This window comes from Musa acuminata, chromosome BXJ3-6 (assembly GCF_036884655.1).
Source record: "Musa acuminata AAA Group cultivar baxijiao chromosome BXJ3-6, Cavendish_Baxijiao_AAA, whole genome shotgun sequence".
NCBI lineage: Eukaryota > Viridiplantae > Streptophyta > Magnoliopsida > Zingiberales > Musaceae > Musa > Musa acuminata.
This window is the reverse complement of record NC_088354.1, coordinates 35653775-35717500: the sequence shown is the minus strand read 5'-3', so window position 1 is coordinate 35717500 and position 63726 is coordinate 35653775. Positions and strand designations below refer to the sequence as shown.

At 37.9% G+C, this 63726-nt stretch overlaps 7 protein-coding genes and 1 pseudogene across 16 annotated transcripts; 4 read left to right on the top strand and 4 right to left on the bottom strand.

Annotated features, from left to right (window-relative positions):
- Nucleotides 1–3962: 3962 nt before the first annotated feature.
- Nucleotides 3963–16357, top strand: LOC135581117 (protein NLP2-like). Of its 6 annotated transcripts, none has more exons than XR_010497304.1 (10): nt 3963–4417; nt 4596–5520; nt 5902–5943; nt 6040–6789; nt 8088–8211; nt 8455–9505; nt 10387–10606; nt 14268–14378; nt 15279–15435; nt 16038–16357. XR_010497304.1 is itself a non-coding variant. In XM_065154796.1 (6 exons), the coding sequence occupies exons 2-6, from the start codon at nt 4642–4644 to the stop codon at nt 9492–9494; spliced, it is 2835 nt and encodes a 944-aa protein (XP_065010868.1). In that variant the 5' UTR covers nt 3963–4417; nt 4596–4641; the 3' UTR covers nt 9495–9793. The 6 variants fall into 6 exon arrangements, 1 of the variants encoding a protein (XP_065010868.1); XR_010497305.1 differs by having other exon boundaries at nt 15276–15435; XR_010497306.1 differs by having other exon boundaries at nt 14321–14378; nt 16038–16356.
- A 600-nt stretch (nt 16358–16957) lies between these two features.
- LOC135640405 (uncharacterized) lies at nt 16958–18531 on the top strand. The gene is made up of 2 exons (XM_065154798.1): nt 16958–17540; nt 17622–18531. The coding sequence occupies exons 1-2, from the start codon at nt 17491–17493 to the stop codon at nt 18133–18135; spliced, it is 564 nt and encodes a 187-aa protein (XP_065010870.1). The 5' UTR covers nt 16958–17490; the 3' UTR covers nt 18136–18531.
- A 2111-nt stretch (nt 18532–20642) lies between these two features.
- On the bottom strand, nt 20643–26249 carry LOC103989340 (uncharacterized). 2 transcript variants are annotated; one of them, XM_009408153.3, is made up of 5 exons: nt 25859–26249; nt 24656–24757; nt 22161–22302; nt 21942–21988; nt 20643–21076 (listed from the first exon to the last, which is right to left on the bottom strand). In XM_009408153.3, the coding sequence occupies exons 1-5, from the start codon at nt 25943–25945 to the stop codon at nt 20870–20872; spliced, it is 585 nt and encodes a 194-aa protein (XP_009406428.2). In that variant the 5' UTR covers nt 25946–26249; the 3' UTR covers nt 20643–20869. The 2 variants fall into 2 exon arrangements, with proteins under 2 accessions (XP_009406428.2, XP_009406427.2); XM_009408152.3 differs by having other exon boundaries at nt 21942–22021; nt 25859–26247.
- Nucleotides 26250–26813: 564 nt separating this feature from the next.
- Nucleotides 26814–27516, bottom strand: LOC135640406 (light-regulated protein, chloroplastic-like). Its single transcript, XM_065154799.1, has 3 exons — nt 27308–27516; nt 27062–27226; nt 26814–26974 (listed from the first exon to the last, which is right to left on the bottom strand). The coding sequence occupies exons 1-3, from the start codon at nt 27469–27471 to the stop codon at nt 26899–26901; spliced, it is 405 nt and encodes a 134-aa protein (XP_065010871.1). The 5' UTR covers nt 27472–27516; the 3' UTR covers nt 26814–26898.
- A 1886-nt stretch (nt 27517–29402) lies between these two features.
- Nucleotides 29403–40588, top strand: LOC103989338 (acetolactate synthase small subunit 1, chloroplastic). Of its 2 annotated transcripts, none has more exons than XR_010496970.1 (12): nt 29403–29716; nt 30260–30473; nt 30869–30952; nt 31438–31506; nt 31617–31700; nt 31835–31990; nt 34045–34131; nt 35275–35379; nt 35460–35582; nt 35671–35823; nt 36998–37087; nt 39010–39066. XR_010496970.1 is itself a non-coding variant. In XM_009408150.3 (12 exons), the coding sequence occupies exons 1-12, from the start codon at nt 29478–29480 to the stop codon at nt 40339–40341; spliced, it is 1464 nt and encodes a 487-aa protein (XP_009406425.2). In that variant the 5' UTR covers nt 29447–29477; the 3' UTR covers nt 40342–40588. The 2 variants fall into 2 exon arrangements, 1 of the variants encoding a protein (XP_009406425.2); XM_009408150.3 differs by lacking the exon at nt 36998–37087 and adding an exon at nt 40258–40588 and having other exon boundaries at nt 29447–29716; nt 39010–39075.
- A 1177-nt stretch (nt 40589–41765) lies between these two features.
- On the bottom strand, nt 41766–45580 carry LOC135581106 (probably inactive leucine-rich repeat receptor-like protein kinase At5g48380). Of its 3 annotated transcripts, none has more exons than XM_065153264.1 (3): nt 45381–45580; nt 43129–43994; nt 41766–42987 (listed from the first exon to the last, which is right to left on the bottom strand). In XM_065153264.1, exons 1-3 carry the CDS (start codon nt 45532–45534, stop codon nt 41989–41991), a joined length of 2019 nt encoding a protein of 672 aa, XP_065009336.1. In that variant the 5' UTR covers nt 45535–45580; the 3' UTR covers nt 41766–41988. The 3 variants fall into 3 exon arrangements, with proteins under 3 accessions (XP_065009336.1, XP_065009337.1, XP_065009338.1); XM_065153265.1 differs by having other exon boundaries at nt 43129–44066; nt 45381–45520; XM_065153266.1 differs by having other exon boundaries at nt 43129–44060; nt 45381–45519.
- A 2497-nt stretch (nt 45581–48077) lies between these two features.
- Nucleotides 48078–58898, top strand: LOC135639461 (FRIGIDA-like protein 3; annotated as a pseudogene).
- Nucleotides 58899–60987: 2089 nt separating this feature from the next.
- Nucleotides 60988–63187, bottom strand: LOC135639778 (uncharacterized). Its single transcript, XM_065153677.1, has 3 exons — nt 62931–63187; nt 62729–62795; nt 60988–61489 (listed from the first exon to the last, which is right to left on the bottom strand). The coding sequence occupies exons 1-3, from the start codon at nt 63012–63014 to the stop codon at nt 61233–61235; spliced, it is 408 nt and encodes a 135-aa protein (XP_065009749.1). The 5' UTR covers nt 63015–63187; the 3' UTR covers nt 60988–61232.
- Nucleotides 63188–63726: the final 539 nt, after the last annotated feature.

The following is a 63726-nucleotide window of genomic DNA, read 5'->3' as shown; positions in this document are numbered from 1 at the left end:
TTCAAATTCATAGATATTATATCCATTATTAGATGATAATGGTAATGAACTAATTATCTGATCCATCAAACAATACAATACATATAATATATATACATTAAATTATATTAGCTAATGAACTAATTTTTTCAATATTATATATATGCATTCAGATATTTAAATCATTCATACATGTCATAGTTATTAGCATCCAACCAATGACAGTTAAAAATTTTACAAAGATAAACACGGAAATAATTAAAAATGAAGGATATTTATCCAACTAATAAAGAAAATAAAATAAAATAAACATGATTCCAGAAAAGTCTTTCAACCCCATTCTCGATCACATGATGGAGCAGATCTCGTCATTCCCTCTGTCAATATATAATAAATAATACATGGAGGAGGTGAAGAGATAAATATTCTATATTAATAAATAAATAAATATATAAATATATATTTAAAATTACGGGAAAATGTCGTGTCAGCGTTTGCGGGCGGGCGGAAGCGGTCCACTGAATGAGCTTGGAATCTAGTGCTGAAGACGGTAGATCTCGGCCCACACCTCCTCGAACCGCACGCCGACACGTGCGCGGGACTTGTCCGTGCATCCTGCTCTCCCGCCCGCCTTCGGAACCCGCGCCTGACGTGATGCTCTGCGTGATGACCAAACTACCCTCGACCTCCATGCATCTGCCCTTTCACTAATGTCCCACTTAATGCTCAGTCGTAAACGTGATTAGCAACCTTAATTGTGTAATCTCTTCCACATCCATACAATTCTTTCTCGTGTCTAATGTCACCGCTCGCTAAATCGGAGTCTTACGTCATCCGTCCAAGAAAGATATGTCACACGTCCCATCTCGAGAGCTCGGGGCGATGTCGTTTGACATCGCTCTACACGTCTCGGAACGACGGCCGCATAAGGTCGTCCCATCTCTCGGGGGTCAACAACAGTGATGTTAATTTGACACACCATCAGCCCTCGCGCCACAGTATAAAACCCCTGGTTGACCTTCGACCAAGGGGAGACAAGAAAAAAGAAGGAAAAAAATAATCCCTCTCATTACTAACTTGCTCGTCGGAGGGGACCATAGTCGGGTACCATCCGACATAGACCATTTTTGTAGGAGGGCGATCACTCATCGACGGTAAGGGACTCGGCACGGAAGTGCGATCCACCTGGCACCAAGGAGTCGCCAATCAGTCCCGGTCCCGACCAACGCCAACCAGCTCTCCATCCCGAGAGCTCGGGTACCTCATCATTTGAATCGCCCTACAGAAAGCTTCCGATATCGGCTCGTGACTCACCTCATATCTGTTGTCTAACACCCCTTTTTTGCATCAATATCTTAAGGTTAATTATTTTGGCAAAAAAGAATTATGATTCGAATTTTATTTACGATAAATATAAGATGTGTTCATATTTAGAGTTGATGATGTCCATTGATTTGGATTTGATGGGATGGCTTGTTTTTAATTGTACTGTTAGTAAAATGACCAATGTATTTCTTGCATGAAGGTTCTTTATTTTTGTTATAAATGTGATATGAAATGGTAGTCTTAATCCTCCTATTAGTCTTAATCATCAACTTTCACATTCCAAATGTAATCTAAAGAAAGACACTCTCCCCATTGGTCTTGGCAGCACAATCCCACTTTTTGATGTCATCACTTTCCGGCAATTTGACCTTTCCTTTTTTTTTGACCTATTTGGCTGGTCTTTGTTTGATGTACTTATATCACCTAATGCTAATCCCACTTTTTGAAGTCATCACTTCCGGCAATATTGACCTTTTTTTTGTTTTTGAGCTATTTGGCTACTGTTTGTTTGACGTGCTTATATCACCTTTTGCTAATCCCACTTTTTGATGTCATCACTTCATGCAATATTTACCTTTTTTTTTTAGCTATTTGGCTACTGTTTTTAGATTTTGGACTCCACCCAAAAAACCAACAAAGATGTAAGAATTTTGTTATTCACTGTCATGATTTTAAGAGGTTAATTAGCCAATCAATCTTTTTATCCAAAATATTGATCAAAATATTATTTAATTTTTTTATAAATTAATCTTAATTTTTACTAACTTAAAATTAATTAAGATATTATATTTTTTATTTAAAAGTTTGTATTATACATACGAGACGATGGCTTTATATCGTGACGAGTCCTCTAACTCCATCTACATATAATTTTTTTAATTTAAATTTCTGATCAAATTCTAAATTAACTTTGATACTAAATTTTACGATCCGAGTTTAATAGGTTAACTAGCATGTAAACTTAGTTTGACGTAAATCATTAGTCAAAATACTTAATTTAAAATTAATAATAATATATTTATCAAAATATTATAAATTAATTTTTATTTTTTATTTTTAATATAAAACTAATCAGGTTTCTACATCTACAGTTGAAAAAAAACACAGAAAATTGGCAAAACTAAATCTTTACATGACAATGCTCACAGTCAACAACCCAACAAAGTCTTTGGTCCACATGACCCCTCATGTGATCCCTTCAACATGCACCCACCTTTCAGAAATCACATTCAATCATAATGCTTCCATTTCTCAAGGTAATGGAAAACATTTTTTTTTTTGTGTCTCTGCATGTTTATAGAAAGAGTTTGATGATCTGTCTTTTCTGAACACAGTTGAACAAGTCTCTAACTAGACAAAAACAAAGAAAAATAGTTCTCCATGATTTAAATATGATCTTCTCCACAAATACTCTCAATCCACATGGCATTTGGTTCTTGACATCACAAGCAATATCCTTTTTTTTTTTTTGACAGACTTGCAAATTATAATAATGGTTTTGACTCTGAATCTAATGATTAAACAAGGCTTAGATGATGGGAAAGAGGAGACTACTAATAATCATTATTTTTAAAAGTCAAAAGTTAATTATATCTTGATTAATCACATACAATATGAATCATAGATTATATATAAATGTTATTGTAATTCATGTTGATTAATTCTTTAATATGCATAATAGAAAATAACTTGTTATTATTATTATTTTGTTTTTTTTTTTGCCTCTTCTTCTCTACCTCACTTTTCTATTCTTTTTTTTTTTACCTCACATTTTGAAGAGAAATTTATATGTTATGAATTCCATTGATATAGAATTGAAATTTAGAGGTGATAGAATTATATTACAGAAAAAAGATTAGTAACCACCAAGAAATCATCCAAGCTAATGAATATTAATGTCGATTCATGTTCTAGTATCATTGTATAATAATAAGTCGTAGCTATTGAGATATGTATATTAAAAATAATATATTTTATTTTATTTTAATTTTCTTATAAAATGTTAATAAAATCTTCTTATATATATATATATCATTAGTATTAGTTATCTTATTTCCTTTAATAAATAAATAGATGTTAATGCATAGAAGCTTTCTAGTACTTGACCTTATATTTACAAGGCTAAAAATCATATTATAGTATCTTAAAAATCATATAAGGATATAAAACATATATTATAACTAATATGAAAATCTCACTATTTAATTATATTCTTGTTCTTAGATTAATAAAGATATTTATTTATAACCTTATTTTTTTAGATAAGATGGATTGTTTTTATTGAGTTTTAAATTAGTTATCTCAATTATAATATTTTTGAATAGATTGATTTAGTATTTTGATAGAGATATCAAAAGTAGGATAAGATTATTCAAAAAATATATAATTGATAATTAAAAGTCTGTCAGAAGATATTTTTAAAGAAATAAAACACTATTTTGGAAAAGGAAAAAAAAGAGAATATATATATATTTTTGACAATTCGTCTTAAAAAATTAATTTGGAGTGATACGTATTCATAGGAAAAAGTAATTATGAGATGATTAATTTGACATGGCAGGATGGTAATTATGGGGTTGTTTGGGTGGTAATCATGAAACGGGCGCCGCAATTTCTCGGCCGCCTTTGCGTTATGAAAACGAACAAAGTTTTCCTCGATCGTTTCCACTGCGTCGTCGCCTTCTCTGCCCACTCTAAAGGGAATGAAATAAATCCTCGGAGCCGAAAGTTAAGGATTTCCTGTAAAGGAGAAACCTTGCGGCCAACTGAGGCGATATCTTGGGGGAATCTTCTTCCTCTCTGAGCTAGGGTTTCGACGTGAGGGGGCAGTTCCCTTCTATCGCCCCTTCTCTTTTGTTGATTTGACAAAGAGGGATCATTTTGCTTATTTCCCCTCTTCAAGCTGTAGAGATGGATTAGCTGAGGCGGCCAGTAAATCGATTTTTCGGCGATTTGAGGGGGTAGAGATCGTTTTAGCTAAAAAAAGGTCGTTTTTTAGCTGGAAAAAAATGGTTCGGAGACCTGAACTGAGGGGTCCCGGTGGAGTTTGGATCGTTCGCGCCGAGAGAGCTGTGGATGCAGCATTACAGCACCTCGGATTTGCCTTTTCTGGGTGGGGAATGTTCTCTCATTGTTAAAGCTATTGGTTTTCCCTTTTTTCCCCCTTCTTTTGTTTCCAACGAACTGATTTTTACTTGATTAAGCTCGTTAATGGAAGAACCGAGTTTCCTCGAAGGGGAAAGTTTGCGTCTTTGTTTGAAAAGGATGCTTAGGAGTTGACTTTTGTGCAGGATCTGAAAGGAAATTGGTTCAGTTTGGATCTCCGAGCAAGCTCACATGGATGATTTCACGCCCACGAATTATGGGGCGAGCGGGAGTCCGAGTCAAGACGATCCATTTTCCCTGGCGGAGCTCATGAATTTTGATGGTTTTGCTGAATCCTGCAGTCCTACGATGGTAGACCAGATTTCTAATTTAAGCTTTATAGCTGCTTATCAAATACCTGGTTTTTCATCTTCATTGGCACCACTGAGTGTTTCAGCAGAAGGTACGGATTCCGTTCCTGGAGATAATAGGGTCTCAACTGGTAATTATTATAACTGCATGGAAAAGACGGCTTTGCAAAGAGCTGGTTCACAAATGGGGCTTCCGTCGACTTCCTCCGGAACTAATATTACTAGTAGGAGTGCTAGTTATTCCGCCTTTGATGGCCTGTCTGATGATGCGATCTTGACTATTCCTAGACCTTTTGAAGGGGTGTCTCTTCCAGAAAGAATGCTCAAGGCACTGTCCTTGCTAAAGGAATCGTCATGTAGTGGAATACTTTGCCAGGTTTGGAGGCCCATTAAACAGGGTGACCAGTATATTTTAAGTACCTCTGAACAGCCATTTCTCCTTGACGAAATTCTTGCTGGGTACCGTGAAGTTTCAAGGCAGTTTACCTTTTCTGCTAAGGAAGCACCTGGTTTGTTTACTGGGCTCCCCGGGCGTGTATATATCTCCGGAATGCCAGAGTGGACCTCGAATGTTATCTATTACAGAAAGTTCGAGTATTTGAGAGTGGACTATGCAATCAGTCATGAAGTCCGTGGATCTCTTGCGGTGCCTGTTTTTGATCCTTATGAAGGTTCTTGTCTTGCTGTGCTTGAGCTTGTTACAACAAGGGAGAGACCCAACTTCGACGCAGAGATGGAAACTGTTTGCAATGCTTTGCAGGTCAGTGTTGCTGTGACATTCAGTACCATTATATGGCCTATTTTTCAGTCTTGATTGAATAGATTGATATTGCCAATATGTAATCGTTAAATCATGAGAATGATATTTTATATATTTTACTGCAGCCTCTGTTTGCATTTGTCACTTGGTTCCTCATTTGTCACAGTTAAAATGTAAGGATCACTTGTATGGCTCCTAGTTTGAAAGCAGACTTTCAAAATTCTTGTTATCTGTTATTTGTTATCTGGTCTGTGTATCGTGTATCTGTTGGCTGTCACAATTCCTGTGGAAGAACATTATTTTGTTGGTGTTATGAACAATTTTAGCAGCTACTTTCGGAGCTTCTTATATGTGCAGGTTCCTTCTTTGTTGCTTTTGCAGGCTGTAAACTTGAAGACCACAAAAGTGCAGGTTCATCATCAGGTAGGTTGAATACTGAGATGTGACCATCCTTATTTAAAGATGGAATGAAACCTCTAAATGATTTTTGAGAAAAAAAAATCTCAATTTCTTTTGCAGAACCTCACGAAGAGTCAGATTTCTGCATTTTCGGAGATACTTGATGTTTTGAGAACTGTTTGTCATGCACACATGTTACCTCTGGCACTTACATGGGTACCTGTTTGGTATGATGATGGAGGTGTCAATGACTTGAGCAATGATAACATTGGGGGGATGAAGCCAACTTCAAGAAGGCTTGCCCTTCGCATTCAAGAATCAGCTTGCTATGTTAATGATATGCGGATGCAAGATTTTCTTCATGCATGCGCTGAACATCGCCTTGAGAAGGGACAAGGCATTGCTGGAAAGGCACTTCAATCCAATCATCCATTCTTCTCCCCTGATGTTAAAGTATATGATATACGTGAATATCCACTTGCACACCATGCTCGTAAGTTCGACCTTCGTGCTGCAGTTGCAATCAGGTTGAGGAGCACATACACTGGAAATGATGATTACATACTAGAATTCTTTCTACCAGTCAACTGTGGAGGCAACATAGAGCAACAGCTATTATTAAATAGCCTCTCAAATACCATGCAGAGAATTTGTAGGAGCTTGAGAACTGTATCAGATGCTGCAGCAGCTGGGGCAGAGATCACCAGAGTAGGTAATCATAAAGGAGCAGCTGTAGGTGCCTTGTCGACTAATTTTTCAATGACGTGCTCTCAACTATCAGATTACGACAATGAAACGGCTACCGAGATGCATCTTGGAACTCAGGAGATTGGATCCAATGAACAAAATGGAGATGCTCATCTTGAGCAGGTCCTAGTCTTAACTTTGACCTTCTTTTTGTATCATGCTTTCCAAAATCGAAACATGTCATCTTGACTAATTGCCAAGAAGTTAACTGAGGATTTTTTTCCAAGGGTCCCCTTGCCAAAGTACTAAATTGAACTTCTAGCACTAATAAGTGCAAATGAAGCCTACTTAAATTATGGAGTATATAGAAGGTCTTAAACATGTGAAGGCCTACAGATATATGATTTGGCATCTAACAGATTTGGCATGTAAAGTTTTGATGACTCCGTTTTGTAAAAACTATTACAACATATGCCTTTCCTGCATCACTCTATAATTGTATAGAACACAGGAACAGCAAGGGCCCACTAGCAGACATAGTATAAGTATGACGGGTGAGGTGTAGGCTGGTAGTAGGTGTGGATGTCTAGAGTCTTTGTTCTGACTTTTTTTCCTTTTTATCTTCAAAATAAAATCTTATACAAGATGTTGATAAGATACAATTATATACAATGACAACAAGCTTTTATATTATCTAGTTATATACTTTTCTTCATGATTTATTCTCTATTATCCATTATTGCCTTTTATACAAAGTTTCAGTTCCTGCATTTTAGATCATAACATTCTTTCATATAAAGTGTAAACAATATAATATGTGGGTCCATGGTTTTACAGTTTGGGTATCGGATCCATTTTGGTCTCCACTCGAAATGGTATGGATTCGGTAAAAGTCACTGTACTAACATGTGTGAATTTTTTTTAAGATTAAGAATACACGGTGTTGGGAAGCACATATTGTGATCTGTGTCACTGACCCAACAAGTATGCTCTATGCCGGATGAAACATAGAACCATGTATCAGCCAAGACTAAAAAATAGTTTCGCACACATAATTATCATTTGTCAGTTTTTATATTTTAAATTTATCTTTATTTTTTGTTAATTTTGATATTGGCCATATTTATGATTATCAATCCTGACCATATGAAACTTTGCTTATTCCCTTGAATTGAATATGTTTAGCCTAATGCATATATCCTACTATGTAATAGATACACATAACATACATTTTTAATTTCTGAATGCATGTGCAAGTTATGTCCATAAAAGAAAGCTAGTTTAAAGTTCACTTTACAGGTTGAGCTAATGTTTTATATCAACTAGATGTTTTCTTTCATATCTTGGTTCATATGATTTGTGTTTTTGGTATCTCAATAAGAACATTCGTGAAACCTTGCTTATTCATCTTTTGCTGGTTCTTATTAGTGTTGAACTCACTTATTCAATATAGTTCTAATACATGTTTCTAAATCTTCCAGTTATCATCTAGCTCAATAAAACAAATGGAGAAAAAACGCAGTACAGCTGAGAAAAATATTAATTTTAGTGTTCTTCAACGATACTTTTCTGGGAGTCTCAAGGATGCTGCAAAAAGTATTGGTGGTGAGCATTGTTCCTGTACCTGTTTCAACTAATTAGCAGTTTATCTTTTTGGAAAAAAAAAAGGGGTTTCATAGCTTAAAAATTGTAACATAAAACACAGCATCGGTCTCCTTCCTAATGGAGTCTGATGTGAGTGCTTGATGATTGGAATTTCTTTTAACCTATGGGCCATAGTTTATAGATTATAAGCTCTTACTTTATTTGGAGAGCGTTTCATTAAACATGTTGTGATAACTGTGGCAGTTTGTCCGACAACATTGAAAAGGATATGTAGACAGCATGGAATTTCAAGATGGCCATCTCGCAAGATAAATAAGGTCAATCGTTCATTGCAGAAAATCCAAAATGTTATAAATTCTGTCCAAGGAGTTGAAGGGGCTCTAAAGTATGATCCTTCTACTGGGTGCCTTGTTGCAGCAGTCTCCTCACCGGAAAAACCATCATTAATAACCTTTGAGCCAAAAGGTCAAGATCTTATGACTGCCCCTTCTGCTCACCATATTGAGACAGAACAGCCTGTTGGTAAGATGGAGCCAGATTTCTATTTCCTTGGCAGACACCAAAGAGGGACCACACACCGATCCAAATGTGAAACAGATGAAGTTGGTTTGCTTTCAAATGATTGTAGCAGACAGTTGAACTTTATTTGTGCAGATGGAGGGCAGTTGTCATATGCTACAATGCAAGGTGCACCAAAATGGCCATCATATTCTAAAGATGTATCTGACAGTTCATATATTTCAAAAGAAGCAGGCTGCCAAGGTGGCCAAGATGGCTTAAGTTTGGCAAGCCTTGAGTGTCAGGTTACATCAAGAAGCTCAAGTTTAGAAGAATTGGATAAAATGATGATGAAAGCAGAAGCTGCTGATGGAATCATGGAACACAGCCATCGTTCTTCTTCTGGTATGACGGACTCTTCTAGTGGAAGTGCATCAAGTCATCCTAGTTTCAAGAGAAGTAAGATGCTAATCTCACAAAATGGCCCATCTGTTACAGTAAAGGCTACCTACAAAGATGACACTGTTAGATTCAAGTTCATGCCATCCATGGGTATCCACAACTTGTTTGAGGAAATTGGAAAGAGATTCAAATTGCTGGTAGGAACATTCCAGCTCAAGTATAGGGATGACGAAGAAGAGTGGGTAATGTTGGAGAATGACTCTGATCTGCAGGAGTGTGTTGATGTATTAGAGAATATTGGATTGCAGAAAATGAAGCTTCAAGTACGAGATATCCCTTGTAATGTTGGTAGCTCGGCCAGTAGTAACTGCCTTAAGCCTTGAAGCCTTGAGAGGTGAGAAAGTTTGAAAAGATGTCTCATTGGTCTAGGAATTTGTTGGTAGATCATTCAGGTAGCAAGTAGTCAATGTAGGAATCATATGTTGGAGGAAGAAATATGTACCTCATGTAACATGTACACATATTTAGTTGTAAAATGGAGACGAATGATGTTTATTAGTAAAATGCTCAAGGAGCTGCCTGTACATAGTGACTATGTTTTTTTTTTTTTTTCTTTCTTTCTGTACACCTTAAATGTACTGCAAATGAGTTTTTTTAGTCAATAAGCTTCCTTAGATTTGTACTTCTCTATGTTATGCTCTTGAACACTGTACGTGTTATGGTATGCCTGAAATTTGGTAAATAAAGTTGGTAAACGATATCTTGTTTACATGGCCAGATATTTTTAAAATAGATTGCATCATTAGAGCAGCTGTGGCTGATTTGAGGTCGAGTTACAACATCTGCAAACAAAGATCGTCATATCATGGCATGAGTGCATGTATATCTTTTGACATGGTATGATTCTATGTTGTGCTAGCTGGCATGCCCGCATGCAGGTCAACATAAGTCAAAAATTGGTAAAGTCATAATATGTTGAAATAAATATTTATTGTATTTATTTGTAACATAGCTATTAGCCGCAGGATTATCTCTTAAATTTATGTTTAGAGAAATTATTCCTCTTTGTCGTGCAAGTTTTCCTGCAAATGCATTTGTCATGTGCACGGACAAAAGCAGGTAGCAAACAAGGTTCCGAATAGAGTAGAAATTTTCAGATCAATAATGAATTAGGACCTTTTGCTTCACAAGAACTGTAAGAACTAATTAATGAAAGCACTAGGGATTTTTCTGCATTAAAAAAGTCACACTTATGTGGGCTCTGGTTTCATACAGGAGTCTTGTTTCAAGGTGCTTCAACTGACTACTATGGTTGAGGAATTTGCAAAGAATTTTCTCTCTGCAGGTTTTTTATTAGACTTCTTTTTGGAGCTCAGGCAATTTGATCAGGATTCAGGAACAGTAGGAACTCCCAATGCTGGCAAATTATCAGAAGAGTCAAATTCGATATCTGAGCCAGAAGTCTAGGGTGGATGCAGTTCTTGATGATTCCCAGGTACAATTTCCTTCATGTCAACTATTCTGTAATGCTATTTCTTCACATGCTGGATTATTCTTTTCTCAGGGTTGCTAGTCCTTGTTGCTTTAACTCTGTTTTCAATGACATCATTTAATCCTGCTATGCTAGCCATTCAGCAAAGGTCAAGGTCTTTTTTTATGTTTCTCATTTTTGGAGCCTTCTAATGGTGATCGATACTTTGGTGACTTGGTATGGTAACTACAGGAATGTCAGAAAGACAATAGACAGGTCTACAACCTGAAGTTTTTGCAAACTCTTTGTATCAACAAGTTGAATGATAACTTCATATTCATGGTTTTTCCAGATACATGATATAAAGTTAATCTATTGTCATGGATAGCATTTCAAACTTCGAGGCTTATTTTGATTCTCTGTAAGATCCTACAATTTTCCCCAGGAAACATGCTTCATTTTTCAATGGTTGTAAGGCATGGGATTGCACCTTAGGAGATCTGGAGATGCACTATCTTCTATCCTAATTTTCTATTAGAATACAAGATGCTATTTCTTCACATGTTGGATTACATGCTTTCACAGTGTTGCCACTATTTGTTGATTTAACTTTGGTATTGATGACATTGGTTAATCCTGCTAGGCTAGCCATTCTGCAAGGTCAAGGTCTTTCATGTTTTGCCCTATAATTGTTACCTTCCGATGGCAAAACCACACTTTGGTCACTTGATTTGGTCAGTATGAAGTTTTCACAAATTTATAACAAGAAGTTGAATAATCACTTCAGGTTCATGGTTTTCCAGATGCATGATTGAATAAAACTAAAGAGTAGTGTGTTCAGATGAATTCATCACAGGGTTGCTGATGAAGCTGGCATTAGCTGATTCGGAGAAGCTTGAGGTTGTGTTGTGAAAGCAGGGTTCTTAATTTCGATGTGTACCGCCCGATACGAGCGATATGTACCCGTCTGAGAGGATATCGGTACACGGACTGCCTTCTACCGGGTAGTACCAGTGTTTTGAGCGGTACCGAGGCAAACTGACTGGTACCGAAGCGTACCGACTGATACTGCCTCGGATTTCGATTGTTATTGAGGCGTACTAGTCGGTATGCCCTAGCGTGGTAGGTGGAGGCATTTTTAAGGTTTTAGGATGTACCGATGATACATATCGGTACGTATCATACCGAGTAGAGCTCGGTATGTTGTTACAGACCGGTATTCAAAACCTTGGTTGTGATTTGATTGATTATATCAGAACTCTGAAGATCAGATGCACTCAAGCTTCGGACGCCCAAGGTAAAAATTAATTTGCAGTTGTCCTCTTGATGGATGGTTGGTTTATTAACAATTCTGTGCAGACAAATGTGTATCTGCCAAAATTCTTGTGTTATATTTTGAAGATTATTTTCACAGTATGTTTTTATTGGACATCGAAGTTGTGTGGGTTTTCACTGATAAAGTTTGACATGTTTTAAGTGGACTTCTATTGGCCTAGGTTTGGTGTGGCACCATAAGGATCTTATGCTTCCATTGAGTCTATCCAGGTGAAGCCGGATCAGTAGCACTGATTTGAAATCAGGTGGTCAAAAACTAAGAGGTTTAGTAAACAATAGATCGCGGGAGATGCACAACAGAAGATGATCTTGGCATTGTGGAAACTGTTGAATCTCGTATTTTGATGATGAAACCACTTAATATGTGTTTATGTTTTAATCTGCGTTTTGAGTGACGCAGGATGCTTCGATCAGGATGAGACAATTAAAGCAGGAAAAATCATGTTGTGCCGGAGGAACATGTTAGAAGATTGGACGTCGGGCCGATGGATCGGTCGACGTATCGACAGAAGGCTTCGGGCCGTGGACTTGGGCATCGGGCCAAGAAGAGCGGGTATTGCGCTAAGGATATCGGAGTTGCGGAGTCAACTGGCCGATTGGGCAATAGGCCGCAGGAGAGGACGATGCGCCGAAGAATCGGACGAAGCGTCGAGGGACCAATGACATGCCGGACAACTTAGTTAATTGCTTAGGATTAATTGTCTCGATCGAAGTTTTGTTTTAAGTGTGCAGGATTAACTATGATGAAAGAAAGACATGTAGCAGGAGTTGCGTCGGAGTCAAGACTATGATCACGTTGGGAGTTCGAGAGCTCGACGGAAGTCCGGACGGTCGTCAGAGGTTCTGCGGGAACAAATCCGAGAAGTCCAGGAGCTTGCCAAAAGAAGCTCGTCGGAACTCGCCAAGTGGATCGTCGCAAGTCCAGGAGTTTGTCGGAAGTCCGTCGGAGCATCGCCGGAGGTTTGTCGGATGTTCGTCGGAAGTTCGCCGAAAGAAGCGATTGACGCACCGGAAGCAAGCTGTAGTAGATGTCTTAAGAAATTCGTAGTTAGCACGATGATTAAGTTAGAAATGGGAGGTGATCCCATTAACTTAATCTTGGGGCAATTGGGCCCTTGAAAGACCCAAATTGGGCCAAGACCCAAATTGGGCCGAATGGATCAGCCCATTCGGACCCAGATTACTTGGCCAGAGGTGGCACCGCCTGGGTCGGCGGTGGCACCGCCTGGGTCGGCGGTGGCACCGCCCAGGGCTCAGTCTCCGAGCTCTGGCAGGAGGTGCAACCGCCCCTGACAAGTGGTGGCACCGCCCAGAGGCTCAGTCTCTGAGCTCTGCCAGGCGGTGCAACCGCCAAACCCCGGAATTCCGGGAGATGACAGTTTTGAGCTCGGAATTCAAACTGGTTTAGGGCCTATAAATACCCCACTCTTTCAGCAATGAAAGAGCAACCAAATCCACCGAAATCCTGATCTTACTCTATGATTTTTAGAGCTCAAAAGTGTTGTATGAGTTAAAAGTTCTTCTCCCTCTTTTCTTCTAAGTTCTGATCTTTCAAGAGAGGAGAGAAAATTCTGTAAGGGTTGTCTCCTAAGCTCGTCAAAAGGAGTGAAACTGTAAAAGGGTGGTTGGCCTTCGCCTATTGAAGGAAGGCCTCTAGTGGACGTCGGTGACCTCGTCGGTGGAGGAAGCCAGAAGTGGATGTAGGTCAAGATTGATCGAACCACTCTAAAATCGCGGTGCTCTTTGGTTTGCATTTACTTTGAGCATATTATCTTTACTGCAAACCTCCTCAATAGCTTACTGCCTTCTGCGAATTTACGATCGTGTTTCAAAGTTCAGTATTTTCCGAATCGGTGTTTAGACGTAAATCAGTTTTATCGTACGAACATCATATTTCAGTTTGCGCTTACATTCTGATTTCCATCATAACTGCAAACTGCCCTTATAGATTCGCTTTAACTGCATCTTGCTTGATCACAAGTTAAAGTGATTTACGAATCGGGTTTTCTACCGAAATCGCTCTTATCGTACGAACGCAGTTTTAATCGTCGAAAGTTTTCCGCTGCACTAATTCAGGGGTAAGACTACATGCATACGACCCTTCATAACAATCAATCTTCTTCTTTTGTTAAGAACCGAGAATGAGATTAATCTCTTGAACTGTTTCATGAACTAATGGAAAAGAAGAACAAGCGCCGAGACCATGTCACAATATAATTAATTCGACACATGTGACTATTATCTCAATGCAACCAATACAAGAGTGAATACGTTGCAGCATTAACATATTTTTGTATCGTTCTTGGACATATTATTCATGCATTTTAATGTATGTGTACTTGTGTGCTAGTGAATTCGATGGGCTCGCTTTTGGTCGGCTACTAATAGTTCTTGATTGAGCAGGAGTTTGTGCTCTTACATGGTTAATCATTTTCAGAAATGAAGATGAAGAAATTCAAAGGTACGCTTGATCTATCTTGATTTATATAACTTCTGGATTTCATGCATGCTTGAGATGTCTGATGTTGGAACTCTTCATTGTTAGTCATCTGTAACCATGTGGCATGTACAAGAAAATTAGATTAGGCTTTAAATATAAGGTCATTCCTTTCTTATTGGCTTTTAACTATTGGGATTAGTGGTAACTCAACTGAATTTTTTTCTTAATATCAGGATATTAATTTTCTTTTTCAATGCTTTGTTTGGTTTCAAAGGAAAGGGAATGAAAAACAAAAGGGCAAACCAATTCGAGTTAAAAGAAAATTACTGAAGAGTTTAGCTTGTAAGGACGTCTGAAATGGTGTTGCCTATTAAAAGATATTTTATGTTGAGCTGTTTGCAATACTTTTGACTTTTATTTTCATTGGTCTGTCTCCTTGCAGCTCAATCAAACAATGGATAGAAGAGAATTCCAGCTTTTTTTTTGCTCTCATCTCATAAGCAACCAAACCAATCTTGCTAAGTAAAAACTCATATTGGTCGCAGAATTCGAACATTAGCATTACTAATGGGATTGGCAAATATTTTAAAATTTATTTATTAAAAACTATTGTGTGGAGGATAAAAGATATAAATTTGAAAAGGTTTTCACTTGCTTGGAGAAGATTAATGATTGGTTGCATTATAAATGCTTTATGTATCTCAAGATCTGGCTAATAGACTTCTTCTCTAGTAAATTTGTGTTCTCAATACAATCTTTTTTCTTGTAATTTATTGTTCTTAGATGGCGAAGGATTTGAGATTTTCTCTGCAGTAAACAAAGCCCAATATATATTGTTTTCATTTACGTTTTCTTTTTCTTTTTTGAGAATCTTCTTCCCCTAACACTCCTGCGTTCAAATATCTACTTGTGAGACAGCAGGTGCATGCAACGAGTCCATGCAAGTTGTCATGTGAGCTGCAATAATGTATGCAGCCTGGACTGCTTGGATGTGCAGAAGAAAGGGGTAAAGCCAGGAAACACTACTCTTTTTGACCAGTCTCACCTTCTGCATGGGTTGCTGCCTTCCCTGCTTCCGGTAATGCATTTTCTTGTGTGGCTTTTGGCTCAGTTAAAAAAATTATATATATAACAAGTTTGTATTCGTTAAGATGAGAATATTAAGTGGATGTGAAGAATTATTACGAATAACTAGGTGTAGCAGATAAAATGAGGAAAGGTAATTTAGGATGGTATGAGCATAGGTGATAGAAGGAGAGATAGAGGAAGAGCTAAATAAATTTACATAAATATGTAATTACTTTATAGAGTTAAATTGTAAAAGATTACAATTTGTGTTATCAGCTATTAAGAATCTCTTTCACTTGAAGCAGAAGATTTTACTTAACAAGCACATGACAAGGAGATAGAGAGAGATCTAAAAATATTCAACATAAGGATTTCAGTACTCTTAATTTGATTAGGGATACGAATATTTATAGAGTGCAATGGTAGTTAATCAGAATTTAACTTGAAGCAAAGATAAATGTTTGTGTTCTTATTTGTGTAGATCACAAAGGCAGCTCATAAAACTAGAGATAGCAGGTTCTCCTACATGCAAATGAACAGTTACAGAGGTGACGGAGATGATGATACAAACAGAAGCAACAAAAATGTCTAATATTCTTCTTTTTGTCTTAGGGAAAACTGGTGGTAGAAGAGAGGTCTCAAAACCTCTCCAAAGTTTGGCACATCCTTCCTAGTCCAAATTCCTATATGGTATGGTGGCCATGCATTATTATTACAGTGTGTGCAAGACCAAATTAGGAAGTACCCTGCTATATGACTCAGAATATCTGCACTGAGAATATGATGTCACTGGATGTAAGATCACAGCTTGTGAATCAACAAAGGATCTTGCATTGTTGATATCTGTATCCTTGTTTTAACCAGTAACATGAATTGTATGTTATACTGGCTTGTCCTTTGCTGCTACTGTGTCCAAGTGCAAGTTTACAATTATCTGTTCCACCTTAAATCTTTTCCTATTCCCATTTCAAGCATCCTGGAGTTCATCAACATCATCATCAAACTCATAAATGTTAGAAGACTCCAAGATTCATGACCAAAGTTTTATTGGAGAGAGAAACTATTGAGAATACAAAAATTTTTAGATGCAATGACATTGATGGTATCTTCTCTATGCCACACATCTTTAAAGCAAATGTGTATTTGATCAGTTCAGATTTTAATTTCGAGTCATTTAAACATGAACCAGATCCTGTGTTATCAATTGACATGAGCTTTTAATATGGATGTTGGGATAAAGTTGAAAGTGAAAGGCAAAAGGAGACATTTTTTTGAGGTTCAAGTGTCCAAAGGAAGAAAACAACAAAGGTTCTTTGATGAAGTACATTAACCATATTTAAGATGTCTTGCAGTAACTGGACTTCATCATTACACTTGAGAGAGAGTTTGAACTATTTTGATTCCGAATGACACAAACAGAGAAACCAAGAATAATTTTCTCTGACTGAAGCGATGTAATCGAAGCATATAACTCGAGAAAAGCTTCAACCCTCAACAAGTAAAACTTTGTCAGCCTTTGAAGGATTCTGCTTTGAAGATTAAAGGGCATTCGGGGATCTTAATTGTCATACAGAGCAACCATGTACAGTGATCGTGTTCTCTTTCTCCCTCCCTCCCAACTTTTCTCACTCTTTGGTCGTTCACGACACCAAAAAGATAAATCCTGATGCCATACACTGACAACTATCAATGTTTCTGATACAGACTCTGTGTTCTTCACCTCCTCCATTACTCCTACTCCTACCATATGGCAATGAGAATGTTCCCCATGATTTCCAGCGTATGTCTCACTTCAAACGTCACTTGTGCTTCTTTGCGTGGGTTTCTACTGACGTCCAATTTTTGTGCTCGGTTGATCTTTTGGTGCTTGTGGTTAGACCAACGGCATTGACCTGAGTTAGATTAGCTCATGTCAGATAAGATCTATGGCCTTAAACAGTGTCTGCCAGTTCAAACTTGTTTGTTGGATTATAAGAAGGTTATCTCTTCCTCATTCTAAGGAATCCTGCCAAAGCAAAAGCATCCTACGATAAAGGGAAGAAGAGGACACAACTCCGACTCTCCCATGTTTCTCCACTCGCTACTGATGCAGGAGCAGAAGCACCCACAGAAAAGGCAAGCATGAATCTCCACTCCTCCCTCTTTCCTGATACACTCTGGAGATGATGACCGATGCGTTGCTTGCCCATGTTGCAGGATGCCATGGTATGGTAGAGTGATGGAGGTCATAATTCTATGGAAGACAGTGACGAGGTCTTCGGCAGCCAAGCCTAATGGAGTCCGTGCCGATGCCAACAAGCAGAAGCTAAGAAAGTGCAGCTCCCTCAAGGTAGCCTCTTCATTCACTCGGGCGTGTCTGTGTGCTCCCATCTCTTCTTACAACGAGGTGTTTCGAGCTGAAGTCCCGCCGCGGAGAAGCTACAGCTGTCCGAGGTCGAAGTCGTCGTCGTCGTCGGCGGCGGCGGCGGCACCGCCACCGGAGAGGAGGTTTGTATCGAGCACCAGAACCTCCGTCGAGGGGCGGAGGGTGTTCAGGGGGAAGTCTCTGACGGATGACATGCTGATGAGGAGGTTCGTGGTGGAAGAGGAAGCCATGATGCAACTGAGGAGGAGGAACCAGATGGAGTTCATGAGGAGGAGGAATGCCATGAGGAGGAGACAGGTCGGGCCAAGTCCTCTCAGCAGAATGGCAATGGCCGAAGAAGACTAGCTCTCAGATCTTTGCAGGTGTAACAAGTTATCATGATGATGCTGCTGCTGCTGCGTCTACTTCCTTCTCCTACTCTCTTTCATCTTGTTCCTCATTGTGGATCTTCACATAATAAAGAAGGTGGATGGTTGAAAGACTACTAACATCAAGTAGTCTTTCTTGTTTGAAGACATGAATGTGTAGCTCTTTTCTTTCTCTCACTGCTCATTCTTGAGAGAGTAGAGCCACAAAATAATGGGAATTTTTTGTACTTGGTTTATCACAACACTGTTGTACCAAACAAAAGATTCTTTATGTGTAGGTTTTTGGGCACAAATAAGACACAAACATGCTTTGTCTCAAGTCCTTAATTTCTGGGGGTAGAGGAGTTGGGTTGAGCTACATGACAAGCCTAAATTTGGGTTGAGTGTATTCACTTGAGGACAAGTTGAGTTTGACCAAGAAATCATTCACCATGTTGGTTGTTTTATTGCTTGAGCATATGATTACTGGTTATATGGAGTGTGCATTGATGTAACAAGTCATTTACTCAAACTCCCAAGGCATAGATTTGGTTGTTCTTTATCCATATTCTACACAAACTGTCACTCCATAGTAAATTCGACTGGAGAATTAATTAACTTAGGCCTTCAATTTTTGAGGAGTCACTAAATGCTTCATCAAATTGATGGATCACTACTGTGATCCATAAATCTCACATCATCTTTAGATACTTAGCTTCACAGGCCATTAATTGGTCAGTGTTTACTCTCCCAGCTGAAGAAGATGCATGATAGGAATAAACACATAAATATATATATAAGATAAGACATTAAAAGGTATGGCCAAAAAATTATCTATATATATATATATATATATATATATATGTATATATATATCGAGAGAGAGAGAGAGAGAGAGAGAGAGAGAGAGAGAGAGAGAGAGATGTGCATACAAAGCAAGATGGGTACACTGGCAATAGGGAGATGGAATCTACACACACCACCATGTCTTGCTTGTTCGACTCCATGATTCTTAGTGGAGCTACAGTGGCATGGATTCAAGAGAAGAGCATGCTTGGGAAGAAAAGACAGGCTTGTTGGGCATGATGGCACTCGATCTACATCAGCAACAGTGTACTTGTGTGTCAAATCCAACCAATCATTTTATTTGTTTGGCAATATTCCCTGCTGCCTCAGTCAATGAAATGGGACCAACAAATCCATGTGTGGAAAAAAAGTACAAACTAGGAGTCAATTGTACTGCAGTAACCACAAAAAAAATATAATCACTCGTTTTCACTACAAACTAGACCACATTTTTTACTTGGTCACAGGGCTTGCTTTTAGTGCTATGCATTTGATTGTTTTTGCATTGAATTCTTTGGGTTCTGGATGTGCAATGGTGTTAGAACGTTAGTGCTACTTGTGCTTGTTCTCCGTAGCATTTAGATTTATTTTAGTTATATTAAAGAAATTGAAGACTTCCATTGTCTCGTAGTATATCATCAACACATGAAATTGCATATATGGTTCGATTCACTTCAGCCCATTTCAGGTACCTGTTCGAATGGTTGAAGAAGGTGATCGTCTGCGAACCCGGCCAAGCATCTATCGAGTTCGATCCATGCGTCGCTTTGGTGCGTCGATCTCAATCGTCCATTTCACCTTTAGATGATGAGTTCGATTATCTCCTTAGGGGCTAATTATATATTATCATATGTAGTTGGTTATCTTTAGCATCTCGATTTATACACTTTAAAAAGTTACATTGACATCTCTATAATTACGAAAGTGAAATATTTATGTTCATTTATCCTAATGTCATCGGCTTTATCAACAAAAACATGAAATCAAAGGATAAAAATATAATTTTATTGTTTTACTTAGTGGTGATGGATGACAGTGTTATTGGGGATCGAATGTGACTATTGTGGACGAGGAGAGCGACGACAAGAGATGAGGGCTACTCTACATTTGCATCAACGCTGAAATAGTTGTTGAGCGACTCTTTCGCTGCTTTGCATTTGCATTAGTATCGACGTAATTATCGAGTGATGTCGCTTTGCATCGATGTCGATGTAATTGTCGAGCGATGTAAAGATCGCTAACACAGATGCAGAGTGACAAAAGGATCGCTCGACAACTGCATCAGCATCAATGCGTATACAAAACGATCCTCATCTCTTACCATCACTCTCCTCTTCCACAACAATCATCCGTAGCCCCCAACGATGTTAGTAGACACCATTCGTACTCCCCAAGGAAGGTGTTAAGTTAATCTTTGCTGTTCTATTACCTCACATCATCTCATCCACAAGGAGATTCTCTTTCCATATATATTTATGTATTTTATGTTACTAGACTAACTAAATGGTTGGTTTATTTAAAGTCTTATGTTGACTTTTTTCTTTTGTAATTCGATTTTGCTCCAAAAATACACAGTGGGAGGTACAATATTAGCTAACCAAAGCAGTCAAAAACTTGACATGCCCTAATGATAGATAGGGACAAGAAACACTAGCTGAGTTACCATCACAAGCAACTTCTCAAGGACTTCCAATCGTAAAGCAATGGCATAGGTGTTTGTTACATGCAGAGTCATACATAGATTTTTCCTCAGGTAGCATCCAAGATGAGAACACAGTATTGGAAATTTGGAAGTTAGTAATACAAGAGTAGGCCAACAAATTTCAAAGAAAATGAAGCCATCCTTACAGCAAAGTGATGACCCAAAATAGATATACGTTGTCTTTCTATCTCTTCACACTGCCGAAGAACTTCGAGAGTCGGACTGGTCCACCATTCTCCTCGTGGTCACTGCTAGAGTGCTTGACCCTTGACCTATGCTTCCTTTTCTTCTTTGATCTCTTTGGTTCCCTTTCACTGTCGTCATAATCATCATCACTGCTTGACGATTCAGATGATGAACCGGAGGAACTTGACTCGGAGGACCTTTTGTGCTATGGAATTTACATCCGAATGGAAAGATAGGTCAGGAGCTACTCGATGGCAATTATAATGCAGATCTTACACGGTGATAATAAAGAATGAAGGATATCCAAAACATGTGAGAAAATATGATGAGCAAGATGGTGATATGCTTCTCACTATTTCAACTACTAACAAAGCAATAAACCAGAAAGCACACACTAGGAGCTTATAATGAAAAATTCTTGATTTTATCATTGAGAAAATACTGTGGACATCAAAACAAAATTGCCCATAAATGTCCCTTTATAAGGAAAAGCAAAACAAATTTGGATTTTATACATTTATATATACAGAGCTTTGATAATTTCAACTATGCTTAAAACATCACACCTGTCTACAGGTCTCAATTTGTATATGAAGCTTCTACCAGTTATACAATCAATCTAATGCATGATTAAGTAATGAAACATTAATGGAGATATAGCAAGATTAAATGAAATATCTGACACAGTAGTTAATTAATAATAAATAGTGCCATCAAAGACTCCTTAGCTAATTACGGTCATCAAACTAAGACCCTACATATTGCATTTTCACAAAAAAGTTTGCACCTTGAGTAACTTCCATATATTCCTATTGTTTTTGACACACATATATAAATATCATTGTTTTCCAAAACTGAAACAAAATTTCTGAATGTTCTCTACTTAGATCATGTTTTCTACAAGTTATCAGAAGTTCGTACACATACACTTTGAATGATTTAAGTACCCAGAACAAGAAAAGAAACAAGCATCATCCGGAGGGCCTGGATGCACAATCTTAGCAACATCAATTTCAAGAGGAAATAAAAAATTATGTGAACATAAAAAGGTGAATTAGAATCAGAAGTACCTTCCTCTTCCTGCAACTTCGTTTCTTTGAATCTTTATCCTTCCTGTCTGAATCATGATGACAAGGCAATGATGATATTCCTTGAAAAATGTGCCAAGCAAAAAAAAAAAAAAGAGAATAGCATGAACAAAGTCCACTTTGTTATTACCAGAGACAACGAAAAACACATACAGTCAGGACAATGAAGCCCCATACCATTGCAAAAACCACATTTCCTACCTTTTTTGCGATGTGACTTGCTAGCAGAGTGGCTTTTTCCAAGGGACAGCTTCCTGGCCCTTTCAGCGTCTAGCTGAGCTCTGTATTCTCTCATCATCCTATCCTTATCAGCCTCAAGCTCATCTCTTTTGAGTTCATCTTCCTAAAAACAAGAGCAACATATTGTCACCAGAATTACAAGAAGAAATACTGCCATGATATTGTTAAGAAATACTGTCATGATATTGTTAACAAGATTTTCATTGGGCATTCATGACACACTTAAGTAAGAAATTGAACTCAGAAAACCATATCAAAATCAAAGTTATTGTAAGACAGCAGATTTACTGATGATCATATTTATGTTGAAACTATTGCAGAATTAGTTCAACTAATATTACGTAAAAGTTTGAGCCATATTATGTTACATCTGGTTCTTAACCTATGCATTACTTTTTTTCATAGAATCCTAATCAACTTTTTTCACATCTCATTCATAGGTTACGATGTAGAAGATAGCATGGAAGGATCAAAATAAGGTTATATATAATTAATTTGACTGTCCTAAAAGAGTCAACGTATTAACAGGATTCAACAAAAGGTGAATTGATTCCTAAACTCTAAGATTCAATCAGCTAGCTTAAGAATACTGCACAGAACAAGATTTTAGATACCTCCGTATTCAGTATTTGTACATAGAAACACATATAGGGGTCACAACTTCAACTCCTTGGGAGATTGTAGAAGCATGAGGAGTAATCAACCATAGTTATAGCTAATGGACAATCAAACAAGAAACCAGCAAACAGAAAATTCAAACAAACTTATATTAAAGGTTGAGAACAAACACATTATCGAGAGAACTACCAGATGTGGAGCAGATTTCTACACAAAAGTTGCAAAAGGAGATATTCCAAGGAGGCCCTGGTTTAACCAGGGGACAGCTTTCACTGGGGTTTTCTAACACAAAGGGATTCTTATATGTAATAGGAGAAAGCTGAGATATCAATCCAGCTCAAAGGGAATTTTAGGGACTTTCCCGCTTTCTGCCGCTAACTTCTTAGCTTGAACTATAAATGTCTGTATCCTCCAGGGTGTACAAACATGCTGCTGCTTTTTTATTTCAATAGCAATATTAGTTTAATATAGTTCTTAGTCCCAATAGCTCATGGTTAAAGGAATTTCTCTTCCTCCAAGCAGAGAAGCCCTTCTCCAAAGTGTAAACAATCATGGAAAGAAATAATTTCTGTTTGGAGACACTTCATACATACACATTGTTAATGGAGTGGTTTTCCATCCAGGTGCTTCATACATCCATTCATAAATTGATCTCCTAGGTCAAATCAATGAAATAATATGAAAAACTTGAGTGACCATATCTACAATGTCAGACACCATCATTCTGCATGTGCTAATCCTCAACAGTAAAGAAGACGTCATAGATACTGTTTGCTAAATTCATAAAGTTAATTCAAAAACCTACAGAATCATTTGCTGCAAAAAATCTTATCAGATGATAGTCCAAAGAAGTTTACAAACAATGTAAAAACCGACCTAATCACAATGCATTTGGAGTTTCCTAGTGGTTATTTGTCATACAAAGTCTTGTATATGAGAATCAGGAAGTACAACAAGCAATTACTTTACATTTTAGTAGTCCTATGATTGCCTAAAGTTGGAACCATCAATATGGTCCTTGATGTTCAATAGGGTCATGCACATTAATGAGTAATTTTCTGGTAAAATAGGCATTACAGCTCCTCATTGGACAAAAACCCAGAACCAGAATTCATACATTCCAGTAGAATGATAAGGACTTGGAAAAAAATTGTAGCCATTGGAGAAATGGGACGAAAATTTCTCAAATAAACCAAACAAGTCGAATACAATGAGAAATATACTAAAAGAGCATATACAAAAAGTAAGATACTTCCATATTTTACGCTTGATAAGGAAAAATTAAAAAAATATAAAACAGAAATATCATTCTATGTTTGCAACAATATGTGAAAAAACAAGCTAGTTGTCATAAAGGATATAATGAATCCATTAAATAACAATGATAACATAGTGCAAGTCTAATTTGAAAATTAAAAAAAAAACTTCAAAAAAGTAATATAATGATATAAATCAAGTAATGAAAGAATGACTATACAAATTGCAACTAGACCCTGATATCCAAGAAAATAGGGTAATTCTTCAACAACGATAACAACAACAAAAACGTAAGTCCCAACTACTTGGGATCACCTACATGGAACTTTTGCCATTATTGGGATCTGTAAAATGTCAATTTTCATATAGTTGCAATTTTCATATTCTCTTATGATCTAGTTTTAAGATGATCTAGATCAAAAAGCTTTTATTTTAGTGATCCAAAATAAGTGCACATAAGTAAGCAACATATTAATGATAATCTACACAACATGAAGAACAAGTTCAGAAAAGAAAGAGTCAAAAATGTATCTTGCATTACTGCTTAAGGAAATGTAGTAGCCCTGTCGAGAATGTCTTACCTTCTGTTTCCTCTTAAATTCCTCCCATGTTATGGTGTGAGACGTTTTTAGGTTGGCCAAACGAGCAGCATGCCACTCTGGTGTATGAAATGAACCATCCGTCTGTGATGGTCCTCATTAGTAAATAATACAAGGTAAAAGCACCAAATAGAGACATGTTAATTCAAAGGATGTTACCAGATGAGAATTATTACTCAAATCAAAGGCAAATGATAATGTACTAAGATCTAAAAGAAATAAAAACCCTCAAGCCTACAAAGTAGGAGAAATTAAGAGATGTTACTGATTACTGCAAATGACTGACAAAGCTATTATCCATGGAAGAGGCCAGTCATTCTACAGCATCTACAATTTGTGTATTTACAAGAAAGTCACCTAATCACTCACAGGGAAGATCAAGGTCCACAAGCATGAAAAAATTTTAGAAGAATAAATTCAAAAGAATTTGCAAATATAAGGGAAAGCTTCAAGCCCTAAACTTTTTGTACTTTCAGAACTCGACCAACCATATATAAGACCTTCAATAGATGCAATTAACTATGACTAGGGGTCTTTCAAGTTCACCAAAAGTTTTTACCACTGAAATGCACTTCAGTGGCCTGAAGTCCTATGCTTAGTTCAGCAAAAGCCACATAATTACTAAACGTGATTTCCAAAACCCGTATACTCTATTCAAAGTGAAGTTGATGGGACAAATTGTGAACTAATAAGACCTTATGCAAACCGAAACATACTACTACCAAATACAGGGTACTAAGGTTTTTGATACAAAATACATGTAAGCCGGATGTTGCAAGCAAATAAAATGCATCAAACTCAAGAGAACAACTTTCTAATCTCCGCTTTACATCAATAGTTCAAATGTTCGGACCATAACAAATCAGTGCCACCTTAAACATATTTTTGCTTATATAACAACTATGAAAAGTAAATGAAATACCAAACAAATTATCGAACTAATAAAACTAGCCAAATTACAACTTTACAGCAGCAAAGATTCAGATAAAACAAAGAAGCTAGAAAATAGCAAATTGAGCATAATCCAGAAGGGCCAGAAAAAACAAATATCCATTTAACATTCAAATCAGGGTCGATTCCTACAACCAAAAGGGGGAGTCGCTCAACCGCAACATAAACATAAAAAATCCTCCAGCAAAATCTAAATTTTAAGCAGCGAAGGGTTTGGTATGAAAAGGTACAAACCATTCCGTCTTCGACCTCCTCCGGCCCTGCGGAAGACGACCCCAGCCTCGCCCTCTGCATCGCCTTGTAAGCCTGGTTTTTACCCATTAGGGACGGGAAACACGCCCGGATCGAAAGAAAATCCACTGAGAACGTCGAGGAAGCGAGCGAATCGGCTCGATCAGCAGGTACGAGTTATCGGAAGACACGATTGCCACTGGGAAATCCGCCTCCCTTTGGGTGAATCTCCACAAAACCTTCGCCCAGTCCAAGCGAAGGGTGTCGAGGGTCGCCCAACCCCACAAACGACCAACACAGAGCAAACGATGGTTAAGCCGAGAAGAGATATAGCAAAAGGTTTCTGAAGCAAGAAAATAAACCGGGTGGAGGTCAACTCTCTGTCTCGTACGACACAGGAAACACCTCCTTTACCGCCACTCTCCACACCTCACGTCAGAATCGAGTTCCACGACGTCCAAATACTGGGTTCAAATATCTGTACCCTGCTCATCTCAATACAGGGGATCACGAAGAAGGGGGTCTATATCCAATTCAATTATGTTTATGGCACATATGCATATGATCGGACGGCTCATATCCGAAGATGGAATTCGGGCCCACCGACGTTACGTGGAGCCGACACATTTGTAGGCAGAGACGTGCGAGTTTGGATTTTGCTGCAATGTCTCTATGCGGGCATCCGTATGCTAAAAGTGTTGCAGTACAGTGAAAGATTATGTTTGAATCAAATATTAGGTTGCAATCAAATAAAATTAAGCTTCCATTTTTCTATATTATTTTTACCACATACATACAGATTATTTCTTTTCGATTTTTATTTTTATGTTTTCTTTTTCTTGTGGACATATTATGGAGAGCAACCATTTGCATCTTCATCATCATCATTTGATCTATTTTCTCTAGCATTTCAACCATGCATGCCATATTTAGTTGGAAGAATGCTGCAGACAGTGGATATCATGAACATGTTTGAGCTTTTATTCTGTTCCTCTTTTAACAGAGCTTCACATTCATATGCTGTGATTCCGATTACAGAAACCCTAGTAAACACCATCCTGGTACTCCGCTTCGCAGAACTCTCCTCCGAGATCATCACATGCCTCTCCAGGGAACACACTGCGCGCATGCACAATCCATTTAGTATCAGCATGTTTCAGCAGAAGAACAAAATCTTAATGGTCGGCAAAGCACGGAAGATGGTACGTTTTGGGATCGTTGTACTCGAGGTAGTCTCTGTCGACGGCCTCCTCCGAAGCCGCCCTGGAGTCGGCGCTGCTCGCTGCCGCCGCGGCGAGTTTCACTTCAGGATACATCTTCGCGTTGCACGCCTCTCCACCAACTACATCACAAGCCTCCACCGGAAACACACTGCATGGAAGCACCGCTCGAAGCTATATAATTCTTGATGAAGAAAACGGAGTTTGTAAGCGAGGAGAGAGAGAGACTCACGAGGTGGAGGAGCTGTAATCGATGGTCGAGGACTCTGGTGCGGTGGCGGCGACCACCCTGGACTTGTGGAAGGTCCTGCGTGGCTTGGATGACCTGGGCGCGATTGCCTTGGTGCTCCTGAGGGGCAATGAACCAGCGAAACACACAGCTGCTGCTGCCTGCATCTTAATTGGGAGGTGGTTTGCTTGCTATGCTTGGTGAGGGAGAGAAGACACAGCCATTTAACAGTACTGGGAGGAGGATGAGGATAAGGTTCCTTCACGATCCATTGGTGATGACTTCCTCAGTAGATGACAAGGTCAAGGCCCACCACCATGTAGATTTTTCTTCTTTCTTCTTCCATTGTAGCACCTCATTGGACCATTTGTTGCTGTTTTTATCTAAGTAATTTGGATCATCTTCAGATATTTTTCTTCTTTGGATGAGAGATTCTTTGCCACATGTTGGTAACTGATGTTTTTGTTGGAAAGAGAAATTGGTGTAACAATTTCTGAAGAGCTTGAGCAATCAATTTTCGATTGTCTCAGTCAGTACAGATTAGTATTTATAGATCCAAAGATTACTGAGATTAGTGTCAGACAGAGATATAAATCCTTGGAGATAACTTATATGGGAGTCACTAAAGAACTACTGATTCCTCCAAGTAAATACTGCCATGTATCAGCAATAATCACATCTGCAATTCTCTGGTCATCTCCAGATAAGTTTATATCTTGTTAACTCAAACTTTCCTCCTGTTTGACATTTAGGTAGCCAAAACGCCATAAAACCAACAAAGCTTTGATGGATAACTGTGACACTGATTACCAGCTCAACCTGTTGTGGCTCTAAAAACATGTTTTGATATCTGAATCTTCCTGTTCTTGTTCTGGAAGATCAGTAGCTCTTTGACCAGCCACCTTATCGATGAGTTCATCGAACTTTCGAGATTAATAAGGCCGTTTTGAGTCGTACTACAGGAGTTAGGAAGGATCAAATTTGTAATCTTCAGGTGAATAGCTCTTTAAACGTCGGCATCTTACAGCGAAAATGTCACTGACATGAAGAACAAAAGATCTCACGGAGTCGATAGTAGCATTACCTCAGTATGATATGAAGGTGTCAGCAGTAATGTTGATGGAGCAATACTTGAACAAGTGTTTGATATCTCTGCTGCCTTTGATGCAGTAAAATTTCCACACCATTTTGGTAGATTCTCTGCAATGTCAGCAACAGATAAAAGGATAGGAACAAGAGGACTATGTGTTCCTCACTATTATAACATTTTTCTTACAGGAAGTGGATATTACAGCAAGGGATAGATGAGTCTACTATCATTGACCTAAGCTTAAGTATTTTAACCAATAGATCTGACCCAATAAATTAAGTTAATGAGTCAATTATCTTATCTAACCATGTTATGGCACATGACATCAAACCTAATATAGTAATTGGTGTAGTGATGTTCGAATAACAAATAATTATTTACGGATGGGATTAGCTGCACATCAAGTCAGAAGACTTGAATATCCGTATAAGAATTAGATGGATCTTCTATTATTAATACAAATTTTAGTATTTTTAAATCAATAATTAATAAAATTAATAGTAATTATCCTTTGAAGCTGACTAATTGCTATAAGCTAATAGATGAGACATAATCCATGATTTATATTAACATAGGTTAAATAATTTTTTTCTAATGTAACCATTATCATCCATCTCATTCTCTATTAGGTTTTTCTTGGCTAGATGATTTTTTTTGTGGATTGAAATATAAAATAAATTATAAATTACATGCAAGAAAGATGCTTCTGGTTGCTAAAATTGCATATCCTAAATGATTCAGTGGAGCACACCAAATTCCACCCTGGATAGGTCAGATTCCAACTGCCTTAACTGTCATCAATCATGCTTTAAGATTCCAAAAAGGCAGATTTCTGCTTACCTTCGATTTCCACCGCACGTGACCCCTGATATCTCTTTCTTGTCCACACAAAATTTCGACAGCGATAAAATGACCAAATTGCCCATGACAATCTAGTCCTACGCTGTGTCCATTACCGGTCATTTAGTTAAGGAAAGTGAGTAATATGGTGAATGCGTAATCCAATAAAACCCTATACCGCCTGTCTCTGGTCTCCGCTTCCGAGCTCCACCGTCGCCTCACCCTCGCTCGCTCGGCTTTGCCATGGCGGCCGCTCCCGCTCACCCCCCCGCTTCGATGGCGACGAAACCCTTCGCTCGGACCCACCGCGGGATAGGCTTGGGCCTGGGGCTGTCGAGGACCGCGGATCTCTCCAGGTTAGCGCTCGGATCGACGAGGCAGAAGCACCGGGCTCTGGAGATCCGCGCGTGCGGCGCCGATAAACACAGCGGTGATGCTGTGGCTTCCGTGACCGATTCGCCGGCTACTAAGCCTAGGAATAAGTAAAAGGCCCTCCTTTGTTGCGTTTACTGCTGTTAGTGTGTTAGTGTTTATGCGGATATTCAAAGTTGTCACCTTTCCTAAGTTTTGTCCGGTTTTTGTCATTATTGTCTTTTTTTTTTTGCATTTTCCAAGCATTCTAGGTGATTTATAGTCTTTACATGATGCTTGCACTTATTTTTTGAAGTCTTGATGATCAGCGGAGAAATTGATGTTGCCTTTCTTCCCCATCGGGCCTATTGGCCTTGTCACACATGTTACAGCGTGTCTGATCACTATATTTTTTAGAATTCTTGCACTTGAGAATGGATTTTATTGTACTAGTGTGGATTTTAGTTGGTTTGGTCTAAATGTTCAGGCATTTTTACAAAGAGGATGTTAGCGTCTTGCGTGTCTGATTTGATACTCTTGTAGCATTATTTTTTAAGATTGATGTATTAGAGCAACTTTGCCGTTCTAATTCTGTAAATGAGTTGTTCTGACTTTCCACTTATTTGTAGAAGGGGTTGAAACTATTGATAAAATGCCATCTTGTATGAGTATAGGGTGAGACGACACACTATCTCTGTGTTCGTTGGAGATGAAAGTGGAATGATAAATCGCATTGCTGGGGTATTTGCTAGAAGAGGATACAATATTGAGTCCCTTGCAGTTGGTTTGAATAAGGACAAAGCATTGTTCACGATAGTTGTCTCTGGGACCAATAAAGTATTGCAACAGGTCATGGAGCAGCTTAATAAGCTTGTAAATGTTTTGAAGGTAAGTTTCTGTAGGATCAGTTATAATGCTTGATTTCATTTTGTTCAAATAAGTTTCTTGTCAGATATTTTTGATATTTACCATGTACAACTCATGGACCAATACTTTCTTTTTCAAATTTGGTTTTATTTGTATGCTGCCAGATCTGTTGTTGGGGTAGATTATTTGAACAAGCCAATGATATTATTTCATATTCGGTGCATTACTAACTGAAGGCGGAAAGTGTTCTGAGCTATAATGTATTTGTTCATCCTCTCAGTTATTTATCCAAAAAGGGAAAAATGTTTTGATATATGACTTCTTGTAATTACTAGGGTGAACATCTGTCAAGGGGTCCCCTTTTTACCTGTCATTATCTTTGTTTGTGTTGGTATTTGACTTCATTCAATTGCTAGGTTGAAGATCTATCACGAGAGCCACAAGTTGAACGAGAATTGATGCTTATAAAACTCAATGTGGATCCAGATAAACGCCCAGAGGTATTCCACTATTAACTTTTGTTCACCTTTAATAGAAATTCTTCTGCTAAGAAACTTATAGGCTTAACTGTGGCATATATTGTAAGATGACATGACCTATAAGGTGCATAGCATATTCAGAAAGGAATGGGTGGAGGGAGAGGGTCTTGGTAAAAGCAATCCAACCACTATCTTCAGATTGCAAGAATTTGTACCTTATGTATATATATATATATATATATATATATATATCTTTTTGTTTGCTTTAAATTTTGGATCATTATTGCATTACTTTGGCTGAGGAATCAACCTAACTTGATTCTATAAAGTGTTGGAGCCTAGAAGTTACTTTACCAATGTGATCATTTTGGTGCTTTTTTTTAATCTAGTTACAAGTTCAATGAGGATATCAATTGCCATCTGGAGTTTGTGAAATCAGTTTTAATTGGTACCAAACTGTATAGTTTATTGTTTAGTTTCTTATATTTGTCACCTTCAATCTGCAGGTTATGGGTCTGGTTGATGTATTCCGAGCAAAAGTAGTTGACATTTCAGAACATTCACTAACCATTGAGGTCAAGAATTTTTAACCTTATTTTTATTTGACTGCATATAATATTGCTGTCTTTATGGGACTTCTATAATTACTTAAAGTCTTATCTGTGATTAATTTACAAGTATGCAGGTAACAGGAGATCCTGGGAAAATGGTTGCAGTTCAGAGAAATCTGAGCAAGTTTGGAATCAAAGAAATTGCTAGAACTGGCAAGGTCATCACTATATGGACTGGATGAATGGACCTCTCTCTCTACATATATACATATATTTGTCCATCAATCTCCTCTTTCAATTGTGCAGCAACAAATACTCTCCAATATTGGATTCTGAATATTTTATGCTGCAGATTGCATTGAGGCGTGAAAAGATGGGACAAACAGCTCCTTTCTGGAGGTTCTCTGCTGCTTCATATCCAGACCTTGAAGGCACAATTCCTTCAAATCCTCTGTTTACGTCCACAACAAATACAAGATTTAATGGCAACTTGGAGCAATCTTCTGGAGTACGTGACTGTGATTTTTTCACTTTTTAATCAAAAATAGATTATAGAAGGCAAATTCCTTGGTTTTTATCATTTTTTCATCTGAACTCTATCACGATTGACTATTTGGAAATAATGAACCTGACAAACAAGAAGCCTCCATTCCATAGGGAATGATATATTTTTGGAAATTCATTCATGACACTGGAACTCTTTTAATCACTTGTAAATAAATTAAGCTAAAGAGATCAAATAAATGGGAAAAACTGGTCCACAGATTTTGAGTCTATACATAAAAGACAACTTTTTGAAATTTTAGATAGGGTTTACAGTGGCCAGATAATTTATTTGAATATCATGGGATAGACATTGACTAGTATTTTATAGTCCAATCTAAAGGGAAGTGGATACAGAATTGGAGTGTACACTTTCAGCCAGATACAATGATGTGTATGACCAAAGTTTAATGCATAATGACCACTTTTCAGTATTGTTGATTGCTTTCTCATTTGTGGGACTTATGTGTTAATGAAATGGGTAGTTGGTGTGAAGTTCAAGAATTGCATTCCGGATGTGTGGACCATCATGCAAATTGCCATCACAGCATGTTACATTACTAGCTTGATGACTCTATATCTTACATTACTACCATGCCTACATCTTAAGCTGGAGTTAAAGACTTCTTTTTGTTTTACTCTATTTTTCTGTCAATTTTTTTGCCATTTTCTCCATGCTGCTGACAGCAAGCTGTGTGTCACATACTACTACATGACTACCATGATCAAAAGCAAATTTACAAGCGGATCTATCTACCACCATTTGAGCAATGGTGTCATCATCAAAATAGTTTCCATTAGCATGTGACGAACTATGGGGTAGAATAGAAGACAAGACTCCTGATGTATATCCTCCTCTAAATAATACTAGTTTTCTCAATGGAAAAGTTCTAGAGGAGGATAGGGAAGTGAACCTTGATGAAACTAGAAGAACAAATGCCATTGACTTATTATTTGCATATTTGAGTTTTTATGCTTCATGAGTCCCTTTAGAATTACCATTTGGCTTATAGAAAAGTGTTTATACATTTTCTGAAGATATCATAAGTTGACTGTCTACTAAAATTTGCTGGATCCAATGCTAGTTCTAGAGGTCCATAAACATGGACTTAAAATCTCTAACTGTTGATTTTTATTCATGACATGCCAAGAGTGTACATCTTGACACAAACTTTGTGATCTAGAAATTGTCTCTTTTACATGTAGATATCATCAAGTTTAAAATCTTGGTCAAATACCTATTCTGATAGTTCGTTGGATCATCAAAGTACTGGTATACCAAATGATATACTAATCTATGCAATCCAATTTCGTTAAAGAAAATAAAACAATTAAACATTGACTAGTTACAAGCTATATGGCCTGCTACTGATTTTTGGTTGGACTAGTTTTAGAAATCTTGGATATTATAACTTATTAAGATTGCAAAAATTTCAAATTACAAAAGAAGAAAGGAACAAAATTGAAAATTTCTTTTATTATTCTTCTTTTTCTATGTATTGAAATGTGTCTCCAATAGTCCAATTTCTAGCAAGGTTCCTCATATGTGCATGCATGTGCACATATATGCGATTATGCATAGGCGTAAAAATGTATATTACTATGTATAAGCCCTAAACCTAGCTGATATGTAGCTTCCTAATATAGAGTATTGCTAATGACATCCTCCAACAGTTATCTTCATTTTTTTTAAATTGACAAAGCATCAACTATAATCTTTGCTAATGATTTAAATGTTTTGCTTTACTCACAAAAATTGTGTGCTTTGTGGGTTTATTACCTCGGCATCTAACAACAGTTGCAATTAAAATTGCTAGAAAAGTATGTTTCAACAAGGATATTGCTCCATCTCTTGATATATGATCTGTGCAATTGGAGACACACGTTACATATTTGTACAAATATGACATCAAATCACAATCAAATTTCTATCTTTTTCTATGTATATTCATTTTCTGGGCTAAATTGCTTGCTTCTCATTTATTTATTATTTTTTCTATTGTTTTGGATTTTGTGTAGGGAGACGTTTATCCAGTGGAACCATATGAAGGTTTTTTGGTAAATCAAGTTCTCGATGCACATTGGGGCATCCTCGATGATGAAGATGTGAGTGTCTCATCTTTTCTCCTAATCATTACAGCATGGACTTATGTTAATCTTCTAGGAAACTTATGAATAAGAAGAAATAATAGAGATGTATGCATAATTGTGTCATTGGATACAGGTTAATGGATTTCATGATTTTGATCACAAATGATTAATTATAGAATCACATAAATTTTATCATTAGCATCTGGCATACTTGAAGTTTTATATGCTGGCACAGGCTGCTTTCATGTGGCTACTGCTGCATCTATTTTGAGGTAGGAGAGTTCACAATCTTTTTCTCACTAGTATTCCAATGCCCACGATGTTGCATGACACATCTTTTGGGCAAGATACCTTCACGTTGTATTGTGTGCCTATGTTCCTGCCAGTTATCAAGTGGGTGTGTTCGCTGATATTAGGCCAGGATGCAGCTGCACGGTGTCTCGCATGGCAAGTGGGTTGTGGAACCAACTCGGGCAGGCACATTGTTGGCATGTGGCTTAACACTCCTTAGTTTGTACTTTGTCATGATCTGATTATTATGGTGTTGTATCATAATTCACCAAATTTTTATTTAGATTTTTTTCTTTTTTGTTATTTAGAAGGTTGAAATTCCATTGATTCAGTGGAAAAGGTGACTGAGAATTAGAACTATTGATAAATTAGTTCATTAATTTATCAGAATTTTGCAAATATTTTTACTTATTTCTCATAAAAAGAAATTCAGTAGCTGGACCACCTTGGAGAAGTTATATTGCATGTATATCAGTTTGCTTTATTATGTCTATTTTTGTGGATCTCTAGGTTTCTGGAAACCACTCAAAATTTTGCATTCTAACAATTAGTCTGATTAATCATGATAGCAACAATAAGAGTTTTGTTGGTGGCTTGTCAACTCCTTATAAAAGCGAAACACCCTTTTTTTGTTGATATTCTCCACAGGATTATCATTATAAATTGCTTCCCTTATTTATTCCAGTGTTGCCCTTTTTTCTTGTCAATTTTCACTCTTGGATATGTGTGATTTTGATGCTTGATCATGGTAACTGACTAGCATCATTCTTATGGTTATTTTGGGATGGTTATTTGTAGAATCTTGGTCTCTAGTTGTTTCAATTGCAGTTTGCAGATTCTAACTATTAATGATTTGTCTTGAGCCAGCCAAGCGGTCTCTGTTCACATACTTTATCCATCCTTGTAAATGATTTTCCTGGTGTTCTTAACTTGGTAACTGGGGTGTTTGCTCGCAGAGGCTATAATATTCAGGTTTCTTCTGTTCAAATCTTCATTTTTTTTGTCAGTAAAAGAAGTTGGTTCATTTTCTTAATAGTTCCTTGGTTCCACAGAGTCTTGCTGTTGGTCCAGCTGAAAAGGAAGGCATTTCTCGTATCACTACTGTTGTTCCTGGAACTGATGGATCTATTGGCAAGTTAGTACAGCAGCTTTACAAGCTTATTGATGTTCATGAGGTATATTGCATAAACATATTCATATAATTGATATGTTTGGACCAATAGGCAATTACATATCTAAAAGCAAGTCATACGGATTTCTCAGGTTCAAGATATAACTCATTTGCCTTTTGCTGAAAGAGAACTTATGCTTATAAAGGTTGCTGTAAATACTACTGCTAGGAGGGACATCCTAGATATAGCTGACATTTTCAGAGCCAAAGCTGTAGATGTTTCTGATCATACAGTTACACTTCAGGTAAGGTTTCAGATACATTTCTGTAGGTTGACAGAATTGTCCAATTCTGATGATGACTTTTAATATTAATTGCTTATTCTTATTAAGATGTGATACATTTTAAGGGGTAAGATGATTCTTGTATATGTCAACTTTGAGAAGATTCAATAAAAATATACCACTCTCAACTTGGTGGTAGACTATCAATTTGAATCCTTCATGTCTCTGTTTATGATGGTATTCTTGTGCAAAACACTGATATCATCTCAACGAGTCCCAATCAGCGGTTGTTTTGAAGCTCGATTCACTACTCTCTTGATTTTTTGAGTTATTGTAGGTGACCTAGTAGGTTTCATGTGTAATGCACTTTTTGCTCAGTTTTATTAGTAGTTTCAAAATCATATTTGCTTGACCTTTATAAATAACTAATAGTTTCCTGAACTTTGTTTTGGTTTATTATACCATGAAATCAGGATGTTTGCAGCTTGGTTACAAATCTCATCCAGTTTTGTTACTGGTCTGGGGTAGGGTCCAATATGGTAATGGTACTGACGACTGAGTCTACTGACCCATACAGAGTGTTGATATGGGTCACTAGATGTCAACATTGGACTGGTGGTTCTAAATGCATCCCCCTCCAAGCCCTGTTTTAATGTATGTTGATCTCAATAATAACTCAAGATATGTGTTTAAGACCTATTATGATTATTATAATAATTATTTTACCTATTTTTACCCATACATAATATATAAGTTGAAAACCTTTAAATGCATGAGTTATATGTGATATAAGCCATACCTTATTATTAGTCATCCCTACTACCACCAAAACAAATGCTATACTGCCTTGGGAGGTGGGTCTAGGTCCACAAAGTCACATGGTTGAAAATCAGTATTATAATTTTGTAGAACCAATGAATGGTACTGCTCTCACAACATTTGATATTGATAGATTGTGTGCCACCATCAATTAAACTAGTAATAGTCATGGCATCTTATCGTTAATTTTGGTTCTGATGTTACCACTATGTCAGTATGTTGAAGCAAGTAAAGCTGTTTGGTTGCTAATACGGAACTAGTTTTGTGTATTATGACCATTAACTGATGGCCTGTAGAACTGCTACAACATACATTTTGTGAGCCCTATGAACCTCAAATTCAGCAAACTGAAACCAATTGTTCATATCATGTCTAGGAAATTCATATTGGCAGGAAGACATGATTTGGAGGGACTTCTGTCTTGACATGAACTCGAGTGCTTCTCTTTGTCTGTGACTTTGCCCTCGTAAGTTTTTATGGTGGATCTAGCTTCATGATCTGTCTTAGTGTAAATTCTTACTCCTTTGTCCATTGTCCATCTCTCTGTGCTGCAAGGACATATGATTTATGTTCATCATCATCATTATTGTCCGTATTGTTTTCATTGTTCATGGAGTTTGGCATTAGAGGGAGAAAAATCTTGTCATCCTTCTCAAACTCTTGCTCATCAACGGTTACTAATGATTCATCTGATTGTAATGAGCTGCTCTTGGCCTTAACACACTACAAGGATGACCAAGACTGACTTTCTGTTGCATGACCTATAGAGTATATAGTACTGACTTGTGCCCTGTGGCCCCTGACCATATCCTAACATTTGATTCTTTGATATAGTATTTTTATCCTCTGATCAAGCCGCATTGTCCTATCAGTCTTCCTTGATTTGTTCAGAAATAAACTTTGATAAATTTGATAAATCTGTTTCATCAAGCTATGGATCAGCCTGGTTTTCAGCTATAGTCAAATGGATCAGCATCAACCTCCTCGCTTACTTTCGATAATAATTATAACAACAATAATAAGAACAAAGCCATAGTGTCCCAAAGGACTCAAACTATGTGGGTCAACTACTTGGATCTTTTGCCGCCATTGAACTGCATAGAAAATCATATTTTTAGTTAAGTTAAGAATATTTAAATCTTTATTTATAGTTTTCAGAAAATTCCTTTTAGGACTTTTTCTCTCTCCTTGTACCACTAATTTCACACAATATCTATACTCTATAGTACATGTTCATATCATCTATAGGTCCCTACTCGCTTTCTTGGCCCTTAATTATGTAATGCTCGTACAAAACAGTGTTATAATGCATGTACAACAACTTCTTCAAACATCCAGACAGAAAGATTGTTGTGAACTTTGTGATAAAGTGGTTCAGCTTCATGCATATTGCTGAATGATACAGTCTGTAAGAGATACTGTACAGTGATTTTCTTTAGGTGAGGTGCTTATCCTCCATACTGCATGATGAGAAAATGGACCGGTTTCACTTGAAACTACAGTATGATGTGGTCTGCAAGAGAACCCATGCAGTAATTTATTTCAAGTGTGGTGCATATCCTCCAACTTGTAGTTACCACTCAGCTGCAAACTTATTATTAATATGTTTAATTTAAATATCAATTGATTGTTTTAATTTGTTTTCCTATTGATGGTTTCACATTCCTTCATGTTCATGAATTCATTTCTTGTTTAGCTGATTAATGTTCTTTTGTCCTTGATAAATCAATCTCAAATCTCAACTTTTTACCCTACTTCAAAAAAAGAAAAAGAAAAAGTTCTCATACCTTTGTTCTAAGAAAATAAATGTTATCTCTTGTGGGAAAATATGCAGAAAGAATTAGTGCAGAGTTACTGATAAAGGTATTTCTAGCTAAAATGTGGAACAACTAACAAGGTTAAAGGAGAAGTGATTTGTCTTGGGATCTCTCTATGGATAATGGAAGTCGACTGTCAACTCTTCTATCTAAATGCTATTAAAAGGTCACATATGTTTCAATCACATAGGGTTATCCATGTTATGCAGGAGCTTTTTTATGAAACTTTTATCTGTATAGTGCTTCTGAAATCTTGTTTATTCAAGCTATTGGAAACTCCTAACTATTAAAGAACCTTCTGAAATAAGGAACAGAAAGTTTGTCATTCAGCACATTGATCACAATGTCAGTCTTCATTTGTCCCAGAATTCTGCTATTTACTTTTACCATGTCATTTTACTAGTTTCAAAATGGATACCATGTTGTGGAATTTGAAATGGTTTCCCTGTACTCTTAACAAGGTTGTCCAACTCTTGGAGTTTATTTCTTGTGGACGCCAATGCTTTTTTCCTTTGTTTGCTTATATTATGCTGAGTGTTCTGCAAATTGATCTGACAATATCTGCATTCAGCTTACGGGAGATTTGGACAAGATGGTTGCACTGCAAAGGTTATTGGAGCCATATGGCATCTGTGAGGTTTGTTTCTAATCATTATCGTAGGATCAAGAGTTTCTGCTATCTTGGTTTGGAGCCTTTAACCTGACTTATTTAGTCTTATGAACATTTCACTATCACCTTATATAAAGCACAGAGATAATACTTTCACAAACATTGCAGGGAAGCTTGTCATGGCAACTTTGATGTTTCCAGATGTTTTTTCCTTGACAAATACTTGCTGTCTTATTTTTTTTGTCAGCTGCTTGATGTTGTATGACCTACAAGTGAAAAATTAGTAGTGAACAAAGTCTAAGTCATGATGCTTTGGATCAACTGAACAAATTAATGCACATCGATTAGGACAAGTATTGGGGCTAATGTTAGTAATGTCCAGCAAACAGATTGCAAGATAAATCTGCTCAGCATGTAATGCCAGGCTTTATAGCATCTGTTAGCTTGATGTAGATTGAGCACAATGTTCCCAGTGTAACATTGTGTTGGTCTCAAGACCTTGGTCTTCCTACGGAACTGCCCTGGACAAATAGCAAAGTGACAGTGTTCAGGTGATGATCCATAGGATTCCAAATATCTCAGTAGTGGCTAGCTTGACAGTCTCTCTCTCTCTCTCTCTCTCTCTCTCTTCATGACACAGTTGGCCAATGTCCTTACAGCACTAAAGAAATCACTAGTAGCAAGGCCTGGAAGTCACATGCCTAAGTCACTGACTCATGGCCAATCCAACATGTTCTAGATTCATCTATTGCGGTCTTCTTTCATGCCTAGTTTACTCCTTTTCTTCTGTCTGAATGCATCCAACTAAATGTTGGGATTTCCCCTAGCTTTTGGTGTAACCCACACCTGTATATTCTTCCTTCTATTGTAGATCTTCTCTACAGCCTTGATCACCTTTTCTTGTATTATACAATTAGCCTCAGGAGAAGTACTGTATGTTGCACCATCAATAGTGAGGTTTCTCACTTTTCTTAAATTGCCTAAATCTTTGATATTAAGAGGAATCTAGAGTTTCTGTTAATAATCTTGTGGTGTTTCAAGTCCTCGAGCCATCTGGATTTCTATATAATCATCTTTCACACTCTGATGGTGCCTTTGGATACTATTAAGAACCTATTTGGTGCTCCACTTCCATAGTTTCTTAACAATAACACCTAATCATTCTATACACAAGCATCTTGACATGAAAAATGTCTCAAATCTCTGCAGGTGGCACGAACTGGGCGAGTTGCTTTGGTTAGAGAGTCGGGGGTGGACTCGAAGTACCTACGCGGTTACTCCCTTCCATTTTAATTCGAGATGGCAAAAAGCCCTAGGAATAGAACTCGCATCTGCAGATGCTTCGCGGCGTTTTGTTTGCTTTTACTAGTTTCTACAAAAATTTTGAATTAGTGCAGAACAAACATGTATCAGTTATTCCATGTTTTATCACAAATTGTTGTGATTAGCTCCTATAGATGTAATCTATCATAAAATTATCTTGTTCTCCACCTTAGTTGACATTGATGAATGAGAGTTAAATGGACTTTTTTTCGTTGCACTCTCTCTTCCTCTTTTGTTCATGAATTCATATTGAGATTTAAACGCAGATTGTGATGTGATCTTTCCAACGCAGATTTAAACGCAAATTTAAACAAGGATCATTCCAAAGTTCATCTTTTGCTTTGCTCATTCATAAATTATTTTCACATTTCATGAACAAGTAAAAAAGAAAAGAAGATTCTCACAGAAACTGAAAGGTGTAGCAGCTGTGGTTTTTCTAAGCAATATGTTAGAGTTGAAATCTATTGACTCTGTTTCCTGCCCAGAGTTCCAAGTTCAGACGCATGATGTTTGTTTCATAAACACTTGATATCCAATAAACCAATGAATAGATAAACAAACTATAAGAGACACTTGGTTACTTGAACATGTGCTACACATATGGTCTCGATTTGGAGAAGTGAGGTTCCAATCGATAATTTCTTACCTTAAAAAGGGTTTAGGAAGGTTGGTTATTCTCATAACTTGAATCTTACCTATCCAGATCGCAATGGAGGTAACTCTGTCATTGATCCAAGGCTAATCTTCTACTAGGGTGCTCTTTGCACTCCATCTAGTCGATAGTCGTCTTTTTCGCTTCTCTCTCTAAAGCTGCGCAATGGAGCTCAGATTCAAGCTGTGACTTGTAGTCCGGACATCGAAGAGCGTCCTGAAACCTGGATGCTAACCATGATGGAAGCTATGTTGTTGTTTCGACCGAGCGTGCAAAGTGTCATGATTATACAGGAGTGCAAAGAGCGAGTGGCCGAGAACAAACAGTTGGCGTGCTTTTCGATTGCGACGAGCGCAATGGTGCTCGATGAAATGACGGGGAAGGTGTTGAAGAAGGGAATCGCTTCAACGCTTCATTACATGATGATGATCAAGTTATGTCTAACTGAAGCATGGCATGGAGTTCCACTCTTAGTGGTTTGAAAGGCAAGAACCCATTTTTATCTCAGAAGCTTTTCGTGTGCCACTTGATGATGTCTTCCCAGTGAACTGTGCAACATCTGTACATTCCTTGATGAAGAAATGGTGAGCAATCGGGTGGGCGGCATTGAGTAGGTCGGGTTCTACAACTTCATGGCAAACCTTAAAGATCAACACGATCCAAATATCGAAAGCAGCGGAAACCTCACAGTGAGTTTCTGCAGGAATTTTGAACTCATTGATGATGCAGTAACCATTCAGCATGAAGGGAAAATAGCAAACCAAACCACTATCCAATATAATGTATACGAAAGGATAAGGGCGACAAAGTAAGAACTCATCTACGATACTTGAGCAACTTGATGTACAAGAAATATATTGCGAGAGATCTGAAGTAAAACGAGTGATGATCATCCTGTTGTTTTACTTCCTTCAGATGTACTACTGCTACAGACTCCCATCTCCACCATCCACCTAACTTCTTGGTTACTTTGCCACGATAAGCTCATCCAGATTATCAGCATCACTGCTGAGTGGTGGCAGAAAGATGTCATCATCGGCGGTGAAATGGTATTTCTCCCCGATAGCTCTTAGAAGCTGGTACACTTCAAACATGGTAGGTCTCTCCTTAGGACCAGATAAAGCACAAGCACAGGCAACCTTCATGAACTGGAGTAGTTCACTATCATAGTCCTTTCCGATTACTGACTTATCGATTGCATCTTGAAGAAGAGAGTTATTCGAAAGGAAGGTTATCCAGTCCACCAAACTGCCTCTAAAGTTTTCCGAAGCTTTAGACACTTGAGTCGGCTTTTCACCAGTGACCAATTCAAGAAGAACTACTCCGAAACTGTAAACATCACCCTTTGGTGTTGCGACCAGTGTGCGAGCATACTCGGGGGCCACATAACCCAGGTCACCAAACTCACCATTCACGAAAGTGCTAAGATGTGTATCGATGGGATTCATCAGCCTTGCAAGTCCAAAATCTGATATCTTAGGCTCGTAATCTTCATCGAGTAGGATGCACTTGGAGCTAATATTCCGATGAAGAATGCGTGGATTGCAGCTGTGGTGAAGCCATGCCAATCCCTTTGCTGCTCCGATGCTGATTTTGAGCCTTGTCGGCCATTCCATACTCTTCCCTTGTGCACCTGAGCCATGTAGCTGATCATAGAGTGTCCCCTTGGGCATGTACTTGTACACCAAGAGCCTCTCCTTCTTGGCAACACAATAACCCAACAGGGAAACCAAGTTTTGGTGCCTCACATTTCCCAGCGTTGCCATCTCAGATACAAACTGGTTTTCGGATTGCTGTGAGTCCTGCAACCTCTTGATAGCAAGAGAAGTGCCATCTGGAAGTGTTGCCTTGTACATCATCCCTGTCCTACCGGTACCGATAATGTTTTCCTTACTGAAATCATCGGTTGCTTTCATGAGATCACTCAATTTCATTTTTGACACGGACTTCTCGAACATAGAGACCTACAAATAACAAGTTTGTCCTTTAAACTTCACATAGGTTGAGCACGAATACAGAATAAGGGGGAAAAGATAAAGAAAGAACAATCATCATAATAAAGAAATTTCAACTCATTAACTAATTGAAGAGTAAACTCAACTTGCCTTGGTGCCTTTTGCTCCTTTTATAGATTTTGCCCACTTGTTTTCTTCTATGTCAATTTTTTCTTTCTTCTTGATGGGCATTCTACGCATACAGAAGTATAAAACAACTCCAACAATGATGATGGTTATCACAACACCACCAATAGCTGAACCTATGATTACACCAGCATTAATCTTCTTTGAAGTCCCTGCACAAGCACCCAAAGGCGCCCCACAAAGACCAGGGTTGTTTGCAAAGTTTGACTGCGTAAGCTTAGCCTGGAGTGCAGGAATTGGGCCGGATAAGTGGTTGTCAGAAACATCAAACTCTGTTAGTCGTGAAAGGATGCTCAGTTGCCCGGGAATCTGTCCGGTCAAATTATTATGCTGAAGCTTAAGTGAATTAAGATAAGTGCAGTCAGAGAGATTCACTGGAATTTGGCCTGAGAAATCATTGAATGAAAGATCAAGTGACGTGACATAAGGTATTTTTTTTGCAATATCCACAGGAATAGTTCCAGAGAGGTTGTTGCTTGAGAGATCCAACCCAGTCAAGCTTGTACAATTCTCAAGTCCTGAAGGGAATTGGCCTTGAAGTCCCATGTTGGAAAGCCGCAGGTTAAGGACTTTGTTCTCATCAGGATGCCAGCACTCGACACCGTTAAACTTGCATATGGACCCTTCTGATGTGTTGTCAAAGTTCCATGAGTAGAATACGTTATTTTCAGGGTCCTTTAGTGATAGCTTTACGAGTCTTAAACATTCAATGTCACTGGGAGTACTATAGCATATGTCATGGAGCGAAAACCAAAAGAGAATGTGAAGAAGAATAACAGATGGTCTGCACTTCATGGCTGTAAACATGCAAATTCCTCCAAGCTCCTTCTCTAACCAAGTACAAGAAACACGATCAGATACAACGTCAGTCGCCCATTATATATTCCACTGTTCAGCTGCACCTAAATGAGAAATGCATTAGATAAAAGGAACAGATTTCTACAAGAACTGAAAGTCCCAGACTTGTACCAATTCAAAGGTAGATTTCATATCATGTGAGCATAGTTCTCAAGATTCAAGAATAATTATCAACTGGTAACATCACGATTCATTAATGGTGACTTAACCAATTGTCCACCAGCTTGTAGAAGATAAATCTAGAGCAAGAAAGCGATTCGTGGAACGCTACTTTTCATAATGCCAAACAAAGAAAATCTTCTTCGCTAGCTCAGCTAATGCATGTGCAAATACAACAAATTACTTTGTTTTTTAAATCAAAATGCTCATTTTCGTACTTTATTTTCATTCACGATCTACAAAACCCAGACCTGCAACAAATATGCAGTTTCTGACAAATAACTTATGAAAAAGAATTACAGGGACAACGGTCATAGTACTATAGTAGTATGATCGGACAATTAAAATCTACTCTACTCCCACAAATCTCATCTCATGGAACCAAGTTCATATTCTGAACGTCCTACAAAATGCAGGATTTATACTGGAACAAGTAATTTACCTTCTAAATCACACCACTGGAAGCTAAGGAAGCCAACATCAGTCCTAATAATATAATTCCTCTGTATCATAAGCACCAAACATTCAATAAAATGCAATAATTTTAGTGTTTTTTCCCTTTTAGAAGACAGAAACTACCAAGCTAAAACTAGATAGGAAATTCTGATGAATTACTTTTACTGATAACACCCCAGTTGGATCCAAACATAAATCTAAATCTAATATATGAGGTAGAAGGAACAAACCAGCCAAGCAATTTATAAGTCCACCCATAAATTTCACCAGAAGAATCATCAATAAGCAAACGTGATATATAGATAATTATAACCCCCAAAAGCAACCACAGATTATTTCTAGGAAACCATCACATGTGCAAAGACTCGTTCTATTAGTCCCTAAAAGACATCATAAAAACCATCAAGAAGTAGCAGGCCTTCCTATATGAAGAGCCACTATTTGGAAACGTTAGATAAATAGAAAGGGCGAAAAGGATTCAAGATCTCTTTTTTCCCAAGTTTCATGATAAAACTCAGAACCAAACACACCCAACAACTCCCACCCATCAAAATTCAGCAAGATCCATGGAAACCAAATTAAAGAAAAACCAAATCTTTCCAACACATGCGCTGGGCGAAATCAATCCACAGATCATCCACCTACCCACCAAAAATCACCAAGAAATGAACAGATAGCAAGCGAGAAAGAAGTCGTCCGAGAACAATCAAAGACACTAGAAAGATCTCATTTTGATCACTCACCTAGAACACGATGGCAAGGACGCAGAGTCGAGACCGAGAGCAACCACGGAACCTCCAGTCTCCACTCTCCGGAGACCCCCAATCGGGACGCGGAGCTCAAAGGAGACTTTCCTTGTTCCCAGCGTTTTCTCCACTCCAGTCTAAATAATAACATTAAAGAATGTGGTGGAGAGAGAGAGGAGTCGGCTGTGCCAGGATTCAAAGGCAGAAACACCACAACCAACAGCAGTAAAGAAAAAGCAATCACATCTATCACGACAACCAATCCCTCCCTAATCCAAAAGACACTTCTTTTCTCCTCTCCATCATCACCAACGGAGCACGACAATTAATTATCTTGCGATCACTGCTTAGAATAAAATCCAGCCGACGATTCTTCCTCCGATCAATTTAATCCTCAATCCCCACGGTAGATTACATCAACCGCATACAAAACGGTATGAGGTGGCTTCACACATTGACTTGGACTCCGGTCAAAGTCAAGCGGCATCTATTCTTAAATGCGCCGGGGGGGCGCATCAAACAGCAACCACCTAACGCCGCCAATAGACGGTGAATGCGCGTCTGCGTGGCGCACCGTAATCACGTGACGTCGATCTGCATCGCACGTGTGCTTTCTGCCCCCCTTCCTGCCTCATGATTCGACGATTCCATGGCCCCAGCGCGGGTTTCACCAATCACAAGGCGGGTAAAAACGCAGGTAGGAATGACACAGGAACATTTCGGTAGTGCTCATACGAGCTTAAGGCAATAAATCGCATCAATGGACGCACTAAATTATTCATCCAAAACTCAACTCGAATATTTATTTTTTATTTATATTCAGTCCAAAATTTGATTAATATGTGGCCTAATTGGGGTTAAGCAACCAAGAAAAGGATGCATTGCCATCCCTATGCATGCATTCACATGGACAACACTCCCTCCCATGTTATGAGAGTGAGAGCATTGATGGCTTGGACCATCAAGCAGTTGGTCCATGGAAGGAAAGAGTCTAGACTTTAAGGGACACATTGCATTGCTTTGAACTTTTCCAGTCAAAGATGTGTGGGGCCTCATCAGAGCTTGTTTTCTCTGCTTTTTCTTATCTTTTGAGGGGGCCAAGTATGACCTCCTTGGTTGGTATTCAGACATGGAAATGAGTTGTATCATCTTTTTTTTTCCTTTGTAAAGTATAAATATTTTTAAAATTATTAGCATAAATTTTAATAAAATTAAAATAATACAGAGAAGATTAGGACGATCGATATAGCGTTAATATATAAGTGGTATATATCATTCTATATCAATCAAAAAATATGATTAATAATTAAAATCATGATTTTGATAGCTTATGAATGAATGATGGATACTGTGTAGGAAAAATTTTCCAAATCTAGAATAAATTGACAGGTTTCTTTTCTGATGATTAAAACATGCACTTAAGAAAGAACTCTTGAATAGCAGTTTTATAGACATTAACTCTTGAATAAATCAACCATTTATTGTCATTTTTAAAGAAGAAAAAAAACCTTTTATAGTTATGAGTTGAATAATTGTTGTCCTCATTTTAGGTTTCAATCTTATACTCCTTTGGAAATTTAAATCAATAGATCAATTGATTTGAGTTAGTTTGTTGTGCTCATCTTTTATTTTCTTATTATTTTTAATTTTTAATAAATATTATTTTATAATAGATATATCGAAGTCTACATTCGATAAAATTGAAATGATACAGATTAACAACATACCCGAAGATATGACATGCACAAATCTTAAAGAGTTGACTGATTCAACCCAACACATTTGTTTAGATTGATCAGTGATATACTATTTTTCTCCCAAAAAAAATTAAATATATAATATTTTAAATCATATATATATATATTTTATAATTTATTGAAAAACCAAATATTATCTCCTCCAAACCGTGTGGGGCATATATTGATTCGAAAGCCTTTCTCTCGTCCTCATTCTTTTGCATATATTGATTTGTGAGTTGAATCTAACAATGATCGACTTCAATTTCCACATTCTTAGGTCAAATCCACTGAATTGACTTGACCAGTTGGAGCTGTTCTCTGTTCATCATACCAGTAAAACCAACAGTCATCTGCATCGGTACGCGGCAACAATCACGAGGCACGCGCTGCACGAACCGTGAAAATTAAAGCATATCAAGAGCTCATTCAAAGCGACGATCACATATGTCACGTTGATTAATGAATTCACAATAAGATAGAGCGACATAAATCGATCACAGAAAAAATAATTGCCACAAAATTAAAATTTGGAAACCAATTTAGGATGAGAAGTTTAAAGGGCTTCCCATGTCATCAGTAGTCGAGCACGGGACAGTTGGCGGCGACCTTTTTGACCTTTTTACTATGTTGGGTCAAAGTCAACATTTCGTTTTCTCACCGGAAGATGCAAAGTTTATTTGACGCGTTGACCGTCGTACATGTCGGATGGCACATCACCCCTGAAATTTATTCGGGTTGGTTCGCCCCTGCTGCAAAGCAGACGTCCGACGGCTGAAGTGTCGGATCATCCGATCCGTCAATCCAGGAATGGACGGTTTAGATCCCGCGATATACCCGCGCTTCAATAAAGTGAATCATCCGAGACATCGCTTTTAAATGTCGCTCTCTTCCGCTCCTCGCCGCTTCCTCTCCGTCGGCTACCGTAATCCCCGCCGGCCGCGTAATCCTGTGAGTTCTCCTCCTCAACCTCTCGCTGCTTTCTTAATTGGTCTCTCCTTCGTCCTATTCATGGTTGGATCGCCATTTTCGGTGCACTGATGCATGAAATAGGGGTTATCGTCGGTTGGATGACGGAGAATAGGAATTTTCTGGAATGTGCCGGTTTGATCGCTTGAATTTGGCCCGGTGTTGTCTCCTATGGTTTCTGTCGTTTAGTCATGAGTTGCGAGTGAAACCATATTGGTGGGAATTTGAGTAGTTTTTTCTTTCCTTGGTTGAATTTGTCTTACATCTCTTTTTTGATAGTCTAGGTGGATGATGGTGCAGGTATTGAGGTTGGGATGCAGATTAAGGCTATCTTTTCCCTCTTGATCGTACTGCAAGCTTATTTGGGTGTTCGAATGGGCATATTACTGTAAATTGGAAATTTTTCGTGGAGAAATTGATGAGTAGTAGCGTTTGGGTGTTGGAAGAAAGTGACATTGATAAGCTAATCTGTAGTGGCCAAGTAGTTTTGAAGTGTACGTTATTGCAATATGTTAATGCTTTGCTTTCTATGTCTTGGCGTGGGAAGTTTAAACAAGTTTTCCGCATGAAATTTGATGCTTTAGGAGATTTTATTGAATGTAAGTTTATAAGATTATTGCATCTGGATTTTTTTTTCTTGTTGAAGGGTAACGTCTTATACTGGGTTTCCATGCATGGCTGTTATGTTGGGGAGGTAAGTGCTATTGTTAAGGCTTTCTAATTTTGTCACTAACCATGTGATTGGTTGTCCCATACAATATTTAATGTATTTTGATGCCGTAATGTGTTACATGAAAACATTCACTGTACCTAAAAGATGTGTGAAAGAAGGAAAACAAAGTCAGAAGCAAGGACATTAAAGTATATAATATTAGAAGTGCTATTTTGGAGCCTGTTCTGAGTGGTCCAAAATTTTAATGACACTAGAAAAGGAATTGTTTTTTTATAAGGGAAAAGTGTTCTTTGATGTGTTGTGAATCATTAGTTATGGTCTCTTGCCACATGTTTTGATGGTTATGAAGTAAAAGCCTGGATCTCAATTTGATGAGTTATTGATGAATACGTATGCATTTGGTTTTCAAGAAAAGCTTTCCAAATTCTCTACATTTCTTTCATCCATAATTGCTGATTTGATATTGAAAACAATCATAATAAAATTCTGGTGTCCATACCTTTCTGTTGGAACTTTCTGACACTTCACATATTGATCAAGATTTAGAAATCTAGATCAGGATGGAGGTTGGAATTATATTAGAAATCAAGATCAGGATTAAAATGATCTGGATGTTCAGAATTTTTATGTTCAAACGCTAATCCTACTACCATAGATTGGACACTGATATGTGCAGCCCGGTAGCCGGATTCAATGACTGTATAATTAGCTAGTAGATTCTTTTACAATTCCATTTTTGCTGAATTCCATCTACTAGAGTTTGAATCCTCTGTGGACTCTGTTTGATTGAGATTAGGTATAACCAAATTAGGAATATTAAAGAACCTGCCACTGTATTAGGTAGTGGGTTCTTAATGACTATGTATAAACTCGCTAGCAGAATATTTTACAGCCCTATTTTTGCTGAAGAACCTTGTATACTAGATCTTGATAACTTTATGGAATCTGGTTAAATCAGAGACTTTTTTTTACCAAACTAGGAAAATAAAGAACCTGATGCTAATGTATATGGTCTGAATTGACTACTTAGGTTTTTAATTATGCCCCCATTTGAACTTTGGTAGGAACTTTTCTGGGAGGATCATAGGGAGATGAGTTCAGGTGGAAGTGACTTTAGGATGTGTCAATTTGATTTCCAACAAAGATGGATCTGTTATACAATACGAACATGTTAGTGATTAACATAGCCAAAGTCTAGAAAAACTATAGTTGCTGTGGAGATTTTTTTTCCCCTAGGACCAACTTCTTTTTAATTAATATGGAATATGAGGAAAGTCAAGAAATGATTTTTGAATCTTCTCTATTTTAGAAATAAGACTCGCTAAGCTTGGCTGACCTAGACTTACTTAATCATGACTCAGGCTGGAATCGATTAAGTTAGGACTCGATTAGTTAGTCTATATTATAACCTAAATTCATTTCAACCTGACTGATGTTCTACATAAACACATTGATAGCCTGTAATTATTGAAGTTACATTTTGAGATTCAGATACACTGCATGTTTGCCAGCCTAAACATTTTGGGTTGTCCTTTGGTGTTTTATCCCCAAGATCATTTTTCCACCTTTTCATATCTTTGTAGACCTTTATCCTCAACTCTTTTTTTTCTGTTTTTTATTATCTTCTGGCAGTGATTTGCACATCCATTTTGGTAGATTGCAGATGTTATAGGTTTTTATTGCTCGATCCCAATTCATATGCATGTTTGGAAAGTCCTTTTTCATTTTCCCAATCTAGGCTCTGTGATTTGGTAGGTCCTTTTTTGCTTACCATAAATCGGTACCAGACTTCCAAGTACTTTGGAGTTTTTCATGAGCCAGTAAAATTAGTTGCTGCAGAATAAACAAATGTTTTGGTGAACATTTAAACCTTTTGTTTTCTGGTGCAGTCACTATTTCTATTACCAATGGACTAAAAAAAAACTTTTGATCAGGTCGTTCTTTTGAATAATCCAAGTAAGAGTATGAGTCACTGTTTATGAAGATGCCTGTGACATTGACCTTGTGCATTCCTATCACCTATGCAGATTTAGGTTCATAAAATAAATAAATAAAAAACACTGATATACATAACTCATCAGCTTAACCTAGCTAGCAGGTTTTTGGGTATCCAATATGGTGTTGTTCATATGTTCCAACTTAATTCTTTATTCTTGAAGAAATAGACCCCAGGTTTTACAAAGTAACATCTCTTGGAGAAACAGGAATTGGTAAGCAGTCTGCAATCATCAGTTACTGCATTAGAATCCCGGTTTCACAAAGTGAAAGAACAACCTTCAGAAAAGCATAAATTTGAGAGCCTTCTGCAATATCATTCGTCTATTCGAATTTTTAGGTGGTCGTATGGTTGTTTATTCTTTACTGACCCTCCCTAGGCTCCGCATTGGTGGGAGCCCCATTCACTGAGCCATCCTTTTTATATTATTGTTGTTTCTTTTATCAGACAATTTCCTGCTTGTATATTTGGTGGTGTCCATGCATATTATTAGTTTAATTCTGTAGCATTTTAGGAGCAGTTGCCAAGCATATATGATTTACTGCTTGATATGTAAGTATCTGTTTTCTGCTTTTGGTAGGGATTACTGCTATGGATGATATACCGTCATTTGCTGCACTCATTGATTCTGCAACCTCAAAGATACAACAGCTGCAGCATGCATTCGTGGAACTTGAGAGCCATAGTGCCATATCTTTGAACATGAAATGAAAAGAACTCAAAGAACATTTTCATGGACTTGAAAAGTCTTTAAAGAAAAGGTTTGATAAATTGGAAGATGAGGAGGAGAAGGAATATGTTACAAAGGTTGCAGAGGACCAAGAGATGTTGGAGAAGCAGGAGGCTTCTGTTGTGGCTAAGGAGCTTGCATTACGTGAACGATTGCTGGAAAAAAGAGATGCTGCCCTATCTGCTTTGTTTGACAAATACAAAATCTATTCTCCAAAGCGCATTGCTGAGTGTGAGGGGGTCGGCAATGGCATGGCTAATGCTGCTTCAGAAGATAACTTTGATTTTACATCTGCCAAACCTGGATTGGAAATTGTGTATCCTGCAGAAAATGGCAATGCACACATGGAACATTCCTCAGAGCTGGTGAAACTATGTGAAGAAATGGATACAGAAGGGTTACATAAGTTCATTTCAGATAATTGGAAAAACTTGAGCTCTATAGGTGAGGAAGTTTCAGTGGCTTAAAGAAGTGCAGCCAATCCTTTCAGCCTTGTTTTGGATTCCTTGAAGGGCTTCTATGCTGGAGAAATTCTGGGATCTGATGGAAAAAAAGATGGGAATCTTTTGGGCCTGCAAAGGTCTCGTCTCATGTTAATGGAATCTCTTGAACAACTGTTGGCAGATGTTGTACCAGTTTCACCTTTTGATTAGCAAATACTTACTGCTGGTGTTAAAGAGAAAGCAAAGGTGATAGCAAAAGGATGGAAACCAAAATTAGATCATTTGGAAACTGAAGCTAGCAATGGGAAATCATTGGAAGCACATGCATTTCTTCATCTTTTGGCTAGTTTTGAGTTTTGACATTGTCTCAGAATTTGATCAAGATGAAATCTGCAAACTTATTCCAGCTGTTACATGGCACTGTCAAACTGTTGACTTGTGTTGTGCACTTGGTTTGTCACATAAAATGCCAGGTTGGTCCTTTGTTAGTTTGGTCATATTAATGTGCATTCACATTTTTTAGGACTGATAATTCTTGTTTTTAAAAATGGCACCTTTTGTGTTGAATTTTCTATCCCTACTTCCCACGTCCTTATACATTTTTCACATTTTCTTAGTGAGAAGTTCACCGTATACATAGACGTTGTGAAGACAATTAGTCTCATCATCCAATCGTTTAGATCTGACATTTTCTTTACATGGGGCCATGACCTTCGTCATGAAGTATTCCCATTGAAGCAATCCTTTCGATTTCATCTATTCTATTCATGATATCCTTTAGGTTTGGAAACTTTGTGAGAATTACATTTTTTAATGTCATGGATATTCTAGGGTGGCCATGCATTGGGTTTGCCCAGTATCATATATTTGATGACTAAGTTGTTCTTTTCAAGCCTGTTTTGTTGCATGTGTTTGTCACCATCACTTGAAGTATCCAATCACCTTTGTGTTTATGTCTTGGTTATGTTTGGTACTAATTGATTCTTCAAGACTAAATGTGCCTTTCCATGATTCATAGGTTTGGTCAAAGTTCTTCTTAGTAGTGGGAGGTAAATTGAGGCTATTAATCTCACTTATACATTTAAATCTATGGAACAATTTCCACCGGTGCCTTTGCTTAAAGCATATATGAGGGAGGCAAGAAAGCTATCACAGGTCAAAGCTGGAAGCATGTCTCCTGGTGCACAGGTCTTCTTCCTTTGCTAGCTTGTTATAATCTAATAATTCATCTTTTTACCTAGCCATGGTGACATTCCTCAATCCTGCATTAGTGGGAGGCTCGTGTATTGGGCTACTATTTATCTTTTATTGAGTTACCCTAATACTGCCAATTAGCTCTATTTGAAGTCTTATCAATTATGGAGTGAGGCGACCACTTTAATCATTTGGTGAATTTTCTAGCTGTGATGATGCAGCTAAGATCTATGGAACTGTATATAATAGGCTTATTATTAGATCAAATTTATACCATGATACTGTCTCGAGTTGCTATTTCTGCCTAGGAATTCATGATGATATTCTTTTCGCATATGGTGCAAAATATCTTGAAGATCTGATTTTTCTTTTTTTTGTCAAGTAGTTGGGTCAATCACTCTCGAACATTGTGCATTTATAAATTGTTCAAACCAAGGTTCGCAATATCGTACCGTACCGGTATTTCGACCTGGGCTCGGTACCGGTACGGTACGGTATACCGAGCGGTACACCCAGGTGTACCGAGCGGTATACTCAGGTGTGCCGAGTATTGTAGCACTACTACAGTGCTACAATGCACTCGGACCGGTAACAGGCGGTCCGCGTACTGACAACCTGTCGGATCGGTACGTATCGCCCGTACCGGGCGGTACAGTTCGGTACGGCAGCCCCTGGTGCCGAGTACTGTAGCACTATTACAGTGCTACAATGCACTCGGACCGGTAACAGGCGGTCCGCGTACCGACAACCTGTCGGACCGGTACGTACCGCCCGTACCGGGCAGTATAGTTCGGTACGGCAGACCCTGGTTCAAACCAGGGTTCGCAATTTTGGTCCGTATCGGCATATTGACGGTACACCAGGGCATACCGAGCGATACGCCTAAAATAGCATAAAACCCTCCGAAAATATCTGAAAAATAGAAAAAAAATTTAGGATAGAGTTTTTAAGTTAGAAATAAATATACATTTAGTATAGTTATAACAAAACTAATGTAATTTAAGTAAGAATAGCCTCACATATTTTTTTTTGGGTTTTGAGGGGAGCTTGAAAGAGTTTAAGAGAGTGAAAGTAAAATGAGTTTGAGAGAGTTTAAGAAAGTGTGAGCTTGAAATGAATTGAAAGAGGAGGGAGGAAAGGGTTTAAAAACCCTTTAGACTACCTCCAACAGTCAATTTGACAGTTTGAAACCTGATATAAGTCGGTAACGGTCGAAATTTTGACCGCTTGGTATAGCCTTGTATCGCCCGATACAAGGTCAAAAATTTGGTATCACCCATACCAAGCAGTACATATCGAAATTAAAAACTTTGGTTCAAACTATGTTTGATACCGGGGAGGGTAAAAATGCAGAATGGATTCGCAAGAATACCAATAGAACAGTTGTACAGATAGAAAATATCACAGAAGGCAATGAACGAACTCTTGAAGAAAACTTCGGTAAAACGAAATATAGCTCACCACCAAGTTTAAAATCGCAATGGGATACAGAAAGTTCACCACCCAACGGAAATTAAACGAGGATACAGAACTAGAAAATAAAAGACTCACCACTCAAGGACGCATCCAAGAGATACAGAGTTTAAGGGGTTCTCTAAGAGCTTCTGCCCAGAGATCATCAGTTTTCTAAAAACCCTTTCCTAAGTCCTAAACACCAAAATAAATACTAGTGCATGAAACAACCCTTCATGCATAGGGAATTTCGAAATTAAGTGTTTACAGCTTCTAACCAACTATTTTAATGCACTCATTGGTAATGAAGAAATGTTCACAGCTGCCAACCAACTCCTTTAATGCATTCCTTTGTCTTGAAGAAAAGCACCTTGAAACAGCTTTAACTTTATGCAGAGAATATGCTGATGAGCTGTCATATTTTAGTGTGCTGAGATAAAGATTATGAGGCATCATTATTGACTGAAAAAGATACTAGATCATAATCAAGGCTCATATAATCAGATTGTAGTAAATTAGACACTCCCGTGTCAATGTTAGTTGGAAACGTTGCATTTACCATAGCCTTGAGCACATGCTTTAAATTTTAATCACTTGTATTTTTTCATTATTTAAGGTACTTATGCTGAGATATTTTGCATATGCAGCTAGATGAATTTATGTGAGAGGCCTGCAACATTTCTGTGTAGGGTACTTTCTAAATGTTTGTTGGCATTGGAACTTAATTTAGTAAATCCTTGTTCTTGTGAGACCTATGTACATATATTTGTATCCTTGCAATGATTGCCCATGCTCTATGCATATATGCAATACTGGCACACACATCTTGGATGCCCGTACATATGGTATAGGCCCCCATTTTCATCCCACACTCATGCTTGTGTTGGCATGGCAGTGTGCCTGACCTGGTCACATGTGTCAATTCTTCAGTTGGTAGGCATGCTGGATATGCCACAATAATTCTAGGGCAAGAATGTCTAAGGAGCAGATAAACATAGAGACATCTAAACTGATTTAATGAGGGAACAAACCGGGTTAGTTCATCCATGTATGTTTTAGACTACACCATGTGCTGCATAAGGCTGTATTTCTAAAGCACATTTAAATACAAGTGTTAACAATGCCATGATCACAGGACTACATTTTTAGGTAGCTATAGCATAATAACTGTTGTTTCACAGTTTTCATCATTTGTCAGAAAATATTGGTAAAAATTAAGTTGAAAGCTTTAATTTTCTAGAAATATTTTTTTATGTCTATAATCAAAACATTATCCATGGTTTCATGTTTGATTAAATTAGTATTTTTCTTACAATAGGAAATCTAGAACTGAAGTGAACCTTCATGGTCATATTTGATATGCAGTTGAGCATACTAGAAGCATTTGATATATATAATGGTAATTGTTATCATATATCACATATGCTTTTAGATTACTCTTACGGTAATTATACTTTTCAGAAGATGGGATGTCAGAGAAAATGTTATGGTGGCTTATTTATTGAGTTCTAACCAGTAGCTTATAAAAATTTCATTATGAAAGATTTTAGTTTTGCTATATGTGGCGATGTTTTATCAATATCTTTGTGCTGACAACTTTGGGTTAACCCAGATCTCCATCAATCGAAGTTGTCTTCATGCTAAAACACGAGTTAGTGGTACAGATGTAGGGTTTGCTTTGCCATAATGAACTTCAATCTCTTTTTTGTGATTTCTAAACTCAATGATATAGGGCATATGTGGCCAGGATGGGTCCCTTTTGCTAGTTTGTGAAGAGGGAAAAGAAACCGTTCGTTAAGAATATATTTGATTCAGCTAGCCATACTCTTGAATAGAGTGTATACTCTTAATTATCATCATGGTAGACTGTATCTGTATGGTGTGACATGAGATTACATCTCTTTCTTTAGATTTAATTGAGTTGCTTGAATCCTTGACCAAAAGAAACTCGTTTAAGGTATCTATCAGATACATCTCCCTGCTTGAATCCTCACTGGTCATTGTAAGGAGCCATTGTCGTTTTGGCATCAGGTTATCTGATATCGTCAGTTCAATTGAGTACGAACAGCAACTGGGTTCTTGCTTGGATATTATGTAAATTCATTAGTTTCAGGTATTGACTTAAGAAATTTATTGTAGTTATCTACATTTGAAGGAGTTGAGCATTCTTGTGGCCATCCATATTTGTCTAAATGGAAAACATGCATCATGGATACACTATGATCAGTAGGACCTATTGTTTTATCATGGACTGCAAAATCTTATGTTTTACTTGATAACTTGTAACTCTTGCTTCTCCAATTTTGTTTTTCCTGTTATCTAACTTCAAACTAAACTTTTGTATCACAACAAATGTATAAACTTTGTTGGCAACATTTCTACTGCAGAATGAAATGAATGAACTATCTGCTCTTAAAGTTGTCATCAAGTGCATCGAGGAGCAATACCCCATTGATCCACTGCAAAAGCATATTGTTCAGCTTGAGAAATCAAAAGCTGACAAGAAGAGGGCTGCCGAAGCTGCAAAGCCACAATCCAAGAGAACCCATGCCAGTGGCTGCATCTACGTTCCTCGTATCACTAGCATGCCTGACAAAGCTTCTACCGAGCACACACTGAGAGATTTCCTTATCCATGACAGGCAGTATGTCTATGCTGCCGATTGTCATCATCTGACGACGCTCACGGACTCTGCTACATACACTGCCAATCCTACACATACCAATTACCATGGAAATGGCTACCAGATACATTACCGGACTGCCTGTTTACACTAATGGAATAGACTAAGTGATCATGATTTCTTCAACCTACTAGCTTGTGACCACCAGTCAGGTACAATACGTTGACCAACTGCTGAGCCCGCCTTGCTCAGTGGAAATTTGTGCTTATCCCTTTGGCTGACATGTTTCATCTAATCCCTAACTTGTTCTTTTGTTTTTGTCCATGGATGCAGCATCAAGGTGGCCAACATTGCTGTTTCTAGAATGCTGCAGTTTCTGTTCATGGATTATTGATTACCAGTGTTGTGGAGGTAGTGTTTTCTGTGACCTGAGTTTTAAATGGTTATTTCCAAAGAATTTTTAAGGCCTAATATTCATAACATTATTGGTTGCTATCGATTTTTGTTTTCGTCCGAGTTTCTTGAAATTATGGAAGAAGCATTTAAGGAGTACAATTAAATGTTAGTTTAGTGTTGTGGAGGTGATTTTTTTTTGTTATTGCAAAGAATTTTTCTAACCTAATATTCACAATCTTGAATGCTAGTTTAGTTATTTGAAATCGTAAACTCGATGAATCGTAATTAGTCATAACTTTACCAGAAGGATCATTCAATTACACTGAGATTTATAGAAGTTTAGAGACCTTTCTTAATTTTTTGCAAGAAATTTTGGAAGCTTTGACAAACTAGAAAGTATAGTATGCGAATATTTGAACATTAACTTCCAACTCCCATGATTGAACCAAAGAACTCTAATACCTGTCATCTGACATAGACTTGCAAAAATCATGCTACAAAACCAAATTGGACTTAGGTAATTTGAAGAACTAAGCTTGTTAGCAACATCAAACTGCACATAGTTTTGAATTCTCAAAGATTGCAGACGTGCCTTCATCAGATTTACTTGGTCACGAGGTAAGAAAACATCATCCTTCTGCCACTTCGTTCGTTGAGGAGAGCTCTCTCTGCATGTGATATCTGATTCCAAGTTCTCATCCTCCACTGATGCAAGCCAGCACGCGATGGCTCCTCGCCCTGGAGAACCTGGTCGGCGGAGGTGGCGTTTCCATGAACGAGACATGTGAGAACTCCTGCAGCGAAGCGTACCTACGATGGTGGCCATGGCTGCGCCCTTGGTCGGAGCCCCAGAGCTTATCCGATGGGACGGGGATAGTCGTCGACGTGCGCTTGTCAATGTCAAGCTGAGCCATCTCAAGCGCTGCCTTGTGGGTCTCCGGCGGCGGTATCATGCACGTGCTGCCGTCGGAGCCCGACTCAGCGACGCCGAACGCTGCTGCTGCATCACCTGATGAGAGGCACCTGTAGTAACGCCTGCTCTTCTTTCTCTTGATGGTTCGGTAGATCAAAGGAAGCAGTCCCTCCATCCTTGCATGGAGAAGGGGAAGGGGGAAGAAGCCCTGTAGATGTTATCCTTGACCAAGGGAAGAAGAAGACATGCTCAGCAACCCGGGTTTGAAACGAGAGGTGGGATATTTGTTGGGCTAATGACTGATTATTCTTATAGTCAACTATCTTTAATATTTTGATGTTATATTTTAAAAGATTACATTGATATTCCTGAAATATTTATATTCATTTATTCTAACATCGTCGATTTTACTAATAAAAATATATATAAAAAAAAATAATTTTATCATTTCAATTGGTGGTGATAAACGATGATGGTGGTGGTGGATGGTGATGTCGTTGGAGGTCATAAGTGGATATTGTGGCTTTGCATCTGTATTGGCGACTCTTTCGTCGCTTAGCAATTGTGTCGACGTCGTGTAAAGCGATGAAATGGTCATCAATGCAAATGCCAAGTGGCGTCGTCGGCAATTACGTCGACACTAACACATATGTAGAGCGGTGGCGCTTGACATCTGCGTTAGTAGTCCTTTTATTGCTTGGTAATTATGTCGACGCTGATATAAATATAAAGTGACAAAAACATTGCTCGGCAACTGCGTTGGCGTTAATACAAATACGACCCTCACTTTTTACTATCACTCTTCTCATTCACAATAGTCATTCCTAGCCCCCCGTTATCCTTTACCACTAACTAGAACGTTAAGATGATCTTTTACCTTTTGTTTTCGTGTTTTCGTTAATAAAACTGATAACGTTAGAATAAATAAATATAAATATTTTTTTTAATGTTTATAATTGGTGCAGTGGGTAATTAATTTATATTTTTGTTTGAAAAGAAGAAATAGTGGGTTTGAAATGGTCCAAAGATTAGTAGGTGGATCGGATTGGATTTGCAGGTGGAGTCGTCAGTGAGAGTGGGTGGGTGGTCGCTTTTGAACATGTTTGGGTCAACATCTTCTGCTTATATTTACTTGTGGTTTTGCATTTTTAGGTTCTATTTCATATCTATCCAAACAAGTAGAACCATAAATTTATCATTGTTCCATTGATAATTAGCTTGTTCATCATACAATTAACTCAGAAAAAAAAAGGGGAAGCAATGTTATACTGATTCAACATTCTACAAATAATTTGATTGAACATTTTCTTGTTTGAGAAAAAGATCATACTAAACCGTTCTTTCATTATATTTCATATTTAGTCTCATATTAATCGCGGAATCGAAAAAAACCAAAGTCACTCTTTTTCATAATTTCTACTGGTTGTGGTGATTGTTCAGATGTCTGCCACCATGACAATTACTGATTTAATTTGGATGATGCTTGTTGATTCTGTGGTCTAAGGAACTACTTTTGTTTCTAGGATTTATATGTCAACTAATCCATTTGGAAGCAACAATGTGACATTATTCTATGATGTGCATCCTATGACAATTATGTATAACTACCACAACTCTTTTCCAAAAGGAAAACAAAGGAAAAAAAAGCTAGAATTAGTCAGCCATTGGATTAGTTCAACTACAAGGATGGAGACAGTAGTTGGCAAACACAACATCCAATTGACTTTTTCCCTACATGCTTTTTTGACTTGTTCTAAGCAACAGTTGGATCCTCCCTCCATTCACAAATCTTAATAGGCTATAAACTTGTTTAGAGACCCCATAAGCTATTTCTAATCAAAAGATTTATAAATAATAGTAAGATTATTGTTTGATTGAGTTCTTTTTATTTACCTTTTCCCTTCGAAGATGCTTACGGTAAAACTTTTAAGTCCAAAAAAAAGACATGAGAGTTAAGTCATCACAATTCTGCAAATAATATAGGATATATTTGGTCACAATTTGCAAAGAAACAGTCTGATCTAAAATAGCATGAGAGTTCACTCAGCATTCAAATCTTCTATGACTTCACTCAACATGGTAAATAACTCAATGCTGTGACCATACAAGATAGAATACAATGTCATTATGATGCAGTCAACAATCTAGTTAAAACTAACTGGATATGGCTATCATGATGACTAGATATGGAGATATTCCAGTTTGAATGTGTCTTTAACTTTTCACAACACTGACCCAAAGATCTAATGAAAATGGCACCATCATTAAATACTTGAACAGACTCAACAGGAGAGAAACCATCCATTAATGAAATCTAATGAAAGATCTGCAAGTTTTACCACCATAAAGCACTCTTCTAAGCTCTAACAATAGCTTTTAGCATGTTTAAATCATTTGAATATAGCTCAAACATCAGCAGGCTTCATGAACATTTTGTAAGATAGGCTAATGTTCAATGTAATCAAAACTTCTGACAAAATGAAGTACCAAGGATGATATTTTTTAATAAGCTTGCCCAGATTATTAAATCAGCTCGATCGGTTCTTAATCATGCAATTCTTCAAATAGTTTCTCAGAAACAGAACATTTGGGTGGTTTGTGAACCAGTAGGAATTATAGCACTCTTCCTCACTCTTACAAAAAGTATGCATCATCAATAAGCACCCCCTTACTCCATATGGCTCTCAATTATTCTCAACAACAAGAAGAGCTTTTGTGTGTTGATCAGGCTTTGGCCTTTGAATAGAAGGTGAGGTAATACCAAGCTGCAAAGGCGATGCCAAGGACCAGCAGTGGAAGGAGGTAGTCCGTGAAGCTGTAGGAAGGGGGTGGCTGCTCCTGCTTCGAAAGCCAGTGTCTGCTGGTTGGTTTGATGCCGGAAACATAACCCTCGACAGTGCCGATCACATAACTCTCCATCATGCTAGTGGCAGTGGAGCTGTGACCCACATCAACAAATGCTTGGGTAGCATCTCCAGAAGCTTTGGATCAATATGAAGAGTCAAAGCATATTCCACATCAAAGAAGCAAACAATTCAAGAACACCATGACAAAATTTTCCAATCAAATGTCTATCATATGCACATATATCGACATGGTTTCATTGATTAACAAGTTACTTTTACTATGTTGGACATGTGGGTGTATTTCTTATCTAATTCAATCTTGAAAAGGCTATTAGGGGGTCTATGCTGCATACTACATGGTAGCCAAACTTTCATCCTGAGAAGGAAGAAATGACCTTAGAATGTATCAGAAGTTGAAATTTGCTTCTCGATCCTCTTAAAATCAGAGACTTCAGAAGCATCATGACCACGTAGACAGCGCTCGAATTGAGATAATATTTGATGAGCCTACCTCTCAGGATGCTTGGTTGCAAGGAGTAAATGGCCAACTCTTTCGAGTGCTGAGTACGAGAACCCACCACTGATCTGTTTTGGGTTTGGGCACACTGGCCATGGCTTTTCTATAGTAATGTAGCCAGGGATCAAGTCACACCATCGGCAGGTCGCAATTCTTTCAAGAATCGAGTAAGAGAACCCACCACTGATCTGTTTTGGGTTTGGGCACACTGGCCATGGCTTTTCTATAGTAATGTAGCAGGAGATCAGAGTCACACCGTCGGCAGGTGAAGCGACGGAAGGCAGGGGCAAAGACTTCAGACACAGCAGCTGCCCTCACCAAATTTTCAGAAGATAGACAGTTTTACAGGCCATAGATCATGATTAAGAGGTGATTTAAGGGCCATAATAGCTCTATTCCTACACAACCACAGTCCATTCAGATCAGGTTTTCTCTGGTAATCACTATAACATGGTAGCTGTTGCTCAATGAAGCTTCTCTTTCCTTCCAAATAAAAAATGTGACTCATGATAGATATAAAACATCAATTGTTTCTACTCAAGATCCCGGCATTACTTGTTCATTTCCAGATCTGCAGTTCTTTCAATTGGCAAGACCTCCTACTAATAAAAAGACAGGATATATCAATGGGTACCAGATTGAAGAAAAAAGAATACCAGGCAGTTTTCCCTATCAAACTGCAAGCTGCAACAACACTGCATATCAAAGCTAAGTAGCAGGGGAAAACATGAGTCTGCTAGCAAGAGTGAAGAGATCTTCTAATTAGAGTAGGAACACAAAAAGATCAATAAAAGAAACTATAAATAAGAGGAACATTAAAGAGAAAGAAAAATGGGGATATGGAGCAATAGAAGCACCTGATGCATGAAGGATAACATCCTCCCCTCCAGGATGATCCTCCAAGAAGGTGGTCACATCATAAACCTGGGTCAGAATGAAATCGAAGCACAAAAGCGTGCATAACCATAAGAAACAAAAGAAACAGAAATGCTTGATCCTCCAAAACGAGCAGCCAAAAGTTCATATGAGGTAGAGAAGAAAACAGAAGAAGTTTTGCACCTTGCCATGGATGGACAACCAGCAGTCTTTCTTAGTGGTGTGGAGTGAGATCTCAGAGGGGGAATAGGTCTGGAAGGCCTGCATGCTAGATCTGGAAGCTCAGAAGAAAGAGAGGCAGGAGGCTTTGTGAGTGGAGAAGAAACACTATTTGACTTTGGCTTGGAGTGGTGGTGGTGGATACAAAGAGATTTTTAGCCAAAATAATTGCTACCAGACAGACACAAGAGAGAGAGAGAGAGAGAGAGAGAGAGAGAGAGGATGTCATGGTCAGGTTTGGTTCTCTTGGTTTCCCTCTTCAGATATGGGAAATCTAGAGATGGATCCTCCGCAGCAATTGTTGCAAAGTTGATGTTGCATCCCAATGAGTTCACAGGAGGAGCTGCTGACAGACATGTCTCAGCACTTGTTTATGATCTTACATGGTTACAATGATGAGATCTTTTCTTGCAGTTGATGGCTTGCAAACATTTTTGTTGGGTGTCCATATGATCGACCAAAAGCTTCTCTTTGGTGTTTGTAGATTTCTACCAAATAGTACTCCATTTCAAGATGTCTCTCTCACCCTTTACCTTTTCAACAAAGCATAGTTTTGGTTATCAAGTCTCTTTTACTTGAGACACACTTTTGTATCAAAGGGTAGCACTCCATTGCAAGTGACTTCTCATCACCTTTTCAACCTTCTTAATAACCTGTGCAATCTTCACCTTTTACTTTATTTATTGGAATAAACACAAGCTTGGTGATCTTGAGGATTCTTTAGCTCGTATTCAACATAATATTTCTGTGTTAGAATCCA

What these genes read in the sequence shown, in the direction of transcription:
- LOC135581106 (XM_065153264.1), bottom strand. Translation starts at nt 45,534, where the DNA reads ATGTTATTATTTAGACTGGAGTGGAGAAAACGCTGGGAACAAGGAAAG. An exon ending in TCCTTGCCATCGTGTTCTAG is followed by an intron (nt 43,995 to 45,380) that starts GTGAGTGATCAA and finishes GTACTTGGTTAG; the next exon opens with AGAAGGAGCTTGGAGGAATT. An exon ending in AAGGAGCAAAAGGCACCAAG is followed by an intron (nt 42,988 to 43,128) that starts GCAAGTTGAGTT and finishes TGTTATTTGTAG; the next exon opens with GTCTCTATGTTCGAGAAGTC.
- LOC135640405 (XM_065154798.1), top strand. Translation starts at nt 17,491, where the DNA reads ATGTTTCTCCACTCGCTACTGATGCAGGAGCAGAAGCACCCACAGAAA. An exon ending in CAGAAGCACCCACAGAAAAG is followed by an intron (nt 17,541 to 17,621) that starts GCAAGCATGAAT and finishes CCCATGTTGCAG; the next exon opens with GATGCCATGGTATGGTAGAG.
- LOC135581117 (XM_065154796.1), top strand. Translation starts at nt 4,642, where the DNA reads ATGGATGATTTCACGCCCACGAATTATGGGGCGAGCGGGAGTCCGAGT. An exon ending in CTGTTTGCAATGCTTTGCAG is followed by an intron (nt 5,521 to 5,901) that starts GTCAGTGTTGCT and finishes TTGCTTTTGCAG; the next exon opens with GCTGTAAACTTGAAGACCAC. An exon ending in GAGATGCTCATCTTGAGCAG is followed by an intron (nt 6,790 to 8,087) that starts GTCCTAGTCTTA and finishes TAAATCTTCCAG; the next exon opens with TTATCATCTAGCTCAATAAA.
- LOC135640406 (XM_065154799.1), bottom strand. Translation starts at nt 27,471, where the DNA reads ATGCAGGCAGCAGCAGCTGTGTGTTTCGCTGGTTCATTGCCCCTCAGG. An exon ending in GATTACAGCTCCTCCACCTC is followed by an intron (nt 27,227 to 27,307) that starts GTGAGTCTCTCT and finishes GCTTCCATGCAG; the next exon opens with TGTGTTTCCGGTGGAGGCTT. An exon ending in GAGTACAACGATCCCAAAAC is followed by an intron (nt 26,975 to 27,061) that starts GTACCATCTTCC and finishes GCATGCGCGCAG; the next exon opens with TGTGTTCCCTGGAGAGGCAT.
- LOC103989340 (XM_009408152.3), bottom strand. Translation starts at nt 25,945, where the DNA reads ATGGGTAAAAACCAGGCTTACAAGGCGATGCAGAGGGCGAGGCTGGGG. An exon ending in AGGAGGTCGAAGACGGAATG is followed by an intron (nt 24,758 to 25,858) that starts GTTTGTACCTTT and finishes GGACCATCACAG; the next exon opens with ACGGATGGTTCATTTCATAC. An exon ending in AATTTAAGAGGAAACAGAAG is followed by an intron (nt 22,303 to 24,655) that starts GTAAGACATTCT and finishes TCTTGTTTTTAG; the next exon opens with GAAGATGAACTCAAAAGAGA.
- LOC103989338 (XM_009408150.3), top strand. Translation starts at nt 29,478, where the DNA reads ATGGCGGCCGCTCCCGCTCACCCCCCCGCTTCGATGGCGACGAAACCC. An exon ending in GCATCCTCGATGATGAAGAT is followed by an intron (nt 34,132 to 35,274) that starts GTGAGTGTCTCA and finishes GTCTTGAGCCAG; the next exon opens with CCAAGCGGTCTCTGTTCACA. An exon ending in AGCCATATGGCATCTGTGAG is followed by an intron (nt 39,076 to 40,257) that starts GTTTGTTTCTAA and finishes AAATCTCTGCAG; the next exon opens with GTGGCACGAACTGGGCGAGT.
- LOC135639778 (XM_065153677.1), bottom strand. Translation starts at nt 63,014, where the DNA reads ATGCAGGCCTTCCAGACCTATTCCCCCTCTGAGATCTCACTCCACACC. An exon ending in GGTTGTCCATCCATGGCAAG is followed by an intron (nt 62,796 to 62,930) that starts GTGCAAAACTTC and finishes ATTCTGACCCAG; the next exon opens with GTTTATGATGTGACCACCTT. An exon ending in TGTTATCCTTCATGCATCAG is followed by an intron (nt 61,490 to 62,728) that starts GTGCTTCTATTG and finishes ATTGATCCAAAG; the next exon opens with CTTCTGGAGATGCTACCCAA.